Source organism: Cryptomeria japonica, chromosome 1 (assembly GCF_030272615.1).
Source record: "Cryptomeria japonica chromosome 1, Sugi_1.0, whole genome shotgun sequence".
NCBI classification, from domain to species: Eukaryota; Viridiplantae; Streptophyta; class Pinopsida; order Cupressales; family Cupressaceae; genus Cryptomeria; species Cryptomeria japonica.
Genome location: NC_081405.1, coordinates 109,596,643 through 109,668,731, shown reverse-complemented (window position 1 = coordinate 109,668,731; position 72,089 = coordinate 109,596,643). Strand labels below are relative to the sequence as shown.

The 72,089-nt window shown below is 37.1% G+C and overlaps 1 protein-coding gene across 8 annotated transcripts; it reads left to right on the top strand.

Annotated features, from left to right (window-relative positions):
• The first annotated feature begins 24,373 nt into the window (after positions 1-24,373).
• On the top strand, positions 24,374-61,310 carry LOC131026846 (SNF1-related protein kinase regulatory subunit beta-3). Of its 8 annotated transcripts, none has more exons than XM_057956844.2 (5): positions 24,375-24,590; positions 25,235-25,306; positions 36,063-36,163; positions 60,251-60,393; positions 60,599-61,310. In XM_057956844.2, exons 4-5 carry the CDS (start codon positions 60,364-60,366, stop codon positions 60,926-60,928), a joined length of 360 nt encoding a protein of 119 aa, XP_057812827.1. In that variant the 5' UTR covers positions 24,375-24,590; positions 25,235-25,306; positions 36,063-36,163; positions 60,251-60,363; the 3' UTR covers positions 60,929-61,310. The 8 variants fall into 8 exon arrangements, with proteins under 8 accessions (XP_057812828.1, XP_057812834.1, XP_057812827.1 ...); XM_057956847.2 differs by lacking the exon at positions 24,375-24,590 and adding an exon at positions 24,612-24,660; XM_057956846.2 differs by lacking the exon at positions 24,375-24,590 and adding an exon at positions 24,823-24,944.
• The last annotated feature ends 10,779 nt before the right edge of the window (positions 61,311-72,089 follow it).

Genomic DNA, 72,089 nt, shown 5'->3' with positions numbered 1-72,089 from the left:
GATTTCCCTCAAACTTGTTAGAGTCTTGCACTTTGTTAGAAGTGACCTTGTCAAAGGATTTCAAACACTCATTTAGAATGTTACCTTGCTAGAGGGTTTGCAAATAAGACTGTTAAGTCCACTCAGTTAAGGGATTTCCTGTCACTTACAAAATAAATAACAGTAATAAAATATATCGGCAACTTCACATCTGAAATGCTAAAGCAGATTCTATATGCTCAAAACAATCTTGTCATAAGACTTATCTTGCTTCTTGTTGGCCTTCTCAATCTGTTCTTCAATCTTCTGTGCTCGGTGATCACTACTGTCGTGTCATTGTTCTTCTATTTTGTCTGCATTCATTGTTCATCAATAGTTTCTTATTTATGAACAATACCTAACCGCTTAATATCCTTGATCACATTTCCCATGATCAATCTTAGCCATCAGATCTTAAAACATGACTAGGTTCATTGTATCCTTTGATCTGAAAATGTTTTACCTTGCCTTGGAACTTGTGCTAGGTTATGACTGTTCAATCTGTGATATAGATCTTATCTCTTGTATTTTTGATGTCGTCGATCCTCAACAAACTTCTTGCATGACATACCAATCATCTGATCAACTCCAGCTCATTGGTATTCTACATTTAATAATGTATTTATCCATCCAATGCATTCTGTTATTACTCAGTAAATACTGAACTTCACTCGGTAGATGTTTTGCCTTCTTTAACCGATAGTGATAACCTTAGGGTTTACCGACTAGCATCTTGCTCGATAACATAGAACAGTATCAAGCCTTAACTAATTCTATAGCTTGAAATCTTTTCTCCTTCTTGTTTAGTCTTTGAATACTCATATATAGGATATCAAAAACAATCAAAAGAACATAATCTCATCACTGTCTAAACTTAGTAATAGTTTCCCATTAAATAACTTATTATTCCCCTTTTATTTTCTCATTCATTCTGTGTCTCTTATGGACATCTTTATACTTATCAAAACATACTCATTAAGATATGGCAACATCATACTGAATTAGAAAATCACTTGCTTGACATCAATGACAAAATAATGTTATTAAGATAGTAATCATCCTTACTCAATTATATCAACAATCTCCAACAACCTTCTCAATATCCTCATACCAACAAACTTACTGAGATGCTAACAATCTCCCTTTGTGAAAATGCTAACAATCTCCCCCTTTGGCATTGATGGCAAAACCAACTTTAATGGTAATACCAACATGATTTATTTCAATTGATTCAGATTCGGATTGCTGTTTAAACTTCTCTGAAATTTTCTGGAATTCTCCCCTAGTCATTAGTCTTCTCCTAGCTTCTTTGGTTAGTTCCTTACAAATTAGTCTTCTCCCCCTTTGACAACAATGCCAAAAAGAAAAACTAATTCATGATTTCTTCCTTTGTGAAGTAATTTCCTTGCAGTCTCATTCACAGTCAGAGCATCTTTGTCTTCAATCACTTTTTCCTGTACAACTTTAAGCAACCTCCTAAAGTGTTTAAAGCAGCATCAACTCATAAATAGTTATCCTTTAGATTCATAGAATTGATGCTTTCGTCGAGCTCTGTCAGTGAGTACTAGATAGGGGTAGGACCCCTAACTGACTTCTGAGATACTCAAAAGTGTCCCTTGGCAATGGCTTTGTGAAAATATCTGCTATTTGTTCCTTTGAACTGATATATTCCAGCACAACTTTCTTCTATGAGATAATGATACTTTATAGAGATATGCTTTGTCTTAGAGTGTATTACCAATTTTTTTGAAATATTAATGGCACTAGTATTATCACAGAATATAGTTACTGGCTCGGTAACTTTCTCATTCATACCTTCCAATAGTTGTTTGATCCATGCTATATTGGTACAATTCAATGCTGCAGCGACATATTCAGCTTCAACTGTTGACTGTGAAATGCATCCTTGTTTCTTGCTAAGCCAACTTACTAGTCTATCTCCCAAAAAGAAAGCTCCGCCGCTTGTGCTTTTCCTATCATCAATGTTTCCTGCCCAATCAACATCAGTATAGACTTTTAAGTCAAAAACATTTCTCTTTTGATATATTAAGCCATAATCTTCAGTGCCTCTCAGGTATATGAAAATTCTCTTGATTGCTGTCAAATGAGTTTCTTTGGGATCTACAGAAAAATCTTGCAACTATACCTATTGCATGTGCTATATCTGACCTGCTGTGAACCACATATTGCAACTTTTCAATCATAGATCGGTAAAGTGTCTCATCAACAGATGCAGATTCATCACTCTTTGATAGTTTACAATTGGTAGTCATAGGAGTACTTACAAGTTTAGAATCCTCCATTCTAAATTTCTTTAAGATTTCCTTTATATACTTGGATTGAGTAATGAAAATCTCATTTTTCATTTGTAGTATCTACAAACCTATAAAATACTTTATTTCACCGATTAATGACATCTCAAATTATTTGCACATTTCATTTCCAAAGTTCTTGCATAAGGAGTCGTTACCAAAAAAAACAATATCATCAACAAATATGGTTGAAAGCAGTATACCATTGTTTTCATCATTTTTCATATACATGTTGTTGTTTTCACTTGTCCTTATAAATCCAATCTTGATCAAATAAGAGTGCAGTCTTTCATACCATGCTTTAGGTGCTTTCTTTAAACCATATAATGCTTTGTTCAGCTTACATACCTGATCTTTATTCTTGTCTTCAATAAATCCTTCAGGCTGTTCAATATAAATTTCTTCTTCTAGTATACCATTCAAAAATACAAATTAAAATCCATTTGATATACCTTGAAATTTTTGTAAGTAGCATATGCCAACAATGTTCTCACTCCTTCAAGTCTTGCCACAGGTGCAAAAGTCTCACCATAATCAATTCCTTCTTCTTAAGCATATCCTTTGCAAACAAGTCTTGCTTTGTTCCGAATGACCTCTCCTTTTTCATTTAGCTTGTTTCTGAAAATCCACTTTGTACCGATTACATTTTTATCTTTTGGTCTTGGGACCAATGTCCATGTTTCATTCTTCTTGATTTAATCAATTTCTTCTGTCATAGCATTTATCCAATCTTCATTACTAAATGCCTCTTTTACTATCCTCAATTCAAATTCAGATATCAAACATGTGTTTTGTCTCAGTTTGTTCCTTGTCATCACTGGATCATCCTTATCTCCTATAATCTAACTTGATGCATGATTTCTTTTGACATACTTGGCTAATATGGGCTTGGTATGCTCTGTTTGATCTTCTTCATCACTCGGTAACTGAGTATTTTCTTCATTTTCTTCATCAACTTTCTCAGTAGGATTTCTCGGTTGAACATAAACAAATTCTTCATAATTTTTTGGTTCTTTGGAATTTCCTTCATCATTTCTTTTTGCAAATTCATCAATTTTCACATTTGCTCTTTCTACTATTTTGTTAGATGATTTGATCAGACATTTAAATGCTTTACTTCTAGAAGAATACCCAAGGAATGTTCCTTCCTCGCTTTTCTGATCAAACTTTTCATTTCTGTCATCTTTGTGAACATAACATCTACTTCCAAATATTTTGTACTCATACCAGATTTCATATGGTGTCTTCAAAGTTCCTTTCTTCAGTTGTACTCGGTTCAGGGTGTAAACTGCAGTGCTCATTGCTTCTCTCCAAAATGTTTGAGGTACCCTCTTTTCTATCATCAGGGTTCTGGCATCCTTTTGCACTGGTCCAACTTGAATGGGTAACATCATGGTTCCTTTAGATGATCTTTCCTCATCATCATATACCTTTATGGTAATCTTTTTATGTGGATCAATAGACTCTTCTGAGAAGCCTAATGCACAGATAAGTTTTAAGGTACATATATTAAGTCCAACTCCTCCATCTATCAATACTATTTTTACTCGGTGTTTATAAATGATGACTTCAATATGGAGGGGAGTGTTATGCGGATGACTTAAGGAAGTATTATCATGCTCTGAGAAGGTGAGATTATGAGGCCCTGTCATATGAGCGACCATGGCTTGGAATTTGTCAGCATCCAAATCTTGAGGTACATTGGTTTCCAATAGCACTTGTTCCAATATGTCTTTGTGTTTTGGCGACAGTTTAAGCAATTCTAGTATAGATATTTGAGCAGGAGTTTTACGTAGTTGGCTGACTAAATCATATTGGATTCTTGGTGTAGTGGTTGTTGTTGTTGTGTGGCCCTTCAAGACATATTTCTAAGCTTTGGTTGTTACATTGACATATTCATGATTATGCTGGTCTCGGATTGTGATGACATTTACATGATGGTCTCTAGCCGATATATGATTGATGGTGTTATTGTAGATGTGGTTGATACGAGATCCACGTGTATCATTTGAGGTTGAAGCTCCATCTTTGTTGTAGTTTGGAAGAGGATTTTTAAAGGCTCTGTGGTCACCATTTGTTTTGAGACCATCCACCGTTAAATCACCTCGATCAATCATGTCCTAAATAATGTTTTTCAATCTCATGCAATCGTTCGTTCGATGACCTTTGTTGCGATGAAAATCACAAAAGTGTGAGTCATTCCACCAAGGTGGTTTGACTTGGGGTTCATAGTTGTTGATGGCGGGCAAAGAGATAATCTTGTTTGATAGGAGTTCTCTGAATGTTGACTCCAGTGATTGTCCTAGTGGTGTGAAGACACATTTTTGGAAATTGTTGGTGTCGTCTCGCGAATTGTTATTAGGTCCTTGATTTGTGGTTTTGTTTTGAGTATCGTTGGTGTTGTTTGTGTTAGGTTGACCTTGATTGGTATTCGGTGCGTATGTATTAGCGTCTAGGTTAGCACCTTTAGGAATTTTCGTAGCTTGAGGATTTCCTGATAATGCGAGCACTGGTTGTTTAGATTTTGGATCCTGTGATTCATTGTTGCCTTCATTTTTGTTTCGAGTCCAGAATCTAGACTTATCTAAGTTGTTGTTATTTTGGTTATTGTAGTTTGATGAATTTGTTCCCTCTTTGAAGAATTTGAGCGTTCCGTTTTTGACACATGCCTCTTCTACTTGAATGTCGTTTTCAATCAATTTAGCGAAAGACGGTATGCATTGGAGTTTGAGCCTGTAACTCATCTCATCATTCAAGTTGTCGATGAAAATTTCCATTTTCTCCTTTTCAGGAATGTCTCAAGGATATTGCGAAACCATACATCGCCAACGTTGAAGGAATATCATAAATGTTTCATTGTTTTTCTGTTTTGTGTTGTAGATGTCTAGCATGGTTATAGCATGTTCAATGTTATAGGAATATTGTGTTATGAATTTGTTGACCAATTCATCAAATGGATAACCATTCCACTGTTTGTCCTCCCAAGCCTTTTGGGAATAACCTCATCAGATAGGTGTCATCATGAGCAAATTCAAGACTCATGGTAAAGAATTCTCTGACATGATCACTGGGATCGCTTTTTCCATCATACTTGTCAAATTTAGGTACGTCTGAGTTTGGAGGAAAAGGGATCATGTGCAATCTTCTGTCAAAGGGATAAGGACAAATTTCATTTAATGAGTATCACACTGTCGTCCCTTGTTGCATGTCTTGCATTTGTCTTTGTAACATTTGCATTTGTTGAGTAAGGGCAACCAAAGGCGCATTGTTTTGTTGAGGGAATATTTCTTCCCTTGCATTGATCGTGGGTTGAAATGGTGTATGGAACGGTATGTTTTGCTCGGGGATGCCTTGCTCAGGGATGTTTTGCCCTGGTGTATGTTGTTCCGGTATATTTTGATCGGGGATATCTTGTTCAGGGTCACGTGCTTCCCCTTCTCGTTGTCATTCTTGATATTCGTAATGTTGAGGTCTCGTTCTAAACACTTCTGTGTCAAAGTCTTCAGGGAGTTTGACCCCTTTGCTTGTGAGCATGAGCAAGTATTTTTCCTTGTCATTTTCCATGAGTCTTTCCACAAGTTTTTGGAATGAAGCACTTTCTTGGCATTCCTGAAGAAGTTCTTTAGAAATTTCAGTATCCTCTAGATGTGGACCTTCAAAAGGATTTGATAACCTTCGATTCATACTGGATTTTGCTTGTGTCTCGCTTTATTTTTTTTGTTGAAAGTGAGTAACGGGCATTTTAGTAGAAACTTTTTGTGACGAAAGGGACAAAATCCTCTTCGATATGTTGTTTGGGAGTTGGTGGTTCAAGTCTGGGTGTGTTGTAAGTGATGCACTCATCAGGCAAGAATGTCGGATTGATCTTTCCTCCACGATTTATGATTTGATTAAATGCGTATTTTTGACAATATGACCTAGTTTTTAAAGGCTCTTTATCAAATTCGTTGGATTTGTTTTGGATATAAAGTTTGACGTGATGAAGGAATGTTCGATGAGATTTAAAGAGTTGATGATTGATGTATAAAAATTTGTTTCTTTTGATAAATTTGGAAAAACTTAGTTGTTGTTTCTTCAACGTGGTGTTACGATAAATATTCCTTCTTCTCAGAATATGGGGATTAGTCATGCATAAATGATCAATGGTTTCCTTTGAATTATTTTGGATTCAGTTGATCTTGCTTTTGAAAATTCAAGTTTTACTTTATCAAAGTGAAGGTTTAGATGCCCCCTCACGACAAAGCGTGTCAAATGATATGGATAAAGTCTCCTGATATGAAAACTTGATTTGATAACCTGAGGTTTTAAATAAGTGTTTTTGAGATAAAATCCGCGAGATGATAAAGGACCCTTTTGTCACTTTCGATGATGTTTCCTGATTTTGATAGGATAGATATGTTTTATCGCGCAACCAGTTTTGGATTTTTACAACTTTTGTTTGACACAAATTTTGCTCAAGAAATAGTTTTTAAAGCTCTATTTTCGATATTTTGTTTTGACGAAAAACGATGCTGATGAAAAGAGGTTTCCAAAAATGTCTTCTAAATTTTCAAAATTCTTCACTGTTTTGCCCCCTGTTTTTCTAGGTTTGGTCACATGCTAAAATAGAGACGGGATGCGCTACAGAAATTTCTTCACGCGCTAAGTAAAAGACCACATGCGCTAAGCTGCCCCCGACCACACACTAATTGTTTTAAACTGCTAAAATTTGTTTTCTGTTTTGCTTGAAAAGTTATGCGCTAATATGGGTCTGCTATGCGCTAACTGCTAAACCCTACGCGCTAAGTTGATGTTTCAACGCGCTAGGCTGTTTTCCAGATGCGCTAATTGTTTAATGCTTTTTTGAAATTTTGGTAGAACGTTACTATTTCAACCGGACGTGCTAACTTGATGTTCTGATACGCTAACAAAAGTACCACACGTGCTAAGAAGTTGTTCTCATGCGCTAGACTGTCCTGATATTTTCCTTCGGTTGGTTTTTGCAATTTTTGGATTTTTGTTATGAGTTTTTCAGTTTTTATGGATGAATTTTTTGAAGTAATAAATGCAAACATAGCACCAAAGAGACAACCATTTTGCTTAATCTAAAAAAAAGTGTATGTTCTACGAGGATGCATTCAAATCCCCAATGTTTTAATAGGTTTGGATACAAATAATACACTTCAAGAAGACTCTTTATTCAAAGGTCATAAGTAACATCATAGCCCACTAGTCTTGATACTCCGTCAGCTCAAATAGCCGTGTCACCCCCTAGAGGGTGCCCGTTTTTTTGCCTTTTGCCAGAAATTAACTCAAAGTGAATTGCTTCACAATTGAGTAGTTATCTTGGGAGATATATGGTGAGCGATCTTGGGGGTGGATTCTTCCCCACCCTTGCACTATGATATTACAAATGTCTGGTTACTGACTCAGCTCAAGGTTTCTATTTCCATGGTTCGTAATCAGGCTTCCTGTTCGGCCGTCAGTGATAAACTCCCTCAGGAGGCTTCCCAACCTTTAGAACAAAGGCTTTACGTATCTCAAGGATACTGGGGGAAGGCTAATCGCTATGCGCAACCGTTAAAAAGGACTTTCGTCACTTTTCACTTTTGATTATAGTGGGTTGGAACACTTGGCGTCAAAGTCATTTCCCACTTAGGTCATTCCCTTCACACCGGCCATAAATGGATTTAAGAGTTGATTTCAACTCCTCGGGAAGGCAGGCCTGCTAAAGGATTGTAAAATGCTTGAAATGATTGAAAGAGTAAGAGTAGTCTGGATTTTTTATCACCCAGTTAAGGGGAGAGCATATACCTTCTACTTTCGAGACAAGGCAATCAAGTTGTTCTTTTTAATCTTTCAAAGCAATGATTTGTTAATCCTATATCGAGATGTTGTTCCACGAAAACATGGTGCTCTTTTTAACTTTTCAAGGCAATGATTTTCGGATTTATTGAAAATAAATGGTCAACAAAGTAAATCTGATGTTTCGTCAACAAAGTAAATCGCTTCGAAAGGGGAAGATCTTCCCTCTTTAAGTTTGTAAATGACCTTTGGACTTTGTGTGATTCTTTACTTTGCCAAAATTAAAGATGGATCCCTTTATGCACCAAAGGATGGTGAAATTCTTTTTAAGCCTTTTGATTTGCAAATTTGTTCTCCTAGAAAAGCAAAAATGATGGTTTTTGCTGTTCCTTTTAAAGCCCAAAACAAAGTGAGTTCAATTTTATCTTTTAAACAAGAAATTAAAAGAATTCAAACTTTTAACTAACTTGGCTAAGTTAGTAAAAAAAAAAAAATCAAACTATTTTAAATCCTAACTAAAAAAAAAAATGATCTCCCAAACCTGCAAGAAACTGTCAGTAATTCTGCAAAAACAATAAGTAAAGTAGTTAGCAAAACACTGACTTTGTGGACTTCTACAAGTCTAAATCTGATTTTTGTTACAGAGTAAATTTTGTTCTCTGTTTGTGATGTGCTATAGGACAAACTGTACGCACTACAGAATGGGTGAGATGCGCTATCAAACAGACCCGATGCGCTAAGCTATTTTCCAAAAGCGCTAAACTGGTTTCTGGATGCGCCGCACTGTATTTCTCCTGCGCCGAGACCTACAGGAAAATATTAGAAATATAATGCGCTAAGGAAAAGACTTTACGCACTACAAGATGGACCCAACACGCTGAACAGTAGGCGGGATGCGCTAGAGAATGTTTCCCACACGTTGATTCTTGTTTCTCGTGGACCTGCAAAAGTGGTTAAATTCAAAAACCGATTTGATATATGGGGTGAGGCCCCACAGTGGGCACCAAAAATGTATGCAGGAAAAGCGAGTCGATAGAACTTGAAATGTGAAAAATGGAGTTCTAGGGAGTCTTGCTCACACACCCACAGGACTTCTTGGTTCAAGCTATGGAGTCATGAAGTATGGCTCAGCTTCCCAAGGTTGGTTCCATGGTTCTCTGTCTCACAAGGTCCCTCAAACCAATGTCTTTGCTCTCAGATCACTGAGCAAAGTGGTTTAGGGATGACAAATGCAAGAACGAGGGATGCTTTGTTTGATTTTAAGATGAAATGCATCCTAAGATATGCATGATCCTATAAATGCAATAAACTAGTTATAAGATGACAAGATTAGTAACAAGACTATCCTAGCATGTTATATTAATCTATGGTTAAGCTAAATGATAAAGAAAATACTCTAAACATGCATATTTAGATTAATTCCTATTTAAAAGAGAGGCTAAATGATGAGCACAAATGATATATTTAAAGCTTGGATGGATTTTAGTATAAGTGTGATGCTAAAGACTTGGATATATTGAAAATGGAGGAACGAGAGCTCTATTTATAGCAAAACTAAGGCAATGGATGGTCAAGATTGAAAGAGTTAATCAAGGGCTAAGTTTGAAAGTTGGGAATCCATGTTTACAATTGGCACTAATGAAATGGTGACAATTATCAACATAAGGTTGGTTGAGAGGAGATGTAAGAAGCATTAAATACTTGAGAAGACCTCATGGTTACCCTAGGAGTTAAGGGTTAAAGTTAAGTTAAGATTACCCATTGGATAAAGCTTTTGTCCAAAGGATAAACTCTTGTGCAAAGGTTTAAGGATAACCATGGTCAAAGCATTAAATGCTTGATGAGACCCTTGGGTTACATGGAGGTTGAGTTTAGGGAAATTCTTTAACCATGCTAAAGGGTTGAGTTAACCATTAATGGTTATGAAGACTTTGGGGACAAATTTGTAAGAGTCCTTCCAAATTTGGGGGTATTCAACAACTTGTTGAATGGATAAAGGCTTTAATGCTTTTAGAAGATTTTACTCCAAATTTGAGAAGTGACCTCCTCAAATTTAGGGAAAGGGGATAATGAATGGGTTTGGGTTAATTAATTAGGATTAGATGGATTCTAGAAGATTTAGGAATAGGATTTAGGATGCAAGTGGGAGATGTAGGATTTCGCAAGTGGATGAAGGGATAATAGGATTTAATTGAATAAAATGGATTTAATTCAATTTGGTTGCAATTGGGGAAATTAAATAAATTAGATTTATTCAATTTAGGATAACTATTTTAATTAAATTTGAATTTAATTAAAAAGTGGATAGGGGATTTAACTGAATAAAATGATTTATTCTATTAAATGGAAAAAGAGGTATAGTGAATTTAATTGAGTAATTTACTTAATTAAATAGAGGAATGCGGGTAATTTAATTAAATTGGATTTAATTAAATAGAGAAATGAACATAAAATATTCATTTAGGAATGTGGTCATTTTTATACGTCTACAAGATCCACTGACTATTCCTTCAGCCAAACCAAAACATAGTAATTTTTGTTTATCAACATTGAATTTATCCAGTATTGCTTTTACGAATTTATGCAGAAGTTTTCCTGTGGCCTTTCTATAGTTTCAATTCTTGCTTATCTTTTCTGCATAATGTTAGTTGCTACTGTAATGCAGAATAGCTGTCGCAGGAACTTAGTGCATATATAGTGCAGACCCATTTCAAGTATTACGTCCCTGGGTTGACAATCAAATGGACACTAGCTATGGACATAGTGACTTTACCAAATGAAGGTCCAAACTTCGGGTTGAGATTTCAACTAGAGTTATTATTCTTATTGTTGGGTTGAACAACAATCATGTTTCTCTGTTTCAGGTTTTGCAACTTCTTGAACAACTCTAGTTCATAGTCTCTCGATATGAATTTGGCCTTCAACCTTGCAACCATCTATCTCCATCAGGTGATCTTCAATTCACCATTCTCCACTTTGTCTTTCTGCAACTCTTTCCACCACAAGGCAGCATACCCTTTCAACTTGGTCTGTGCCAACCGTACTCTCTGCAGGTTCTTGACATCCTCAAACTCAAAGTAGTCCTCCAACTCTCTGATCCAATCAATTAGATCCGCTGGGTTCAATGTTTCAGAAAAGTTAGAAACTTCAACTTTATGCACTTTACTTTCTTGCACCATTGCTCTTAGGAATATTTCTTCTCTCTCATCTTTCGGTCCTTCAGCTTCCTCAAGCTCTTCACCGGTTTCCTCATACTCATCCTCAGAGTCAAGGTTTCTTTGCAAACCAGCCAAAGCATTCTGGATTTCATTCCTCACTTCATTCTTGAAGTCTTCCATCATCTGTTCTACCCTTCGAGGGTTTGTCCTCCTTGGCGGCATCTCTCCTTCCACTCCGGTGAACTACCTCAACTCAGCGATCTGACTACTGGTTTCAATTGTGTCCCCTCGGTGATCTATTGAACACACACGTAGTCTACCTCCAATTGGAAATCTGTCCACCTCAAGGAATACCTCAATGTTAGCAAATGATTCTTCTACCAACCAATCCATAACCATCTCTGATACTAATTGATGCAGCCATAATAGGTGAAAACCCTCAAAATAGTCAATCGACTTATGCAACAAGAGAGACATAATGAAAGCAGTAGGAAAACATAACAAATTCATATAAACAAATCATATTCAAGCCATAGAACTTATGACAATCATCTGATAATCATCAAAGAACATCTGGTAGTTAACTAGTTACATGCAAGCTTCAAGCCAGATACAATTCAATCGAGCCTCTAAGAATCAACCGAATCACAACATGCGAATCTCAATCCTTATTCTTAGTTCTACTTCCCCTGCCCCTACAAATGATTACATAACATCATATTTATACCCACCAAAACTATCTAGGTCGGTCTCAAAAGATTACATTCACCAATGCAGGAAAATGAAATGTGTAATTAGGTCGACCCTAAGATTTAAGAAATATTTTCGAAAAATCACAACCAAGTGATGCGGTTCAGTAGGAAGGTCGGCCACACGCCAAATAACATCAGATAAGACCCAAGATGGATCCACACACCAAGAATCACGCCGGTAATGAGGGAAAACCAATCCGTAAGCACAAGAACTATCCCAGGAACCCAAGAACAGCCAACCGGAAGCAATAACTGACCAAAGAAGAACCCAAATGAACTAGAAAACTGGAATCATCCACATGAAACCGCCAGGAAACTAAAAACAAGAACTGCCACGAAGAACAAGAAACTAATGGTACATACCGATAAGAATACTGAAATTGCACAAAGAACTAAACAAGAAAGGAAAATGTTTTTGGTTGATGCAAGATTTCTCATCGACCGGGGATGCTCCTGCATCACTTCAACATATTTTTCAAAGGATTGGAAATGACTATCCATAGAGTTGATCAAGCTTTTCTGTTTCCTGGATGGAGTGTCTGATGAATCCTTCTGGAATAAAGGCATGAGTTTCTCCGGGACACCGGATGCAATAGTAAGCAACTCACTATCCTCTATGTTGGATTTAAGCAAGTCCTCACTAGCTTTCGCTTGAGAAAATGTTACCAACTTAAGTGTTGGACAGGGGACAAAGATGCTACGTTGATGGGGCCTTGTGTGAATTCTGGATCCTCTACATGAATCTGCTTCCCCTTCACTGATTTCTCAATGTCTCTTACCTCAACTTCAACCTCAACCTTGACTATCATTAATTCAATTAGAGCTTTGCTATATACAATTAAGTATTCTATAGTTGCTTCCTCTAATATCCTTTTACCATATTCATCAAAATTTTCATACCACTCTGATAGTGGCTTCAAATTATCATTCTTAACAATTTCATTAACAATCTCACTCAAAGATGTGGGAGGCTTAACTTCAAGTTTACCTTTCTTTAAAGCCTCATCAAGTTTAGATTTTGATTTCTTATTAGATTTAGGTCCACCAGATGGTTTCTCTTTAGAGATCTTGGTGACCTTAGCAACTTTTGCTTTGACCTCCTTGATTGCTTCATCTAACTCTATCTGCTCTTCGTCAATAATAATGAATACTCTAACTCTTCCTCGCTTCGTCTTTCCTTCACCAGATGGTTTGGCTTGAGGCTTAGGTGAACCAACAGGTTTCTGACCACTGGAGGAGGGTGCATAAATTTTTTATTGTTTAGGATTAGGGGCTAGGGCTTCTGGTTTAGCCTTCTTTAGCTTGACCATATCTTCTTCTTTCAGAATGTTTTTCTCTCGAGCTCTATAGACCGCCTCTTTGGTAATCCCCATGCTCTCTGCCATCTTCTCTACCTCCTTCCTCACCTTCTTCTGAATCTCTCGCTTCTTGAGCTTAGAGTGTAAGTCCAAGCTCTTCTCCTTATAAGTTCCAAACCTTTCTTTAGTAAAGTCCACTGGTTTTCTCAATAAGTGTTGAGCATATGCATCAAGAACGTGTCCTTCCACCTTATACCCCATGGGCATGATCCATGAAGTTCTGGGCTCCACAACTTCCATAAGACGTTGGTCGATATCAACCCTAAAGTAGATTGTATCCTCATACTTTTCCACTATCTCCTTAGGAATTCTCTCTTTGCTTTGCATCATGCTCTACAAAGTTTTGAAGTATCCCCAAAGAATGTCATTTCAGATTATAGAATATCTGAGGCCATGAAATGTTTCATTTACTTGTATTGCCACGAGCTTATTAGAGGCCCACTGAACTTTGCGAACACCCAAAATCTCATTCATGAAGTATAAGTATAAACATATGATCAAAGTTCCAAATTTAAACACATGCTTCTTATCTTGCTTGATTTTCTTCAAATTGCTTAATATCTCACTCCAGAGCATTTCACATAAATCATATTTCTTATCTCCCTTCTAAATCTGATAAGTAACATAGATGGTTGTACCGGATACTGGATTATCCCTGATAGAGTGATATATCTTGTATCCCATCACCATCAATGCAAATCTAACATCATATTCAACAATATCACTAATTGTCATTGACCTTTTGTTAAATTGTGAATTGGTTGCCTCTGTTACCGTCTGATTCTTCACATTCCTCAAGGTAGGCACCTCACCGACTGAGCTCAAACATGTTATCACCCGAATTGGATTCTTGGTAATCTTGTAGGGTTTGTCAAGCCACATGAACTTGTCTTGCATTCTGCTCAGAATGTACCATACCCACTTAGGCTCATCGAATGCCAAGAAGTTTATGAACTACGCGAAACCCTTCTCCTCAATTGACTTAAATTCAGGTTTCAGGCTTCCCATTCCATCAATCATGTGTTGAGTGTATAGTTTCATCATTTGAGCACTCTCGAGCTCCTTAATGTCATAGTGAATATAAGCCCTAATATCCTCCACATGCAATACTCCGTAAGGGATTGATGAAAATGTGCCACTCAGATCATCCTCTATTGACTTATATGGACGCTTCTTGAAATTAGGTCTTTCCCTTTCAGTGACATCTACTACCAACAGGATCGCAATACCAGAAGATGCCATATCTAAAATTTTAAGCTTCAATTTGAAAAAAAGAGTCAACTGATAAATACCTTTTAACTGGAAGCAAGACGCATGACAAATCCTCTCTTTTCTTTGAATCTCTATAAATTCTTCTTCATTGCACTCTTTTTCTCTCTCGCTTTGAATGCAAAGTGAGAAGTGAAAGGCCAATTTGTTTTTCATCCTCTACATACCTAACTTTTAGGTACAATAAATGCACTTAACCCTAACTCTTCTGGATACCCTACATTCATAGAGTTCTCCCAAAAGATCATCTGCGAATTATCGTTTGATAAAATACTTCCGAAAATCCACCTGTGACCATCACACACGTCTCTGTAACCTGTCAGAACTAGGTATAAATCTCCAACAAAGGGTTTGTAAGCTTATCATGAAAACATCCCCCTAAGGCCAAATTCCTTAGCTTAGTTACTAGATGAGGTTCCAGTGCCAGAATCAGGTGCAAACCCACTTCCAGCCTCAAAATCACTCTTCTTGACCCAAGTCTTATTCATCTGATCTTTGATCTCTTCAACTTTTTCCTTGCCTTTCTCATCTACCTTCACATTCTTGTTCTTGTCTTCCAGACCTCTCCTGTTCACATTTCTACTTCTGCAATACTTAGCAATGCGATCGAATTTGTTACAAGCATAGCAAACAATATTTCCTTGCATAGGCCTGAAGTTCATCTGATTTCCTCTTGATCTGCACTAATTAGCAACATGTCCAAACCTACCACATGCATAACATCTAACATTTCTTCTATTTCGAAACTTATTCATCACACTTCTGCATACATTTGCCTTATGACCATACTTATTGCATTTGAAACATTGATATTATTACACTTACTTAAGTTTACTTAGGAAATGCATTTCATAGTAGTTTGGGTATGAGACACTTGGGTGTTTGTGCCACATTGGGATAGTGTGTGTAGGAGAAATTCCACCTTTTATGGTGTTGATCTTGTTGTTACACTCCACATTCAGTGGGTGATCCACCTCATGTGGACTATTATATTATTTCTTCTACCTACCCACACCTATTTCCTACCTACCCTTGTTTCTTATTGAGCCACATGTCATGTTTGTGTGCTCACATATCCCTAGCCTTGCCTATATAAGCAAGCTCATCTACATTGTATGTAATTGATTTTATTGATCATTTTCTATTGATGAGAATACAGTTTATTCTTGTCCTATATTGTGTCTCTATTTTGTACATTTCATTAAGCTCTTGATCGTGGCAAAATCTCACATGGTATCAGAGCCATTGGGGCTTCATTGATTCGTCTTGAAGAGGCATTATTATGACGTCAAGAGGCAGATCTGAGGAGCAGCATCTTTTGGAGGCGTCATAGACCAGATCCGACCTCGCCATTGCGTCCAGAAGGCCGTTTCCATGAATTTTGGTTATAAAGTCGGCCTATTTTGGTGAGAAATTTTTTTTTGCCAATTTTACTATTATTGTATGAATTTTGAAAAAAAATTTATATTTTCCGAAAAATAAAAATCAAAAAAAATTTCGTCAAAAAAAAATATTTTGAAAAAAAAAAAAAAAAATTTCGGAAAATTTTTCAAAAATAAAAAAAAAAAGGTTTTTTTTGTGGTTGGGGGTACACAGACCCCCCCATACCCGCGTGCCTTGCGTTGCAGGGCCGTACTCTGTCGTCTGTAGGTCGTCGCAGGTCCACGTCGCCTGTGCCGCCGCCACCTCCGGCGTCCTCAGTTGCGGCCCCATCCTCCCGTCGGCCACCTCGGCTTCTGTCCTCCCATCGGCCGCGTCACCTGCCACCGCTACCTCCCGTCGGTCTCTGCACGCTGCCGTCGATCGCCTCCCGCCGACCGCTTCACTTATGACGCCGGCTTCCCTCAGCTTTTGGCCCGCCTCCGGTGACCTCGGCCCGTCGGCATCACTAAAACCGACAAATCCGCGTCCACCACATGGCAGGCGGCCACTGGCCCGCGGTCGACCTCCGTACACACAGGTCATCGCGCACGTCAGCAAATCTGTACGGTACAGCCTGCACAATCATCTGCCTAGTCAGCAGTCCGTATAGTATGGACGCCCAGTTAGCAGGGAGGTGAAGTTTTCGTGACGGTCATACGACCATCAAATTTAACCCCGCACTTTGCTGACATCATCATTTTTGAAAAATTTGCAGGCCCCTCTCATTGAGCTTTTTGATTTTGCAGTTCAACTTCAAATGGCCATAACTTGCTCATTTTTGCTCTTTTTTGGGTGCAATGTTTTTTGAAATGGGCTAGAATTTCGTGTACTTTCACGTGGTGGAATTATTTTCTAATTTTGATGGACAAATTTTTCAAAATTCTCAGTTTTTTGTGACTGTACCTGTCCAATCCCCGTTTCTGCAACTTCCAGGTCTCCGTTCGGGCTCATACGAACTCCTTTTCAGGTGCCATTTTTTTCTAAAGTGCATTTTTTTTGTCTACTCTCAGAATATGCTATCAGTTTGCAGCAATTGTGGGTAGAAATTGTACTTTCATCATATGGTCTTATTTGGCCAATTTGGCATTTGTATTGCATAGATCTATCTTATGATCTTTTGCTTTGTAGTTCTTAGCCTATTGGGGCAGTTGTAAAACAAAATCAGAAGTCCACCTTGCCATTGTTTGCAAGTGGCCTATTGTACACGCACTACATATAAAGTGCCAAAATCATCATTTTTGGGGGGGTACTTTGATTGAGTGAATTTGGGGGGGTGTCTCTTGTGCTTTTGTGCTCTTGTGTTCCTTCCTTTCTGCTGCTATGGGTTCTTCTAAGTTTCCTCTCTTAACTCCTCATAATTATGCTACTTGGAAAATTGATGCATGGAGTAAACTTATGGAAAAAGGACTAACTCATTGCATTAATGGAACTATTATTGCTCTCGTTGATCCTAAGGTTGATCCAGTTGGTCACTTGGATTGGCTCACTAAAAATATCATGGCAATTGGTACCTTAAGAAAGTATCTATCAAAGGATCTCATTTTTCATATTGAGAAGTGTACTCTAATCAAGGATGCTTGGCAAAAGTTTCAAGACTTGTATGGTCAAGTTGATGGGATTAGGGGATATCAAATTGATAGTGATCTCACCATGTTGGATCCCAAGAACTTTGATACTATACAAGATTATGTCACTAAGGCAAATGAGTTGAGGGCACAACTCAAAGATTGTGGCATTGATAAGAAGGATACTCAATTGATATTCAACTTGATAGGCAAGCTTCCACAAGAATATGCAACATTTGTTTCTAGTTTCCAAACCCATAGGATGACAATGGGTTCAAGCTACACAATGCCTACATTTGATGCTTTCAATGAAATGTTGATGATGGAACAAACTAAGTTGATAAGCATGGGCATTCTTAAGGCTTCTAAGTCTCAAGCTTTAGTGGCCAATCAAGGAAATCAAGGAAAGGACAACTCCAACAAGAAGAAATGGCAATCAAAGCCTAAGGAAAAAGCACCATCTTCTCCACAACAAGGAGATTCATCCTCTTCCAAGAGAGATAATTCACCAAAGAGGGAGAGACCTACTTGTGCTTATTGTGAAAAGATTGGTCATCAGGAGCATTGTTGCCATTCTAAGAAGATTGATGAGCTTACACATATCATCAAAAAGCATAACATTGATTTGCCTAAAGTCTACAAGAAGGATGATTCATCAACTTCCACTTCCTCACATTCAAAAGGAAAAGGGCAAGCATTCATGGCTTCTACAAGTGGGAAGACTCACTCTTTTGGAACAAGAAAAGGAAAAGCTCTATGTGCTAATATCAGTCATGATTCAGAGAGATGGCTTCTAGATTCAAGGGCTTCTCATCATATGGCATCTTTGCAATCTATGTTCTCTACATTTGAGCCTTGCACCATGCCACTGATTTTGATGGGCAATCATACATACATGGATGTGATTGGGAAATGATCTATTGACATTGGGGATAACTCCTTCAATGATGTGTTGTGTGTACCCCACTTGACAAACAATCTCCTTTCTATCTATCAAATCACACATGGCGCAACTAAGAGAGTTGTGGAGTTCACACCTGACTCAGTTTTCATTAGAGACTTGGAGACTAGAGCTATCATTGCGACTGGGGTGGTTGATCATGCATCTCGGTTATACTCCTTTTCAGATTTTGTCGATGATGATGATTTCACATTTGATGATTCTATACATGATGATCACACTTCTTGTGATGGTTCAGATTTTGAGGAGAACTTTGGGCACTTGAACATGGGGATTCTCACATGTGACCCCATTCTTGAGCCTTGTATTTCATCTCCTCATATTGATATCACATCACCTATTGCACTTGATGATGCGGATAGTGCGATAGTTTTGCCTTCATGTGATTCAGTGCAGCAGGATATTCATTGTCTTCCAGCTTCAGATTCATGGGATGATTACTTGACAGACATTGCAGGTTTATTTATGGAATCCTACATTGCAGATTTGGGAGACATCATTGATGACATTCATCTTCTCTTTGATGAAGGTGATCCTTCTTCGATTGTTGCGAGGGAACACTCTGACCCTCTTGTTCATTCTCTACATGATCATTCTTTCGAGGTTGACATGATTGTGGATACTTATGTACAACAGTTGGAGGAGGTCTCTTTATTTTTTGAGGAGACATGTGAGTCTTTGGGACATGCTCTACATCCATCTCCACTAGATCTTGGAGTGCCTTTTTCAACAGTGTGACACAGTTTACCACCTTTGGAGGGGGTATCTTTCAGCATCGACATGGGGACACTTGAGCAGTTTTCAGAGATTCCTTTCATCATGAGTTTTCTTCATACATCTTCCCTTCATGATCGGGGAGACTTCATGGATACACCTTTGGTTTTGTTTCTTCCTAAGGGGAGGAATGTTGTTTGATGTTCACGGAGCAGTTTCTTCATACATCGAGCTTCTATCATTGGTGCAGATTCCACATTGAGGGGGGGCTTCCTAGCTTCTCTTCTTCTCTCATATGGGGGGGACTTTTTCCTCACATGGGGTTTTGTCCTTCACATTCTTCTATGAGAGTTCTCTTGTATGTTTTTCATCTCTCTTTTGGGGGAGGGTTTTTTCTCATTAGGTTTTTCTCTCTTTCCCCACTTTGTGAGAGATTTCATTGCATTGGTTTGCATGCATTTGCATTTGTACATGGGTACCTAACATGGCCTCGTAGCCGGGACCCATCTTGCATTGCTTAGTTGCATTGTTGACTTAAGTGCATTCCCCTAAGTTGCACTTAAGGGGGGGTGTTGGTGTAAATAATTATTCATCTTGGATATTATTACACTTACTTAAGTTTACTTAGGAAATGCATTTCATAGTAGTTTGGGTATGAGACACTTGGGTGTTTGTGCCACATTGGGATAGTGTGTGTAGGAGAAATTCCACCTTTTATGGTGTTGATCTTGTTGTTACACTCCACACTCAGTGGGTGATCCACCTCATGTGGACTATTATATTATTTCTCCTACCTACCCACACCTATTTCCTACCTACCCTTGTTTCTTATTGAGCCACATGTCATGTTTTTGTGCTCACATATCCCTAGCCTTGCCTATATAAGCAAGCTCATCTACATTGTATGTAATTGATTTTATTGATCATTTTCTATTGATGAGAATACAGTTTATTCTTGTCCTATATTGTGTCTCTATTTTGTACATTTCATTGAGCTCTTGATCTTGGCAAAATCTCACACAAACAATATTTCCTTGCATAGGCCTGAAGTTCATCTGATTTCTTCTTGATCTACACTAATTAGCAACATGTCCAAACCTACCACATGCATAACATCTAACATTTCTTCTATTCCGAAACTTATTCGTCACACTTCTGCATACATTTGCCTTATGACCATATTTATTGCATTTGAAACATTGACCGGTAAAAGATGGACTATTATTATTCATCCTATTTCTGCACTGACTAGCCATATGACCAAAAACAAAATAGTTACCACTGAATTTATGAGCATTAGTGATGCAAAGTGGGCAACTAGAAGGTAAGAAGACCCAAAATCACCCCTCTATGCCTTGTCTAAGGCCTATTACAACCCCACAACTAGGGTTCTACACACACCAATGCAACCAATCACCTACTGCACTTCCTAAGGAGGGTTTGGACTGTTTGACAATCAAGTTCACTCACCCTAGCCTCCTAACCAAGTTTAGAAGTCTCCTTTTGTACTCGGGTCAAGAAACCCCTATTTAGGCCTAATCCTAGTAGCCCTACTAAACCGGTATTTCCCAAATCATTCAAAATTATCCCACAACACTCTAGGAACAAATTATATATTTTAATACCCTTTTGGACTTTACATCCAATCCCAAAAGATTGAGGTTTGACTTTGCTCCAACACCCCTAAGCACCTACTGAGTTTGCAGACCTAATAGGCTTGTTTTCCAAAGCAACTACTTGAGGATGGGGTTGCAAAACCAAAATCACCACTTGGAAACGTTCCTTAGGAATCTAATAGACCAAATACACCATTATACTGGTCACCAAACACTCCCTAGGTGACTGTTTGTACATTCCTCCTCGTAGGCTAGATTAAACACATTGTTTTGTTTAGCCTAGGTTTTGGTGGCAACCACACCAACCGTCACTCCCAGATTCCACCCTTTGGAAATATTAGTGTACACACCCCTAACTTACATTTTCCAAGAGGCCGTTGAATTCCACAAAGGAATTTGCAAGTTAGGGCCACATCTTTGGTGAAAAACCCTATGAACCGGGTCTTAAAATGACATTTTTTGGCAAACTGCCCACAACTCACTCCAAACCCTATCAATTTGAGTTAGGTCACTTGCATTCGAACCTGCACTCACACCACAATCCAACAAATTCAAACTTCCATGTAAGTAAATCCTTTGTCAGATCATACAGTACAGAAAACAAGGGAAATTGGGTAAAATCTGAGTTTCTTATCATTCAAACCACCAAATCTTTACATGCTTCATCCAACGCCAATGCGGATGATCTCAGAGGCCTAAATAGACCTTCCCCCAATGGCTACAACTATTTTTCAATTGGTTATGACCGTTGGAACCTCTTTTCCCAATCGGTGGAAAATGTTGCTTAGCAATTTTTTTAACTTTTGACAATTTTGCATTTTTGACACTTTTGACATGCCAATGTCCCTAATGGACTTTGCAGACCTATCCTAGGCTTAAAACAACTCAAGACAATATGTCAACATGCTTCCTATAGTATATGAACCCCATGGCCTAATTTGGTCTCTAGGTTTATAAATGACCTTAAAGTCAATTGGCCTTACAAATGGGTTCTTTATTACATCCATAGGATCCAAACTGATCCAAAACATCACCCTAGGATCTAAGACCACCTATCCAACACACAAACAACAAAAGAAATCCAAAACCAAGAGGGTGCCCTGCACTAATTAAGTTGCCTTATCGGAGGCTTTTTTGAGTTGTTCTTCTGCTGTGCTGATTTGGAGCTTTCAACTTTCTCAAATCCAAGACCTTGAGTATCATTAGGATTCTTCTGACTTGCAAGCATCTCATCTAGTCTGGCTGAGCTGATCTAGAACTTCTCCTTATACTCATTTGCAACTTCAAGGTCAAACTTAAGAAGTAGGACCTGCTTTCCAAGATCTTCCTCATGTTATCTAACATCTCGAAGGTCACTCATCAGCTATCCATTATCATTCTCAAGTCTGCAACACTCTTCAGATTTGATTTTCAAGGACCAAGCAAACTTTTCCCCACTCTTCTTCCTTTCTTCAATTTCCCTTGTTAGTTTCATCACAATGGCTTCCATCTCATTCTTTTGAACTGCATTATCTCTGGCAAGCTTCTCACATTCTTTTGTCTTTTCCTTCAGGACTTCATCATCCATTCTTAGACTCTCTTTCTGCTTAAGTTGATCAACAAGCTCCTTTCTCTTTTCCTTGGACTTACTTAGTTGCTCCTTTAATGTCTGAATGAAGTTTTCAACATCCTTGAGATTTATTTTCAATTCTCATACTTTGGCTTTGGACTGATCAAGATCATCAAGTGCAACAAGTAGTTGTTGTCTAAGACCACTGGAATCCATTAAAACACCTTCCCGAGTCTTCCTCAAGCTGTTAGGCTCCTTCCGAGGAGCTAGGCTCTGATACCAATTGTTGGAATCAAGGAACATTGAGAGAAGGGGGGGGGGGTGAATCAGTGTTCTGCAATCTTTAACAATATTAACCGATTCTTCAACCATCTAATGCAAATGTAAACACATAAGGCAAGCATCCACAACACCACAACACTAGATTTATACGTGGAAAACCCGATTAAGGGAAAAACCATGGTGGGAACATACCCACAATGAGATAGTACCTTGTTAGGTGTAAGCGAAATATTACAATGGGAATGCCCATGCATTCAGGCACACTGCCTAGAGCTCATTGCTCAAAATTATAATAAGGGCTACAAACCGGAAGACTCTGCCTTACAAAATGATTACAAAAGATAAAAGAGGGTTTGAACTATTGAATATCATCAACAAATGCTTGAGTGTAGTTTCGGTTAAGCACAAAACAAAAAATCTTACTCTACTATGCTACTCTGCTTTGTTCTGATTTTCTGCATTATACTAGAGCACAAATCTTTCAACCACGCATGTGAAATTGCACACCATACACACTTTCCACATATCCATCGATACCAAAAATGATTAAATTAATCGGCCTAACATATCCGCAACATCAACTTAAGTTTATTTCATGTCGGCCCAAAAACCACATAACACACAAATGAAACATGTTACCCAAGGTCGGCTAAATCCGATTGAAAACACCAAGTGGAACAAAACAAATTGTCCACATGCTTCCCACATGTCAGCTCAACAACCTCAAACATGCAAACAACTGCCAATATCACACCGTACGATCTGCACAAGGAATCTTCTCACGCTGCTAACAATGAAGCTTGTTCTACTAAAAAATATGTCTATCGAATCTTCCAACTCACTCAACACTCAACACCAGAGACCATAAACCTGGAATAAGGTAATTTACACATCCACAATGCTTCCCTGAGATCCGCAAAGCAAAATACAGAGCACAAATGATCCGCTAACCAATAAACTGTACACTTTGTCGGATAACCTGTTCTTTTCACTGGACCTCAATCGATATTCTGGTACGAATGAATCATGAACAACAGATTGAACATCCGACTCAACTTGTCATCAATGACAACATCTGATCATCAATGCAGTGTCTCTTGCCAACAATAAATGTATGGATACAGTGAATGTATCACAAGTAAGTGTATGTAAGAATAATATAGGAACTAATTTCCTCAGAATATGTGTACATGTACAAATTTAAAGACTAAGAGAATGAATCCTAAGATTGTACCATTTGTCAATATATACATATATCAAGACATAACTAAATGACAAATGACATAACAATACACTTTCTACTATAAAATGTTTATATCTAATATAAGAAAAAAACACTTTTAAAAAAGAAAAAAAATACATATTAATATAGAAATAATGTCAAATCTTAGAGGAGTCCTTCACTTGGACCATCCCGACACCTCCATCAAATACAAACCCCCAAAACCTTCTCCATGGGCATCATCACTTCACAATTTTCATCACAATATTTATTGAGATCACTATTAATATTAAAAAACAAAGAAAACAAAAACAACCACTACCACACCTTCCAAATCAGGTATAGTACAAACGTACTCTTTTTTAGCATCTCTAAAAGTCGAGAATGGCATAAAACTCCAATTCACAAAAGCCTTTGACGTCATAGGAAATTCCGATTGAAGACTACTCAGTGAATTACGAGGTTAAAAGTGAATGAATATATGAATGAATATACCGGCTACACTGTGCACAACAGGGTTTCGTCCGCCACTGAAATAAGCTTTCACTCAATTCGCATACAAATGCACGCAGACTATAGCGATAGCGGATTTCCAGGCGGTTGTGGAGGTAATTACAATGTGTTGTTACAATTCGGCAATGTTTACAACAGGTGTCAGGATGTTTTTTGGTTTTTTTGGTATGATAGATTTTAACTTCTTATTTTGATTATGGATTTTAAATTAGAAAAATGTCAACGAGAAGGAAAAACGGATGCCCTGCCTTTAAGTTTGGATTTTTAACTTTTCTGGTATGATAAAGTTTTTGCCTTTTTTTGGGGTCTCGAATTATGAAAATATCAAGTAGAGGGGAAAGCCGGTGCTCCTGCGTTTTTCTTTGTATAATAAAATTGTGAGATTATGCGAGTTTTTGTTTCTCAGGGTTGAAATCTCTTTCATAAACTGTACCGTACATTCACAGACGGTATGTCTGTGGACTTGTTTATGGATTTGCCCTTGGATTTACACCCGTCTTTGATCTCGAAATTCCATTTGACATACTTTTCTGTGGAAAACCTTGGCAAAAACAGTTTGCGCCCTGTAAATATATAGATATCTTTGTTTTGTCTGCGTTTTAATGTTGTTTGTTGGTTGCAGAAGAGGATGTTAGAAATTTGATTTCTTGCAATGGAATGTATCCATATTATTTGCAGGTTTTTTCAGGTGGGTGCTTGTTTACCAGTTTATCGATAATATTGTGGCTGTTTTCTGCAGATGGGTGTGGAGTTGAAGTGTAAACAATCCTAAGGTCTCATCTTGGATTCAAGCTCTAGAGTTTTTATCCAGGTGAGGCATTGCAGCGAGTGACTTATAGATATTAGGGATACTTCTAGTGGTAATGTTTGCTAATGGGATATATGTGCTTTTTTTTTCCCGAATAATGTGCAATTTGGAAGTATTTGAAATTAAGAGCCGGAGATTCACCCTACTCTCTGTAAATCAATCATTTTTATATGATACTCAAAAGATTCTCCCTTTCTTCTATTTTTCCATTTAAAAGTTTAAAGTCCCGGCGAATCTTTCTACATTATCGGAAACGATTTGCCAGGATTTCTGAAATTAATATCATCTAGAATTCTGTAAAATCACCTCTTATTTGTAGTTGTTTTGTTATATTTGCCATTTTTTATTTTGGGCACTTTACTTATTGCTATGTTCTATGTTCATCGAGTGGAGAATCTGTCACTTCGTTTTTGGTTCCCTTGCTAAATGCTTGGCTGTGATTTTCTTGCCATGTGGCTTTCAACAATTAGGTTGGGAGTTCCCTAGCAATATGGTGTGATCCTTAGTAATCTTCTGTGTTTTGTTAAGAATTCAGTTCTGGTTTAGGATCACTTCCTAATGTCTATGTGCATGTGGTAGATTAAAGAAGCTCGGCGTGCATTTTTGGGTGTATGTGTTTGCTAGTTGATCTCAAACCAAGCGGTTTTTATTAAGCAAAGGGGTAGGGAGCTAGTTGGTCTCTAACCAAAGATATTTTTGTTGACCAAAGGAGCAGGGAACTCTGCAATGACAGAAAGGTGAAATATTTTTTTAACTTGAACAATAACAAGTGGTTTCTTTTGAAATGGAAGACATAGAAGCTGAAGCATCGTAAATAACACCTGCTTATTTAATTTTACTTACTCTGTTGTTCTCCAGTGTGATTATTTTATTACAAACTTTTATTTTTTTGTACAATAAAAAAAGGGGCTGAAAGCTCAATGGAGGAGTAGCTGAAATATTGTTGCATTTGTCCTTGGAGGGGCAGAGCTCTGCATATGGCTTGAGGGGCAGTGCTGCCATGGGAGAGGCAATGCTTCATGGGCTATACTCGACCTAACATTATTCAGCTTCAACCAAGAGAAGGAGAAGAGTTGCAAAGAACAGCTGTTTCATGGCTTTGCAACATCTTATGTACACATGTACATAGCTAAATATCATAGTGTAGATTGAGCTAGTGGAAGATAGAAAGCCACATCTTATTTGAAAGTATGCCATGTACAAAATAGACACATTAATAAATTATCCTGTCTCACTTATGTTATCTGCCCTTTGCATTAGTCTTTTAAAGCTCTTCATCATTTGCGAATTTCTTTTTAACATTGCTGCCACGAATAACGTATCTAGGTTCTAGCAATTAAAAGTGTTCACCCTTGGATATCTTCTAGGCTTCCAAAAAGTCACTGTTAGATCCCAAATCAACAGTATATAGGGATTTTTATTTCCTTTTACATAAATTTTGCTTGAATAGTTAATGAAAAGTTTACTGAAAGTTGAGAAAGTGTACTTTCCAACCAAGGTGGGTTTGATCAGAATTTTTGCCGATTTTAACCAGATATTGTAGGTTGAAGCTGGTTGTTTCATTTTTCTTCAATTGGCTATAAATTTTGCTTTAAATCCCCATTTTTTACAAACAAATAGGCATAAGAAACTTGTTGGAGAGAACTACACAGCTGTGCAATCATCTTTTTCAGAATTTATAGCAAATTTATTTTTAATAAAAAATCAGTCTTTTAAAGCTCTTCATCATTTGCGAATCCCTTTTTAACATTGCTGCCACGAATAACGTATCTAGGTTCTAGCAATTAAAAGTGTTCACCCTTGGATATCTTCTAGGCTTCCAAAAAGTCACTGTTAGATCCCAAATCAACAGTATATAGGGATTTTTATTTCCTTTTGCATAAATTTTGCTTGAATAGTTAATGAAAAGTTTACTGAAAGTTGAGAAAGTGTACTTTCCAACCAAGGTGGGTTTGATCAGAATTTTTGCCGATTTTAACCAGATATTGTAGGTTGAAGCTGGTTGTTTCATTTTTCTTCAATTGGCTATAAATTTTGCTTTAAATCCCCATTTTTTACAAACAAATAGGCATAAGAAACTTGTTGGAGAGAACTACACAGCTGTGCAATCGTCTTTTTCAGAATTTATAGCAAATTTATTTTTAATAAAAAATCACACTTCTGTCCATTTTGGGCCTTATTGATTTTGTAATTTGGTAAAGCTTTATAATCACACCAATTATAAAGGACACTAGTGGAAAGGGGGGTGTCTTCTGTTGTCTTTCTTGCATTTTCTATTATCTTTTTGTGCACTCATGAACAATCTTCGTTTTGCCTAAATGAGTCAATTAAAAATTCTTATTCTATTAGCCTACAACTATTTTGAATGGAAAAGTAAAATGACAATCTACTTGAAAAAGCTAGGATTGCATAAGGTAACAATGGTACTTGTAAACGGATGTTTTGTGACCACACCAACACAGAATAAAGTTTCCAAAGGACACGCTATCCTCTCTTGAGCAAAGACCCCTCGTATGCTAAGATTGCGAAGATCATAGAGGCGACTCCAAGTTTCCTATTGCGAACTTGCAACTTTATGTTGGATATGAGCTTGTTTGGCTTGATGTGATATGCTGGTAACACAAAGGTCCTTATGTTTGAATGGTTCTTCACTTCTTTTGCAATGCTGGCTGGAACTTCTTCATTGAATATTGCAATGGCATAACAAACCATTGCAATATTCTTTGAATTTTCTTTGGAAGGTTGGTTTTTGGCTACATTATCAACCACCTCCACAATGGTATTCTCCACTTTATTGAAAAAGGCATCTTCCTTTAGTTCCTTCCCCTAAAAATCCTTTATGTTTCTTTCTTCCACAATTCTCAAATTATGATCGAAGTGCTAATAGTCCATATACTAGAAAAGACTGACTTTTTGTGTTTTGTAGGCCAAGCATTAAAGAGAGGATATCTTGAGGAAGGGTATAAAAACGATTCAATTTGTTCAAAACCTTTCTTCAACATGCAATGAAAAACTTGCATTTGAGAAGAAGATGATCCATTGACTCCTCAACTTCTTTACAAAGAGCACAACTTTTGTTGGGCAATTAGAACCCTACTTCTTTAGTTTGTCACCAGTTAGAATCTTACTTTGTATGGCTAGACATTGTTTATGCCAACATAAATGAATAGGCAAATCTTCCTTTCTATTTGCTGCTTCCTCAACATGGTAGCCTATTTTTACACTAGAATTTTTAGTTTTAGAGCAGTTCCATTTAATGGTGTCTTCTTCTTTTGAAATTTTGGGTGCCAAAATCCCTTCAAGGACTTCTTGGTCCTCAGAAATGTTCAAACCTTGAAAAGATTTCCATCTCCATTCTATAAAGTCTTCTACCTTGGCTTGCGAAACATAATCCCTTACTCTAGAACCCCAATTGTTAACCAAGATCACTTTCACCTCCATCAAATTTGGGAATCACTTTAGGGTTGTGTATCCATTCCAAGTGTCCACCCAAAATAAGACTTTCTAACCATTTCGAATCTCCTAGGTAATGTGCTTGGTTATCAAATATCTGTTAGACAATGTAAAATTCCATATTGCTAAATTATGAGGAGGATTTGCAGCTGGAAAATTTCTGTTTGGTTCTATAGAATCTAGATATTTGTAATATTCTTGCCCATTTTAGGTGGGCAATTTGCCCCCCAAGGCAATATTAAGATTAGGCTAGTGGTGTTATCCAACCCCACCCACTTCTTTTGGATGGAAAATTTTATCGTAGGATATGAGTGGGAATTTTTTATTTTATGTGGTGCCTTTCTAGAAATTCCTCATTTTTCTGATCAATTGTGTCTTGTATCATATTTTACATTTTAATACAAGACATTGTATAAATGGGAATTGCATAGATTATTGACTTTAAGTTTTAAGTTTTGGATTTTACTTGTGGATGACAACAATTTTCCTTTCCAAGAAGATAGTTTTGAGCTGCAATTTCATACCAAAATCTCCCACAAAGTTGATTTACTAGCACCAACAAACAAAGGAATGCTAAGATACTTACTCCAAAGTTGACTAACTTTTATACCCATGATGTGACCAATCTTATGAATTCTTAAGTTAGGGTTAAATAAAAAGATCTCCGATCCCCAATTGACATGTTGATTGAGAAGAGACAATATTTATGCAATGACGTTCTTATCCTTTGCTTCCCTCTTTCTTGCTTCTCCAAATGGAATTGTGCCATTTGTAAATTGTTGGTGTGTGACTGCATTAACATTTGAGGCTACCTTAACACCTTTCCATTTTACCAATCTCCCTCCCTTTGAATAAATCTTCCCAATACTTCGGCCATTATTATGAATAAAAAGGGTGAGAGAGAGTACCCTTGCTTAATTCCCTTTGAGGAAGAAAAGAAACCTTGAGGGCTACTATTGACTAGAACTAAGAATTGTTTGTTAACTTTGTCATATGCTTTCCTTATATCAAGTTTAATGATCGTTCTCTCAACTTTGCTTTTCCTTATTGTGTGTATTGCTTCTTGCACTATGATTATGCTCTTTGTAATAGATCTTTTCAGCATGAAGCCATTTTGATCTTTTGAAATGATTTTTGGAAGCAACAACTTCAGCCAATTTGGCATCCTTTTGGATATAATCTTATATACTATATTGCACAAAGAAATTGGATGGATTTCATCCATGGATTCTATTAGCATCTTCTTTGAGATCAAAGCAATGAGGGTATTGTTCATATCTTTCAGCATAGTGGTTTTCTTTCTTGATTCTTCCATGACCAAGGTCAAAACTTCTCCAATGATATTCCAAAATCTCTAAAAGAAGCTTGTAGTGAAGCCATTAGTGTTGAGACATGGACCAGCTAGGACTCGAACCTAGGACCTTCCATACGTTGCTGGAGTGCTCTACCACTGAGCTACTGGCCCCTCTTGGACCAGTCCATCGTCGGGCCGGGCGTGGCTTATTTCCAACACCAACACCCCCCCTTAAGCCACACCTCTTGTGTGCTTGGGGCTCCTAGCCTTGACCTGGCTCTGATACCATGTTGAGACATGGACCAGCTAGGACTCGAACCTAGGACCTTCCATACGCTGCTGGAGTGCTCTACCACTGAGCTATTGGCCCCTCTTGGACTAGTCCATCGTCGGTTCGGGTGTGGCTTATTTCCAACACCAACAATTAGGTCTAGGAGCTTTGTTTGGGGCCAGTTGAAAGCAACATTTTTCACTTCTTTTTTTGAGAAGGGGCTTTTCAAAAACTCATTTTTGACGTGGTCCAACTAGGTTTGAAATTGTGCTCAACACCTCCACTTTGATTTGTGCATCCATGGGTAATGGAATGCTTTATAGGTCTTTCAAAAAAGTCTCCTCTACCTTATATATTTCACTTTGCTCTTCAACCACATACCCCTCTTTGTTTTTTAAAAGTAATCCGCATAAAACTTTGTTTGATCTTCATTGTGTTGTGGAAGAACTTAGTATTTCTATGTCCCTCTTTCAGCCAATATTCTCTAACCTTTTTCCTCCAAAAAACTAATTCTCTAGCCAAAATTTCTACATAGTTTCCTTTCAAATCTTTCTCCTTTGCATAAGATTCTTGGTCCATTCCTACTTGAATAATCTCCTCATCGATTGTCCCTAGTTCTTTCTCAATTTTCTTTCTTCAAATATATTTTTCAAGTGTGATCTATTCCATTTTTTCAATTGTTCTTTGATGAAACCTATTTTTTTGAACAATTTGAATAATTTGGATCTGCCAAGTTTGGGGGCCTTAGACCACCAATTTGAAATTCTAACTCCCAATTCTACATCTTGCAATCGTATTTTTGAACTTGAAGGGACATTTGAGAGGCTTGGCATTTGGAGAGAAGATCAATTGTAGAGGAAAGTGGTTCGAACTTGAGAAAGAATGGAAGATTCATAAAATAAAGGGGTGTTGGACCCATTCCCTCACAAAAGAAAGCAATCTAAGTGCTTTGCAATATTGGTGAAGCCTTGCGATCTATTCATCAAGGTGAACCTTTCATTTTTTCTAAAGTTCTAACTATGTCCTGAAAATGATTGAGGCTAAAAAAGTTTTGGAAATCTTGTTGGGTTTGAGTAATCTCTAAAATGCCCCCATGTTTTTTCGATGCATCCTACGTAGCATTGAAGCTGTCATTGACAATTATCCTTTCATCGTTGAAAAATCGAGACCAAGAAGAAATTTTGTCCCAAACCATTCTCTTTTGTGTATTTCCCATAGGACCATAAACATTGAACATAATGAAATTACTAATCATAGGAAGAAATTTGATTTTGATCTCCTACCAATTTTGGTTTGTTTGTAATTCCTCCATTGAAGCTCTATTTGAGTTCTAGATTGTTCCCAATCCCACCAGAAGCTCCTTGAGCAGAGGCAAATATACCTTGCCATTATTTTCACTTTGCTATTAAAGATATTGTTTCCTCAGCCAATTGTGTTTCTGGACTTAACCCTATATCAGGTTTTGTCAAGTCTATGTAATGCTTGAGCATGTGTCTTTTGTTAGGGGCATTGATAACATTCCAAGTAATGAGCGTCTTGGCTCCTTGGGAAGGGTGATTCCCTTCCCCAATCTCAGCTTTATTTGACCTCTTGCCATTCTTGCCAATTCTAGGTTTGCCTTGTTGGATTTTTCTCCCAGAGAACTCTTCTACCTCATCCTTGGGTTTTTTAATTTTTAAACTAGTTCGACTAATTGATCTTTCTTCCAATGCATCCACTTCATTGCTTGTGAATTCACTCCCAATTTCTATATTCATGTTGTATTCGACTTCCACCATATTTGAAGCCATAGGTACATCATCTTTGGTGTCTAAATCTTCTCTATTAAATGTCGTTGTAGTCTGGTTACCCTTTGGAATGACCATCTGAGTATCTCCATTTGCCTTTAGCTTAGGTAGATTTGCCCTCTTCAATGCAACTAAGAGACTCCCCTCTTTTGCCTTTTGTTTCCACAATGGGAAAGGTAATCTCTGGTCTAGAAGCGCTCGCTTTCTCAATCCTTTTATCTTGAATGGGGGAAATTTCTTTGCTAATCTTTGTATCAATTTTGCTTCCTTTTCCCTTCTATGACACTCCATTGAGTATCCAACTGAATGTCAATGTTGACATTTTACTAGGGTTTTTATTAATCTTAATTTTTGCCGCCAAATTTGAGTCTTCAATCTTATCTCTAGCTCCTTTAGAGGGGAAGAGTTAAGGTTGATGGATATTCACATATTCTTGCATATATTCCAAAATCACTTTCTTTGAATGGATCATACACTTTTATGAATGTTCCAATTTACTCTATCAATCTTAGAATTCCTAGAACCTAGTATTCTATTGGGAGATTGTAGAGTCTAACCCACATTGGCACATTTAACATTTCATGCATGATTGGATTGAAATTTGGCTCCCTGTCCTTCAATTAAAAACTAACTCCATCCATAAGGTGTGGGCCTTGTGTCAATATTTTCTTATGATCTCTATAGGGGCATTTGGCCAAAAAGAAACCATTGGGCAAAGATCTCACCTTGAAACATTTTCCCCACTATTTCCTACACCAATCAAGCTCTTTGGCCCTAGAAGGACAAGGCACAAGTGCTCAAGCAAGCCATCGAATTGACCAGATCAACATTCCAAATAGCAAAAGAAAAACATTTCTTTGGTGGTTTAAAATATAAAGGAATTGAGTTTGCACTCGTGGCTAGCATGGATCCTTTTGAAATCCATGTTTGTTTGTTTCTTCTCCAGAATGTATGATTTCGAGCCTCTTGATTGCCCCATCAATCATTCTTGGGCTCTATGATTTTTTTGACTTGAACATAACTGGTAGATTTGGATACTTAGGGTTTTGGAAGTTGTTGCCATCTTATCTTTGACCACTAAGCAAGTTCCTATGCCCTTCTTCATTCCTTTGCTAATGCTCCCAATAGGGAACATTTTCCTTTCTTCTTTTTGCTTGAGACTTAGATCTACACCCTTCTATCCTTCCCACTCGCCTCTTCTTTTGTCCTCATTTCCCTAACTTGGTGAGTAGATTTTAATTGTGAGCCATTTTGCTCATTTGATTTGACCTTATGAAACATTTATCGTTTACACACCATTTTCATTATTTCCTAGGCATAAGAAAGCCTTAATTGGTTGGTGCGAAGAATTAAGTCTTAATTGAGGATCAATATGGCCCCAAATCACTAAATATGGTCACTTGTACTCTCTGAATGATTCCAGTCGCCCCCTTTCTTCACATCTAAGTTGTTGGTTCTAGTATGGGGTTGGGTATGAGTATGAGGTTTATGAATGTTGGTACAAGAATTTTTTTTCTTGGGTATGGTACATTTGGGCTATGTTACAGGGTTCGCCGAATTTCAGCCATGGAGTTTGAAATTCGGTGAACTCCAAAACGTGAGTAAAAATTCGTTAAAATTCGTTCTGTGTTCGTTTGAGTTAAGGGCATAGTTTTTGTTTAATAAAATATATCTATAAAAACGTTTTTTTAGGGTTTTTCATGTTGAGCAACGTGACTGTGTTCACCTACGAAAGGTTTTTTAACGCTTTCCAATATCAAACAACGTGAATAAGCATATCCATCGCTGAATGGGATAAAGTTTCATTTATTGTTTTTCAATGTCGAAAAACGAGAGCGGAACCTTATACTCCAACTAGCCGAAAGCTTCAGAAAAAAATAGAATACAGAAATAGGGTCGCCGATTATAGAAATAGCACAACTTTTTATGATTTACGTTTGGAGAAGGGTCGGCTTCTCTTTTAATTTTAAATATTTAGATTTAATTTTTAAGACTTGTTTTTATTTTAAATATTAGTTTTTTAAATAAAATTTAATCTCTTTATTTTATGTTTTAAATAATGTAGATTTGTTATTTAATTTTTTTATTAAATATATTAAACTATAATATATGTATTATTTAGTATATTAAATTTGATATAGTTATTATTTGTATTCAAAAGATAATATTATTTTTATGGATGTATTATTTATTTAAAAAAAATTAAATTTATATAAGGCGAATTTAATGATGATTTTTTATTTCGAATTTTTTGACCTAGCCGAACTTCATCCGAATTTTATTGTTGTCGAACATGAATTTGAACTCGAACCTTGTGACATAGTATTTGGGTATGATTTTATAATATATATTATGTTAAAAATTGTAAAATTATAAAATATAAAAATAATGATACTCATAATTGCCAATAAGCAAAATATTTAACTACTGCGTAATTTGAAAAAAAGAAAATACAAATAATTTCATAATTTAATGATTTGTCAAATGTCAATAAACAATGAAAATTACAATCATTGTTCGATAATCTTCATATTACTCTATCGAGAGCATCAAAGTCAACATTTGGTTCAATTTCATTTGAATCGCAATGCCACTTTGACTAGCTATGTCATATGTAGAAGTTGCCTCAGTTAAAGAGATTTTTGGCAAGTTGTGCAACAATAACGTCTAAGTTAGCCCACTCAAGAGTTAGATCCCAATTCCTCGTCACTTCATTGCAATCAAGTTTATTCTGTGACAAGATATCTTAATAACTAGAGGGGGTTAGGGAGTGGAGATCGAAATGGGATTGAGGGGTAGCACCCATCATGGGGGTCTTGGGGCAATGCTCCTAGTAAGGTCAAGGAGTGGTGCCCCCTGTAGGGCTCTAGGGGTAGTGTCCTTAGTCTGGTTGAGTGGCAGTGTCCCTTGTGGGGTTTGGGGGTAGCGCACTTAGTGGGGTTGAGTGGTAGTGTTGGGGTAGTGCCCTCATCAAGGTTGAGGGGTAGTGCCCGTTGTGAGATTCAGGGGTAAGGTTGTTGGTACATTTTCTATTGTGATACAAGGTGGAGTCGATGGTCAAAACCTTTGTCACCAAGCACAAATAAAAGCCTTTGAAAACAAACAAACCTTCATGGTGCACACCCATTTCACAAATTTATCACTTAAGGGTGAACTTAGGTATTTGACATTTTTTTGTTTATAAAAATGTTTTCTAAAAAATGATATTTTTTATTTTGTTTCTTTGAGCGGCCTTGGGTTTGCCTAGGGCCCTACTTGGGAACTTGGGTTGCCTAGACGAGAACTTAGGTGAACCCAAGTTTGCTTATAAAATGTTTTTAAAAATTGATTTTTTTCATTCCTTTTTCTTTGAGTGCTCGTGTTCGCCTAGGGCCTTGCTTGGGAACTTGAGATGCCTAGGCAGGACCCTAGGTGAACCCAAGCCGCTCTCATTGCAAGACTGACACCTAGACTAGGACTTGGGGATGTACCCGACATAATAGCTTCACAATCATGAGATGTATCTCACTTATCCTCAAGAAAGAAAACTACTCCAATTTGATTAATTGAATCTCACATCACCACAAATCATGAAATTTGAGCAAATAAAGCCCCAAGGTGTTATTGTACAACTTTTAGATGATGAATACCTTTGTTTGTCATTATTGGACAGGCTAAAGACTATAATTTTGGCCTCTTATGTTCATGCTGCAAACAAAATTCAATGACTAGCTATGTGACATTACAATATAGATTCTGAGGCTTGATGTAGATTACTGTCAGAACCACAAAGCTAAACTATAACCAGAACTGCCAAAAAACTGTCAAAAGAATAGAAAACACAGAAAATAAAACATATCTTAATAATAGAAATCAGTGTTAATGTAGATTAGATTTCTTAGTAGATAGAATAGAGGTATCTTTTAATTTTTATGTTTCACAAATGATGCTCTTACTAACCTATGAATCTTGCAGGTTGCTGCAAGTGTAAGGAGGAAATAATAAATGCACACAGTAAGTTAATTCGCCAAGTATGATCATATTGCTGAGTGTGAAGAATAGACCGATCTTCAAAGGTATGTACTTATCGATTGCTGTAACACCTTTCACTGATCTGTTTGTGGATTATATATATATATATATGAATGAGAAGACACATCGATGGATAGACATGTCTCTCCATGGATATGTCTATTCATTTATTATTACAAACATAATACCAATTCATAATCGGTAGTCTTATAATCCATTAACACAAAACCCTTTCATTTACAAAATCGATTCTAATCGATAGTTAACAATTCATTTAACACAACCGATTCACAATCGGTATGTTTAAATGAAGAATCATTAATCGATATACATTATCGATTATGGTAAATTGATACACATTAATCATTATCGATTATGGTAAATCAATGAAAGTAGTCGATACACACTATCGACAGGGTTTAGATCATGCATGATCACAGATTTATACTTGGAAGATGATGATTGATATATCATCAGCCTTTTGATCATTCATTCGAATTTAGTTTATTTATGACAAGATTATTAATGTATCTATATTAATATATATAATAATAATAAACTCAATTATTATCATTCCAATGATGTAAGTCTCATTCATGATCATATTTATCTGACCGAAGCTATCATCTTTAACACTCCCTCTTAGCTAGGGAGGATAAAATCTATCCAAGAGCATAACACAATAGATCCATTAATTGTGCAGGAAGAGAGATACCTTATCGAGATATCAGGAGATACAGTATAACCATGAATATCAAGTCACATGATATTCACCATATCTCTTAAATATCCATCTTTATGGTATGTGCACTTGGCATCACGTCTCATGATGCCTACCATGATGGATATCAGATCATGGCATATCCACGGATATTAAGACTCATAATATCCACCATGATGATCTCTTGCAGAGTTATTATGGTTTATTTAATAACATCAAGTCTCATGATATCTACCTTAATGTCTAAGAGATATTAACTATCATGATATGTCCACAGATATCAAGTCACATGATATCCATCATGATAGTAAAATTGATCATTGTAAAGTCGTCACCTCACAATATCAATTAGATACACTCGTCACCTTTCAACAATGTCCACAAGGGCCCATGAAGTCATGGAGTCACACACATGACAATAAAGAGTTTACACATTAAACATCTTTAAATATTAGTACAAATAAAATAATTAGAGACTCAATCTCAAATTTAATTTACATTTTCAACCATACCAAGTTTATCCCAAAAGTGTTCAACCTTTATCTTGGAGAGTGGCTTGGTGAGGATGTTTGTTGTTTGATCATTTGTACTAATATACTCCAACTGGATCACATTCCTTTCTACCATGTTTCTAACATAGTGATAAGGAGTCTCAATGTGTTTTGATCTATCATGAAACACTGGATTCACTAAAAGCTTGATGCAACTCTGGTTGTCACAATGGATGATAGTAGGATTCAAGGGCTGACCAAACAGTCCTACAAGCAATTTCCTAAGCCACACTGCTTCTCTTGCTCCCATGGAGGCTGCAATGTACTCAGCTTTTGTAGAGCTCTGTGCAACTGAGCATTGTTTTCTTCCGATCCATGAGATCATTGCTGATCCTAAACTGAAGCAACATCTTGATGTGCTTTTCCGGTCAACCACACTTCCAACCCAATCTGAGTCAGTGTATCCATGTAGATCTAGGTCTACATGTTTGTATCTAAGACCATATCCAATTGAGCTTCAAAGCTATCTCAGAATGTGTTTTGCTGCAACAAGATGTATCTCCTTTGATTCACACATAAACTTTGGCTAAGTGCATTCACTGCATAACAAATATCAGGTCTAGTGCTGACCAAATACATCAAGGATCCAATTATCTGTCTGTAGAGAGTGGGATTTGCAAATTCCGAGTCTATTGCTGCTTACTTCAATTTGTGCAGACTTGTTTCCATAGGTGTAGACATGGGTCCGCACTCCATCATTCCAAACGTCTTCAAAATGTCAATAGTATACTTTCCTTGATTCAAAGTGATGCCATCTGCCTGCTACCAAACTTCTAATCCAAGGAAGTAATGTAGGATACCCAAATCTTTCATATCAAATTCTGAAGCTAAGTCCTTTTTACATTGGGTAATTAGGTGATCTTCTCCTGTGATTAATAAGTCATCAACATATAAAATAAGAATTAACATATCAACATCAATTACCTTATAGTAGAGGTTTGGATCTGCATCATTCTTGGAAAACCCTAACCCCAAGAGGTAGTGATCAATTCTTTCATACCAGGCTCTAAGGGCCTATTTGAGTCCATACAAAGCTTTCTTCAATCTGCAAACATGTGATTCAGCCTTATGTATAACAAATCCTTCAGGTTACTCTAGATAGACTTCCTCCTCAATCGTGCCATTCAGGAATGTAGTTTTCACATCCATTTGATGGATCTTCCATCCCTTTGATGCTGGAATAGCAATTACGGCTCTAACTGAAGTGTAACAAACCTCTGGCAACAAACCGGGCTTTGTGTTTTTCAATGCTACCATTTGCAACATGTTTGATCTTGAAGAGCCATTTTGATGATACAACAAATTTTTCTTTAGGTCTTGGTACGATGTCCCAGACATCATTTTTTATAATGGACCGATCCTCTTCTAACATAGCATCTTTCCATACTTGATGATTGAGAGCCTCTTTAACACAGGATGGTTCTGAATTTATGATCTCACTCATCAAGGCAACATAACTAGAGAATCTATGAGGTCTCTTGCTTTCCCTGAAGGTTCCCTTTGGTGCTGTATAATTCTTGGCTTCTTGAATCATCTTCCTAGCCCAAGGAGGTCTCTTTCGGTTTTCATTACTGGGTTCATTTAAGGGAGCAATTTGACCTTCACTATCAATTTCTTTAGGAGTCTCCCTCTGAATCTCAAGAGCATGATCCTCTTCCATATTGTCTTCCTCAAAAATGAGAAGACACATCAATGGATAGACATGTCTCCACATGTGTGGAGACATGTCTCTCCACGGATATGTCTATTCATTTATTATTACAAACATCATACCGATTCATAATCGGTAGTTTTATAATCCAGTGTGGAGACATGTCTATCCATCGATGTGTCTATTCATTTATTATTACAAACATCATACCGATTCATAATCGGTAGTTTTATAATCCATTAACACAAAACTGTTTCATTTACAAAACCGATTCTAATCGATAGTTAACAATTCATTTAACACAACCGATTGACAATCGATATGTTAAAATGAAGAATCATTAATCGATATACAGTATCGATTATGGTAAATCGATGAAAGTAGTCGATGCACACTATCGACAAGGTTTAGATCATGCACGATCACAGATTTATACTTGGAAGATGATGATCGATATATGATCAGCCATTTGATCATTCAATCGAATTTAGTTTATTCATGACAAGATTATTAATGTATGTGTATATTACTATATATAATAACAATAATAAACTCAATTATTATTATTATTATGTATATTGGTATACATATATAAATCATTCCGATGATGTAAGTCTCATTCATGATCATATTTATCTGACCGAAGCTATCATCTTTAACAATCAGAGTGATTAAAAGTAGATAATAATAGAAATCAGATTTTCGTTAGATGTAAGTGCCTTGTTTGTTTCAGGGATTTGGTGATATAGTGTTAGCAATGGCAGGGGATGGCTATTAAAATAATATATAAAAAGAAATACTTGAATTTTCAATACATCAAATTTAATCAAGAATGACTTAAAAAACTAAAAGGTGCTAGATTAATTGGAAAATACAATGTGTTGAATATGCAATAACTATCCATTGATCCCATGATCCCTCTGATAATCATAATATTAATCATGATTATGTTTCATCAATCAAAGGTACATACTAAGGAGTCATAATTAAGAGTTGAGAATTGCCAGGAAAAGAAATGTTTTATCATGCGTACTTTAGAGATACATTGAATAACAAGCTTAGAAATCAGAGTTCATCATCTGATAGATATCTTGGGATGTATTCCTCATATCTAGAACTGGATTCAATAGTGCCTTGCAATGACACCCAAGTACTCTTTGCTTCACATCCTGCTCAATAATTTGTGCCAGCTCATTGGGCTCTACATTCCACCATGTCTTTGGGATCTCCTTGTACTCAGTGTCATATGATCAATGAGATGGAAGGCAATGTGTACAAGAAGTTTCTTTGCTTTCCTAAAGGTAAGTTTGTTCCCCTTAACACAGTGGATTTAACCATTTGTAAATCAATTACTCTCAGCAGTAGAGGAACTAGAAACCTACAAGACAAGGGGAATTGTATGTCTATGTAGCAATCTTGGAGGCCTATATAGTTGCCACCAACTAATTGGCCTTTCTTGTGCCAAGAGTTTGTCTATCCTCGCTGAAGTCTTATAGTCATTGAGTTCGATGAATTTGATTCACTTAGTTATAATATTTGAAGTTTCATCTAGGTTGCACATTTTTGTGAAGGCCTTTACGAGGCTCCTATTCATCTCCTCATCATCAACTGGGACAAGTATACCTAGCCTGCTCGCATAATATTTTGGATTCACTGCATATGAAGCAGTATTTAATGGAGGGTTTAATTTTTTCCATCTCTATTGAATGATAAACAGAACATGCTTCATGATAGAACTTAGCGTGGGGTCTCTCTCACAAATGGTGGCCTTCATCTAGCCAAGAATGCTATCAGTACATTTGTATGTCTCTCCAATGTTGTTACTGTTAGAATCTCTATATTTGATGATGGTGACTATTGTTGATACGCTAGATGTGATGCGACTCACATCTGAGCAAAATCCATGTTGACCACAACTTTCTTCATCCTCTTCCTTGAATATGTCATGGAATTGCCCCCCACCTAGTGTATTCTGTTTTTATGATCATACTTTGCAAGGGCTTCTACAACTCTAGCATCCTTTGCAGTAGAATGAAAGTAGGAAGCAAGCTGGGTCTCAACTAGTGTAAGGAGTCACTTCCCTGAGAAAGATTGATATGATGGTAAGGAGGTGTGGTGGTTGCAAATGAACATCTGCACTTTCCTTGCATCCGCTGCTATTCCTGACCCATTCAATTTTGCTGGTCCTTGAGTGCATTGTTCATGGCATGTACAGAAGGGGCCCAATGGATGTGCTTGTTGGTAGACTGAACTATTTTTCTTGCTGCACTGTACACATGTTTCATTTGTAATCCCACATGCTCTATCAGTAATTGCATGCACTACTTTGGAAGGACCAACCTCCTTAATGGCATCTCTCAGGATCTGAAACTGAAATTGTATTTTCCTGAGTGGTCAATCATTCTAAGAAAGTAAGGCCTATTCTCACGTGAAATTATAACAATGATTTAGTGGGTATTGTCCAATATTCATCCACCTGTACATGATGATACTGCAGCCATGAGAGAATTGTGGCACATGCATCTTCCATCAATGAATTCACTTTTGATTGATTTTTGTCCAAGATGGTGGTCCTCAATTTTGTCTTCCTAGAAGGCATGCAAGATGTACCTTCTTTGGCTACTTTAGATATAACCTCTTTAAAATAAGGAGAGTGCGTAATAATATCCTTTTGTCTTGTTTGATGTCTCGAGCCTCGGCATTGAACATTTCTATAACTGGATTGAAAGTTGAACCCATGGCCTTTTGCTTTTCCTTTAAGCACTACTCCACTCACCTCAAAAGATGGAATTGTAGGAGGTGAAACTAGAAACCTACCTGGAAGTCCTAGAGGAGTTGGTTGTAGATTTTGAGTAAGAAACCTCCATAAAACAATGTGATGAATTCAGCCCTTTGCTCAAGTGTGACTAGCATACAAACTCCAATCCCTTTTTCAATGATATGATGAAAATGTTCATTCACCTTGGCAGTGGTGCTTTTCAAATGAAGAGAGCCAATATTACTTTTCCACTTCCAACTCTCCCTATTTTATATGCTCTATTTGTATCAGTAATGTTAGCAAAGTATCACAAAGGATTAAATGGTCCCTTGGTCCATTGGGCCAATATCTTAGAAAATCAATCAAATGTCACTTTCTTCTCTAACCCCCTCATTTGCAGTACTTATTTCCTCCATTATTTCATAATGCTCTTCATTAAAACACATGTTGGCTCTGCAAAAACAAACAGTATATAAACAAATGGACAAAGGAAAAAATCATTGCCCAATGGTTCAATGTTTGAAAAATCAGATTGGATTAAAAAACAAAAAAACAAGCTTTGAGTTTGGCATTTACAAAAGAAAAGAAAAGAAAATTAAGTTTAATGTCAATGTACATATCTGGTTTTGTATTTGCCGATAATTGCAAAAAATACCTTTTTCCCTTCATCTTCTTCTGTTGTCTTTTCCTCATCTTTTGGGCAATGCAAAATAACAATGGGCTCTTGGTTTTAAAAGTATTTTAGGGATCGGGGGAGCCTTGGTGGGCAAAGGATTTAATTTGTTTTAAAAACCTTGTTGTTGAAAACTTGGAAGTGATTTTGACTGAGTCTTAGATGTCTAATTATGGTATTTTGTGACTGCTTGGATGGGGTTGGGCCCGTAGAACATTAGGTATTGTTATTGGCACAAAGATCCAAAAAAAATTCTGATTCAAAAAAATATGATATTTTTGGCTGATTTGAAACTTGGGATGCTTAGGCATCTCTAGTACTCTTGGGAGATGTGACAAAGTCCCCTGAGGGTCCTTCAAATGCCCTGGCATCTCTATGGAGTCCCCAAAATAGGTGGTTGTCCCATAAAAGTCCAAAAAAGTCTCTTTTTTGAGGGAGACATCTTAGAAATGCCTCTAGATAGATGGGGTGTTTCCCTGGAGTTCGACGTCCCTGTCCTGGAAATGTCTGGTTTGTTTGTGGGGGATGCATGCTAATGGAACATCTCTTTGAAGGAAGAGTTCCTGCACCGAATTCTGAGATGTTAAGAATTTTTTTTTCTACTTGCTGGATAGCATTTGATTTGATTTCTTTAATTCTCATGAAGCTAATTAAAATTTACCTAGAATCCCCTTAAGTACATTAATTTCCTTGATATTAGTGAAGAGAACAGCAGGATGCCATCAGCAAAATAAAATTTTGTGATTTTTTTACCCCTGGTCATTGCAGACAACTCATGTGTCAGTCCTCTTTGCATTCTCTTCTCAATCAATCTACATAACACTTCAACCATTACAATGAACATATATGGGCTTAAAGGGTCTCCTTTCTTGATCCCCTTTTAGTTGGATAGAATGCTAACCCTGTATTTCCATTTAAAGGAAGCCAATGTTGTAGTTTTGATGCAGCTGTGATCTGCCATTAGAGGACAATTATTTGCTGTGCGTGGAAGCCAACTGAGTCGTCATTTTGTTTATCGAGTCAGATGATAAGGAATCATCGTATCTTCCTGAGAAGAGTGGAAAACAAACAATATTTTTAACAGCTAGTTCCAATTTCGAAATGAATCATCTCTTCTAACCTTAATAGTCAAGAATGGGCACCATTAAAGAAGCATGCAATCAAAATTTCATTGCTTATGAGACTTGCGAAACTGTTTCCTAAAAGAGGCTGAGGTTTAGGAACTACAGCTCAAAGAGGAAATCTAGAAACTCCTGCATTTTTTATTAATCAACCATAATAAGATGAGAAGAAAACAAGATGTATTGTCTCAGTTGACAGTAGATTGGTGTCTTTCCCAACAGATTTCCACTTGGTGGTGGTTAATTTTTTCCAAATGTGCCGTGTCAAGAAGACCGGGATAGATCAGCAGCACAAATTGTGACTGGACAACATTGTTCTTCTCATCTCAGACTCCCCAACTCAGGCAATTTTGCTTCCGTCGCATAGGGTGAAATCATGATTGCTGTTTTCTCAATCAATAAGGACAGAGCCCTGGGCCTGAGCAACATCCTCCTTGGCATTTTTCAAGACTTTTGGCCTATTATGAAGAAGGAACTAATGCCCAGTTTGGATTGCTTTTGCCTGATAGCCTTTTGTAACACCATTTACAAAACCATCACTTTGCTTAAAAAGAGTATTGTATGTTATCATCTCAAACTAGAAAGATGCTCTTGTGCAAGGAAAGTAATCTTAGATTAAATATTTTCCATTTTTGTAAGGCAGCATTGTTTTTCCAGTTCCCTGAAATTTTTGACATTTGGAAGCCATAGAAATGCTCTGCTTGAATTTGCCTGCCACTCAGCTTCAGTTGCATAAGGAACACAAAAGGCAGATTTAGTTGCCATCATACTTCTTTTAATAACTATATAGTCTAATTTATTTTCTCTTGTATTGATCCACTTCCAGTAATTTTTTGAGGAAAGGGCGCTTTCTTTTAATATGTTTTATTCTTTTAATACCAACTTATGTTACTGTTTCAGTGACCTGTGACAAGCAACCTTAGCTTTTATTGACTATCACAAGTCATTATTCACACGTATAATTTGGTCTTTAGTTCAATTTTGAACATTGTTTCAAATACTTGTAAAATAAGGTATCGTGGATTGTCCTATTTCATGTTCCATAAGTCTCTCCATTTTGAGGGAGTGGGAAAATGTGAGAACATTAAAAAATGGACTGTTGAAGTTTCTTCAAAATCCTAGGAAACAAGGAACATCCAAAGTAACTACTGTACCAATAAATAGAATAATCAAGAACTGCAAATCAAAAATAACATAATTATAATCCAATGTTTTTCATGAGTGATACAAAACCTAAAAATTAGAAATATAAATTTTAAATTATAATATGTATCATGAATGATTTTCTTTCTTTTATTATTATTTTTGTTATTGTTGTTATTTTTTTTTTCATTATTACTATTATCATTTTAAATTTTTTTTATTATTACTATTATTATTATTATCATTATTATTTTTATTATCACCTTCTTCTTTATTCCTTTTTTCCTTATTATTATTATTATTATTATTTCCTTCTTCCTTATTCTTCTTTTAATTTATTATTCTTTTTATTTCTTTGTTATTTCCTCTTAGCTCTTTGTTTTTGTTTTTTAGTTGTTTATTGATTTAGTGTGTGTTTTTATTTTCTTTCTTCTTCTTGTTGTTTTATCCTTGATGTCTTTTCTTCCTCTTCTTGACGGTCTTCAATTTTTTTGTTTTTTAATTCTTTCTCCTTGCCAACCGTGCCTCTCCTCTCTCCTTCTCTATTTATTCTCTATTGATCTGCAACAGTCTATCATTTTAATTCTTTAGCATTCTTACATCCTGATGATGGATCAGAGTGTGATCCGAAACGTTGATGCAAAAAATCACACAATGAAACCAGAAGCATTAACTAGCAATTATATAGACTTGTTAGTACAACTGCCTACATCACACAGTGAGGTAAGAAAAAACTGAAACGACATATTGTATATGCTATGGGCTCAAACGGAATGTGCTTGTTCACAATCCTCTGCCTGTAGATGCAGATTTGGAATTTATTAGGCTGAATCAATAGCTGCACACTGAAATCAATGTCAACTGTGAGTTGATGGTGTATGTGAATAAAATAGCAGTTTGCAGTTTGTCATGTAAATTAATTATCATTACTTCAGATTTAGTGTTATAACTTGTATTTCTCCTTTTTGTGTCTTTAATATTATGTGAATAAAAGGGGTGAAAACTTTATTGAAAATCACAAACCAGCATTACAAGAAAAGCAGGAACCAAAGGCTCCTAAAGAGAACAACAACCACACCTAAAACAAGTGACTCCCTCCACCACTACCAAAACCACCATTATCCTTCACTAATATCCTCTCCAAGTCTTGACAATAAACCGGGGGTAGATTCCCCCATTTCTCAATCTTCCAATCATCAGCATTCTCCAAAGCCCACTTGGCCAAACAATCAGCAGTCCTATTCCACTCACGTGGAATGTGGATAAAAGACACCTCCTCCATCCTCTAGCAAATCTGTAAATTTTGCTGAACAACCCAAGCTGATTGCCAGCTAACATCATTTACCTTCTGATTAACCAACAAATGCACAACAACCTGTGAATGGGATTCACAGATAACTTTGCGCCAGCCTAAGCCATAAGCACGCTCCAAAGCAACTAGAATTGCTAAACCCTCCATAAAGTTGTTAGCCTGCTGCCCTTTATGAATAGAGAAGAAGAAGACCACCTCACCCATACAATCTCTACCAACACCTCCTATCTCGGCAGGCCCAAGATTACCACGAGCAAAACCATCCGTGTTAATCTTCAAGAAGTTCGCCGGGGGAGGCTGCCAATTGCCCTCCCTTTGAATACTCTTCTTAGCACGTCTACCTCTTCTGACACAAGCTGAGCTAGGAGACAACCCCTGAAAACCCATCCTGTTAGTGATTTCTGCATCCTTTCTATCCAGTGGGAACATCACCTCACATTTAGCTTCAACCGTTTCCTAGACCATCCCCATAACTCTATGCCACACTTGTTGGACCAGTAATTTCTCCCCCCAAAAAATCCTACGATTCCTTTCTAACCATATCTGCCAAAGAATGAAAGTAGGCCCAATACACCAAACAATCTGGAGAAAAGAAGTCATTGTAGGAGGCTTACCCAAACTATTCCCGAATTCCACAAGGGACATAGCATGAACACAAGGATGTTTCCAGACATCCCACTAGAAGTGCCAGATCTACAAAGAGAAAGGACAACGAAAGAACAAATGTGAAGAATCCTCTTCAGCAGCACCACACAAAACACAGATGGAAGGGCCATGAAATCCTCGCTTTCGAATATTGTCCCAAGTCAAGTATCTGTTCCATGCCAACGTCCACACAAAGCAATTACACTTTGGTCAAGAGAACTTATTCCACACAAACTTCCACCAATGGACCTCCCCCCATTAAGTTTGCAAACCAACATTTCCTAGTAATCATCTGCAACTGTATAAACCCCTTTAGGATTCGGATACCAAGCAAGGACATCCTTGTCCTTAAGGGAGCTACAAAGTCTACCTAATAAAATACTATGAAGCTCTGCACAATCCTCCTCCAGACCAACCACCGGCCATTCACCCGGGGTTTTTCACCTCGCAACCTCCAATTGCCCACAAGGGACCATAGACTTAAAATCACTCACCCTTGACCACCCCGCCTCAAGGAAGTGTTGACAAGGGGTCATCAAATGAGGGTATTGAGCAACAATGGGGGAGTATCCATCCCAGGAATCTGAACAGAAGAGAGCCTCTGCCCCCCTTTTACATATCCAAAATAAATCTTAATCAAGGTAGCCCCCTTTTTCAAAGTACCCCAAATCACCGAGCCTTTCCCTACTAGGGGATAGCGTGGAACCTCCTCCTTTAGAATCCCATGAAGATATTTATTATTCAAGATTCTTGCCCAGATCTGATCCCGTTCCACACACCACCTCCAATATAGCTTAGCAACCAAAGCCATCCTCGGGAAAGCCGAATGCTTGAAACCAAGACCACCAAACTATTTCGAACTACACACCATATCCCATCTGACAAGGCTCCATTTAGATGAAGATAAGTTGCCTGCCCATAAGAATTGTCTAGCTAGAGAGTCCAATTCCCTAACAAAGCCCATTGGAGCCACCTGAAGCATACCTCTATATAGCGGGAGAGCCTAAACCACCGATCTGAGTAGCTGCAATCGCCCAGCAAAGGATAGCCACCTATGAGTCCAGTTCTCAACCTTTGCCCGAAGTTTGTTTATAATGTGCTGCCAAGACTCTCTGAGAAGCTTACCCGAAGAGATTGGAATACCAAGATAAGTCAAGGGAAGGGACCCTATCCGAAATCTCAAAATATGAGCTATCCTTCGCTGAATAGCTTCTGGAGTGTTGACGAAGAATATGGAGGACTTATCCTCATTAATCAGTTGACCTGAAGCAGTAAGATAAACATCAAGCGCTCTGCGAAAATTAACAGCTTCCCTAATTGTTGCCAAACCCATCAGAGCTGTATCATCCACAAATTGCAAATGAGATTGCGGAGGCAAACCATCTCTCCACCTCCACCCATGAAGAAGACCCAAATCGACTTGATGTTTCACCAATCTCCCAAGACCCTCCGCCATAAGAAGAAACAAATAAGGGGATAGGGGATCTTCTTGCCAAAGTCCTCGAGAAGCACCAAACAATTCATTGTGCTCCCCATTTATCAGAACCGAAAAGTAGGTAGAAGTCACATAGCTCATAACCCACTGAATCCACTCCTTAGCAAAGTCAAAAGCCCCAAGAATTTTTTGAAGAAAGGGCCAACGAACTCTGTCGTAAGCCTTTGCCATATCCAACTTAATGAACATAACCTTATTTCGAGAAGCAGCCATAGAATGAATGGTTTCCGTAGCAACAACCACACTATCTAGAATTTGCCGACCTACCACAAAGCCACTATGTTCCTCCGAGATAAGCTCTTTAAGCCAATTTTTCAACCTTTTCGCAATCAAATTAGAAATGATCTTATAAATAACATTACAAAGGGAAATGGGACGAAACTGGCCTGACCTATCTGCACCATCACATTTGGGAATGAGGGCGAGAAAGGTGGAGTTCAAAGCCCTGAGCATTTGCTTATTCCTTTGAGATTCCTGAACTACCTTCAAAAGATCTGATTTAATAGTATCCTAGAACTCTTGAAAGAATTCGATTAAAAAGCCATCAGGACCTGGGCTTTTCCTTTCTTCATATGGAAGATAATCTCCTCCAATTCCTCAATTGAGATATTTCTCATCAGGTACTCATTCATCTCAAGTAACCAAGTGGGGAATGCACGAAAGAACCTGGGCCTCCTCAATAGATCCTCCCTAAATAAAGAAGCAAAATACTGAACAACCTCCCTTGAGATATCTTGTAAAGAAGAATATCACTCACCCCTATCATTCACAAGGACAGGAATAGCATTACCATACCTCCTGGCTTTCACTGAATTGAAGAAGAAAGCAACATTTTTGTCCCCTTCTTGAAGCCAATCAACACGAGCCTTTTGTTTCCAATAAATTTCCTCCCTTAGTTCCCATTCTTCTAGAGATTTCAGAGCTTTAGCTTCATCCTGAAGTAAGGCCTAGTTAGACCACAATCCCTTATTTCTCTAGTGATGTTATCTAACTCGGATTGAGCAGCAACTTTAGCATGAAAATTATTTCCAAAACTCTATCGGTTCCATCGATTAAGCTGGTACTTAACAAATTGCAAAAGTTTTGCAAAGGTATACATAGCAGTGCCATGAGCCGGTCTACCAAACATCCACCATTCTGCCAAATGATCCTGTAAGGAAGACTCTCATAACCACATAAGTTGGAATTTGAATGGAGGAGAATGAGCCACCCGGGCAGCAGATATCAGTAACTTGATAGGCCAGTGATCCGACCCACGCCAGTCTAATATCTTAGAGCTGGAAGACCACCCACCACCAACCCAAAATAGGAAACCAGAAAGCGGTCAAGTCTCTTTGCAATACATTTCTCCCCTGTCCTTCAATTATTCCAAGTAAACTGGCCAGTATTAGTCTTGACATCCACCAGGTTCAAAACAGAGATGTTCTTATACAGCATGAAAGCAGAAGGCTTCAGTCTCACAATACCACCTCGTTTCTCAACCAATTCCATTATAGCATTAAAGTCTCCTGCCATAATCCACGGAAGACAAGGAACCAGACTTCAGATAGAATTTATGTGGGTCCACAAAATTTGCTTGCCCAAGAAGTTAGTAGGAGCATAAATGTTAGAAAGAAGGATAGACTCTCCTGTCTCAAGGCTAGAAGCAACCAATGAGATGGAGGACCTAGAAGATAACTGTTGTGCGTATAGCACACACACCTCGTTCATGATAGGGGACCCCCACTGCTCAGAGAGAAGGAGAGCTAAGCAAAAAGTAGATCACAATTGCACTTTCAAACCCGACCTCTGCAAATGCCTCCTAAAGCCTGAAATCCATTAAGAGGGGGGCATTTAAATAAAGTTAAAGACACTCAAAGAAGCCCAAATGCCCAAATTTGTTGTGTAAACCAAGTAAGGTGACAAAGATGAAATCGTGAGTCTTCTTCCAAATCGGCCTCTATGGCCGAAAAGCACAAAGACCTACAAAATCACACAAAATCATCAGTTAGCCCGAAATTGCCATGAAAGGGCATTTGAACGAAAAAATGAAAATCGTGCAAAAGATCCTTAAAGGCCGAAAATTAGACCAAGTCTTGCAAATCGGCTTAAAAGGTCGAGTTTCTCCTTGGCTTGCAAAAAGATCCGAGGGGCGAGTTTACATTTTATCCTGAGCACCTGAAATTTGGAGAAAGTTGGCATTCTGACATATTTTGAAAGTCGCCCAAGGCGAAATCACGTTTTTTGCCAAAGTAGCTGAAAATAGCTAATGAATCCAAATCGCACGAAGGGGGTCATTTGCCCGACAATCGTCTAAGTTCAAAATCGTGCAGAATCCCATGACAGGCCAATAAACCCTTAACAAACCGAAACAAGATCTCCAAGTTTGCGAAAATGGCCCATTTGAGCCGAAAACGAAAAGACTAAATCATGCGAATATAGCTTATTAGCCAAAAAGTTCAAAATGCACAGAGGGGTCTTCGTTAAGCCGAAAATTTCAAAGGCTTAAAAATCTCACAAAATCGGCTTTTAGGCCGAAAAAGACTCCAGGAATCAAATCGTACAAAATGACTTCTTAGGCTGAAAAACTTAAGAGGTGAGAATCGCATGACTAGAGCTAGGTTAAGAAAATCGCACATTCTAGTTTTCCAACCTGAAATTGAGAAAGGAGAAAAATAAGGCGTGTAAATCGAGTCTCTCAAAAGTCTCATAAGACTCGAATTTCACAAAGAAGATAAAGTAAATCATAAAGTGACATCTCTCAACTTGCCTAAAGGTCTCAAAATTTGAATGAGGCGGCAAAAAAAAAAACATAAGTGTCAAAATAAATCGTGCTCAAAAGACCAAATTAGGCCGAAAATCATTAGGCTGGAAATGTGTCTAAGAATTCCTACAAAATGCATTGACAGCCCGAAATTTCAAGAAAGGCGTTATAACTTAGAAAAAATTAAATCTCTCAAAGTGCCTAATTTGGCCGAATTTGACTTAGAGGGCATTCACAAACTTCTCACATTTCACTCAAATTGCCCGAAATTCCAAAGAATGAGCATCTCACAAATATTTGATTCGCACACTCCCTCATTGAGCCGAAATAATAAAATAGACTAAAGTCGCGCAATTCCCCAAAATTGGCCCAAATTAGGAGGCAAAGGAAATTTGGCAGTTTAATCAATTTTGTGAGAAATAGAAACATGATGAAAATCGCACATTTTGACCACTATAGCCGATTTCATGTCAAAGGATTAGGCGTTTAAAACGAAGAAGCCTGACATTGTGTAAAATTTAATATGATTGTTTAATTTCTTTAATTTTTTAAAATGATTATTAAAGTGGAATTCATTGTTTGCAAGAAAATGACACCGAGGAGCTAAAGTGACAACTTAACACAAGATCAAAGCCAGGCGTTGGAAGATGGAGAAGAAGATGTAGGAACAGGAGATCAAAACCAAGCATTGGGAAGCGCGCCGATGGACGACAAGTTGAAGTTCACCACCGAGACCAAAGACCAAAGAACACGCAGGAGCACCTCAAATGTGCATCCTCAGAAGAATACACTGCTGGATTTAATTCCAGAAGTTCAGTTTCTAAAAAAAAAAACTGAAATTGTTTAATGTAAGGTTGCTTGTGGGTCCCGCTCAAGATATTTTGAAACAAAGTGGGACACAGGTCAGTTGTGTTCAATTATCTCTAACTGCCAAATTGACTAAATTGAAGCCAAACGGTGGTAGGTAGTTGAGATGGTGGTTGAAAGGATAACTGGGAATTGAGTGGGCATGGGTTAAGGCTGCCATGCTTCTGGAGGGCAGATTGTAGCCCTTGGATGTAGTCAATCCTAGCCATCGGTTCGAATTGTAAATTCTATAAAAGGCAAGATGCCTCTCTTTGTAAAGGGTTAGATTATTGTTAGATTTTTAGGCAGTTAGAATAGGCTAGATTGTAGAAGGTTAAATTTTACTAGTAGCATAGAGATGTTGCAGAAATTGTTGTAATAGGCAGCTGGAATCAATATAATGGACATTGATTTGGTGTTTATCATCTTGGTTTTAGTTTGTGTGCATGGTTTCTTTCAGCAATTTAGATAGATCTTTCTTTTGGGTGTGCAGGTATTTGATGGATTCAGGCTCATACCATTGAGTAAATGCTGATTGTGTATCCTTGTGTATGGTTAGCCTGAGCCTTTAATTGTGTTTAGTTCAATTGCAGGTGTCCATCTGAGCTGCATCATAATTGGGTGCTTAGCCATTCTCCTGCAGTCTGAAAATCTTCCAAGTCCCCTTGAAGATTGCACTGTTCCTGCGAGGTTGTGAGATATTCTGGCCAAGCAGGGATTGGTTATGTTGAATCCGTCTACCCGCATACCAACCTTGTTAAGTTTAGGTCTCTTAACCCTTCCCTTTTGCTTTTGTTTCGCAATCTTAAAATGCAGACTAGCTTGTTGCAAAACGTAAGTCCCCTTGTGCTCCCAGCAAAACACATCAGTCACCGAGTTATCTCGCAGTCAAGAACTGACATTTGGAACCTTGAGGTTGTCCCCTTTGATCAACTAAAACAGCATTAGGGCTTCCTTATACAAGAGAGGATAGGATACTCGGTGAGATCATTCTATTTTGTGTTGGCCAGATAGAGTTGCAGTGATGCGACTTTAGCCACGTCAACAATAACCACCAAAGAGGGCAACTCTTCAAAGGGTTCCACAAACAAGCCAAACCCCCAGCAGAACCATGGGCCCCAATACGTTAACAATCGCCATGACTCCAAAGCTCTGGTAACAAACCAACCATGCTCTCAACAGACAATTTAGTCTCCTGTAGGAAAAGAACACCAGGAGAATGAATTCTTACCAAATCTTGAACAACTTTTTGTTGAGGGCCACTGTTCAAGCCCCTTACATTCCAAGATAAAATGATCATTTATGAGGTTTAGCTCTTGGGCATCTTCTCTGTAGGTGCCCATATTCATGGCAGAGATGGCAACGAAATGACAATGTTTCATAGTCCAACTGCTGAATCCAAGAATATGAGCCCGCCCGAATTTCCAAGGAATCTGGAAGAGGGTTATTTAAATCAATTTCGACACAAATGCACACATAAGTCATTACCTTTCTGTCCCTCATTTGTTGAGAAGCACCCACTGGTTTCTCCAACAACACAGCCACATTATGCATGATATCATTGTGCCAACATTCAATAGGAAAGCGAGGAAGGCGCACCCAAACAGGGACACTATTCGGCAACTCCTTCGATGGATTGAAGCCTACGTGCCAAGGTTTCATGAAAAGACCCACCTGGTTGTGGAAGTAAGGACCCCCCTCGAAAACTTTGTTCCGATCTGCCATGCAGTTGAAAACCACCATGAAGTAGTTGTTAGCCAACAACATGATTTCCATTTCCCCTTCAGGAAACCAAGTCCTCCACGTGCACAAATCTGCAAATTGCAGTGAAACCCTCATCCCCATGAATTTACAAAGCAATGCATGCTTTGAAAAATATTCAATGTCCTCGGCAATGGACTCAGGCTGGATCACCAAAACAGGTCTTTCCTTGGACCGCTCAAGGCATCCATTAACCTTCGGGATCTAAGAACCTCTTGACGGCACAAAATCTCCATCATTTGTTCCCTTCACGAATAAGCTATTGTTAAAAAACTTTGTTTTAGGATTCAAGGGAGAAACGTCATGTGCCTCACGAAAATCCATGGGAGATTTAACTCCTGATGGCTCCCCTAGTGGCAAAGCCATAGAAAAAGAACAATCAAAAAATCACTTAAGCACCCAACACTGCACACAAAATCCCACACACCAAAAACGAAGACAAATACAGACGAACAGCAAACCAGAGAACTCAGACAGGAAAATAAAAACCAGCCACAAACCCAAGCCGGCACCCCAAAAGCTACCCGCACACCCTTCACACTGTCACACCCCCCGAGCACCGATCTGCCGCTACTGGCCGCATGCAAGGTTGCAGGCCTGTCATGCAAGCCACAGCCTGCAGACGGCATTCTTCCTCTCCGCCATCGTTCCTGAAATCCATGTCTTTAATATTATAATTTTAATATTCATTTTCTATTTTTTTTGTGGTGGTGAGCTGCGGCCCAGCAGGATAGTTGCCCATGATAATTCCTTATCAGGAAATGCTGTTAGAGTGTAGGAGATCAAGGGGTTGCGATCCAACCCCGTGGATCATACTTTCTAGTTGTTAAGTGACAACTATAAAGCATGGTGTATGTTGGTTGGACTTTTATAAAACATATGGCAGCTCATTTATGAAAAGATGTCACATGAATTTTAGTCGCACTAACAATTATAGGCTCTAGATATTGTCTTAGATACTTTGGTTTTTATAGCATCTTTTCTTATGATACTAATATTTGAAGATTCTCAATTTTCTACAGTTATTTAAATACAGAAATATTTATGCCATCTCAGAACTTTTCTAAATATGCTTGGAATTATGGGTAGATAGTTGTAAATGAATTTTCTTGCTAAAGAGCTGAAAGGTTGAAACTGTTAAAAATTAGAGGTTTGATTTCACAATAGGTTTTGATACCTGCTTGTAAGGTTTCAATCTTAAGGATCACATGACTTCCATTGAATATTAAACACAAACATAAACCATGATATATTAAAAAATAAACTATGATACATGTATCCATGAATACACATTCAGGGCAAATCGCATTGTAATTATCACATTATACAATGTGACATAGCAGGGGAACAAAGTGTTGATTTTGCCCTATAGAACTACAGGTATTTGATAAAGCATCTAGTCAGCACTCCTTTTTTGGTACTAAGTACATTTTGAAACAGAAAATCTCTCTTTTGATGTAATAACCATTTTTTATCTTGCCCATGTTTTTTCTCTTATTGGAAATTTATTCAAGACATTTATGAAATTAGGTGTATAGGTGATTGCAGGAGACGATTGTAAATTAGCAGCATTTGAATACTTATTTAATACTTATTTAGCAGTTAAATTTAAACAAAAAGTGGGGACTAAAGTTGATTTTAAAAAAAACAGGTATTTGGAGACCTTATAGTTGAGGACAACTATCTCAAGATATTGCCCTCCTAAAAAGGTGGAAGATGAAAGACGTAAGATGTAATTTCTTCTATGGAATCGAGTCTTATGCAGTGAGCCCTTCTTTGAGGAGATTTTTTGAGAAAATTTCAAAAGCCATAATAGCATACTGTTGTGACGTTTTCACACATCGCTCCATTGCAAATGGGGACCCCCCAATTTTTGCTTAGATTAGGTGTCTTAGTTTGCTTAGCTTGGCAATATTTTCTTTAGTCATTAACCTTTGCTAGTGAATAAGAGATATCAGGTTGAGGTCCTGTTGCAAAATTGCTTGAGGTTGTAAGTTGTCAATAATGTCAATATGTTAAAAGAATTGCCAAGGTTGCCAGGAAGAGTCAATTTTGAAGGAATAAAATCTTCCTTGCAAATTAAGGTAACAAGATCTCTTTTGTGCATTTCAATTTTCATCTTTAGGAGAGAGCAAAATTCTAATGCAATGGACTTGAGCAATTTACCTCCACAAACATGGAAGAGGATGCGGATCAAGCTCCACAAACAAGGAAGGAGGTGCACTCTAACCTCTCCAAACAAGGAAGTCAATAAACTTTAGAGGGTGAAAAATATTAAGTTTGAAGGATCAATCAACCCTCAAGTTCAAGAAAAAAATTTAACCTCCAATATCAAGCAAGAGGACCTGCGCATCAACTTAAGTTAATAAGGAAGGCTTGCACAACAACTTAGGTTGATGAGAAAGCTAAAAAAATGCTTAAGTAAAATTTTAAGCCTCAAAGACATGGAAGAGATGTGCATCAACTTAAGTAAACGAGGAAGTAAAAAATTGCTTGAGTAAAATGTTAACCCTCCAAAATGTGAAGAGGTGCGGATCAAACTCTCCCAAACATGGAAGACAAAAGGCAAAATCACCCCACTTAAGGATCAAATTGCAAAAGGTGGAGAAAATTAACCTCCACAAATGTGGAAGGTATGGCCAATCAGCCATCATAAACAAGGAATTAAATGCCTCTGCAAGCTGGAAATGACCTATTTGGTGGACTAAATAAGGAATGCAATTTTATTAAATATATATTGAAGGCAATCCTAAGCAATACCGATTTTATTGAAGGATTAAAGGAAAGGCAAATTTAATCAAATGTTTGTTCTAAGTCAGCTGGAAGAAGGGTGAAGGAGTGCGATTTAAAAAAAAAAGCCAAGTCAGCCTTATTTGGAAGTGAAAGGATGCAACAATTGGGGATGAAGCATATAAGATGAAGGGAGGGAGAACATTGCTTCAAAGCAAATTGCAATTTGATCTTCTAAAATTCGCATCAAAGAGAAGAGAGACTTAACAAATTTGCAGCAGGGAGAATTCTTCCTAATTCGCAGAGCAGAGCAAGTGAATAATCAGAATTGAATTGCGTTTTGATATGAGTGACCTTGGCTTTTATTTTTACTACTCCAATGGTGCATTAACATGACAGCCGACTTAATAAATGATTAAAATATTTTCATGAAAACTTTAAATAAATTGAGTTTAAACACAGCCGACCTTGTATAGATGGTGCATCAAATTCAAACTTGGAAAGGAGGGGAAATACTTTAATAAAATCAAACAAAAGGCAAGGCAAACCCCTACAGTAAGTGTAGCATGAGAACATATAAAGGAAGGATCAGGGTCCTTTGTTAATTCGTAGAAGATGTAAGGCAGAACAGAAAGGAAAGGAAGCCATTCCCAGTGCAGTTGAAAACAACCTACAGCAGAGATAAGATTGCAAGTTCAATGTCATTGAAAATGAAACAAGGTGAATCAAACCATTTCCAAGTGAGTTCAAGAGCAGGTCAAATGCAGATCAGAACAAGTTTGGGCAGAGCAGCAGATTGAAAACAAAGAGAAGCAGACTCCAAAGAGGGAAAATCAATTTCAGAAATGGAGGAGTGAATTCCAGACCAGATTGGGACGAAATTGAAATCAGAATCACAAGCAAAACCCAGATCAAAATCAGAAGTGAGTCATTGTCAAAAGAAGATCAAGTCTTAAGTAAGGTGAATGGTAGAAAGGAATCATGTTATTTGCATGCAAAATTAGACATAGCAAACCTCAACTCAGACCTCAATTCGTCATCTAGGGAAAAACATATCAAAATCAGACTTAAAAAAAAGGAAGAATCAGACCTACAGAATCCCATTTGCAGGCCCTAAATTTAATGTTGTCAGTAAAATTTTCATTTTCAGATTGGGAAGAGTTTGTGAAACAGGATTGATGAAGTGGTTAATGTTATTTCATATATAAGTTTTGAGTTTTATTTTGTTCTTGATTCCAAATATGTTCTTTTCGAGGTTTAGTACATGAAAGGATACATGAAGTGATGGCGAACTGGGGAGAAGAACTCAATCATGTAGATGGTGAGCAATTCAAGGTGAACACAAGATCTACATTGCAATAAGGAAGTCAAGAATCGACATCATTACAACCACAAAGGTGCAAGAAGAGGACTTCAATGAGGATGCACGATGACAATTCAAGGCATGTGAGTTCAAGAGTTTCAAAGGTGAAGAGGAGACTACCCCAAACATGAAGTAGACTTCACACGTATTCTAAGAGATGAAAGACCTTTCGACACAATTTCAAGAACATTCCAAAGGAATCACCAAGTGTTTGAAGTTCTAATTGCTTTACAAGTATGGCAAGGATGCAAGAGGTATAAGGCAACATTGCTCCATGTAAAGATCATCGTAACCTCAATCAAAAGGAGGAAGCATCATAGGAATTTCAACAAACAAAGGATTCCATGCATGACGTCAGGAATTACATCAAAGAATTTCAAGATCAAAGAAGGTTAAGGAAGGAAGTACTTAGTGATTCAAAGGTTGAAATTGTGAATGCATCACAAGGAGGAAAATTTCCAAGTTAGAGTAAAGAAGATTGAATGTGATCAAGGAATGGAGATAGTTTCAGAAGAGGTTGAGGTGGCATCCTATTCACATTCAAGCCAATCAAGTTACTTCCACGTCAGCATATCCAAATGCATTGAACCTGATTCATCAAGAGGTGGAGCAATTGACACATGGCATTGCAGTGAAGTTTGTTCAACATACCTAACCTCATTTCCTATTGGTTAGACATTCAATGAAGGACATATGTCCAAATCAATGTAATTATTTCATTGGTTAAGAGAGAGTTTGTTGTAACAAACCCTAATTAGGTTGTAAGATCTTGGCCATTGATTTGAGATTCAATCTGAACCATTGAAATGTAATGAGCTCCCTATATAAGGCTTAGTCTCCTCATCTGTAAAGGCTAATAATTATTAGTTGATCAATAGATAATAGCCAGATAGTTAGAGTAGAGTAGGAGAAAAGGAGATTGTTGCCAAGACTTTGTTGCAAGAAACACATTATTTTCATTGAAGATATGGTGAATTTCTTGTGTTGATTCAACAGTTTGCATGGTCTCTACTTCTCATTTGTTTTAATGTTAATTAGATCGATGGAAGTTATTGTGGATGATTAGTGGTGAAATTCATATGTTCATACTACTAGTATTTTGCTGATTGTAAAGTACCTTGCGTGGTCAACTGCACTCTCTATATTAGCTTAACTTTCATTGCTACTCACTCATTGATATGCATTACATTGATGGTGTCTATGTTGTTGGTAGTAATTTGAATATCATTTTGCTTTCCTTAGAAGATCGCACCGGCTTTGCCTAGTTGTTCCTTGTATGGCAAAACAAAGCATGGTTGAGTTTCACTAAGTCATTCGTAGTCTCTTGCATTCTTAGAGTTAGAATAGCTTTCTAAACCCTATCTCTTTTTTTTTTTTTTTTTATCAACAATATCACATGAAACACTAAGTCTATCCAAGAGCACGTCAAGCCCTGACATTCGGAACCTTGGAGTCGTCCCATTTGATCACACAGCTTAGCATTCAGGGAGATTTTGTTCAAGAGAGGATAGAATACTTAGTATTTTATTCTGTGTTGCATAGTGCATAAAAACACCATCAACACATACATGAAAGGTACCTGAGTTCTTAGAATGATAAATACATATAAAAAAATATATGATATCTATTAGTATAAATGATCAAATATGTTTCAGAAGTGATGCTGAAATCAACAGAGATAAATGAATGAAGGGGTATAATTCAAATGATAAATGCATATAAAAAACATGATATATGTTATTATAAAAGATTAAATATGTTTCAGAAGCGATACTTAAATCAAGAGAGAGGAATGAATGTAGGGGTATAATTCAAATGATATACTGCTTAATTAATGAGAAACTCTTCTTGACATGAAGAAGGTTGCTACCCTTTTGAAGTGTTTAGAACCTCATTAACACATTTGACCGTGTGACAATGCTTTCCAAATCTTCTTAGTTGGGCCATACAAGAAATAAAAAATCTGCACTGTCACTATCAATTATTGGAAAGTATTTGCATGTATTTATTTGCTGTTTTTGAAAATCTGGGCCCGAAATAGTAACTAATGTTATCTAGTATTGAAGTGAAAATCTTGAGTAATTGTCAGTAACTTATATTTTGCTCAGTTGATATTTTAATGAATTTGTAGCAGCCACTGAAGTCAAATTATTCTATGACAGTTTCCTGATAATATATTCAAATAGCTTAGATGTGGAAAATAGTAAATAATGTACTAAAGTGATGATACCCATAAGCTATCTCTCAGTATATTTTTGCCAATTTATTATTAAATATTCCAATCTGGTAAAAAGATGACGTGTAAATATATACTGCCATTAGGTATATAAAAATACACAGTTACAAGGAGGAATAAAAATAGGTTTGAAATAAATTAGCAGTATAGGACACGCAAATGAATCATTTATTCTTTGCTTGCCTTATATTTTGTTGTAAGCTTTAAGGTTGCACTTCTGTAAATATTAATAATGAAGTTTCTGATTGTGATGATGTCGTTGTAAGTTATTGTACTTCTGTAAATATTAATAATGAAGTTTCTGATTGTGATGATGTAGTTGTAAGTTATTGCACTCGTGTAAATAATGAAGTTTCTGATTGTGATGATATTTATATTGCAGGTATTTCTGTCGACTTATAAAAAGGGAATGACAAATCTCTGGACTTAAAATACAATTTAGTTGAGAATCTTTCTTGTCAATGGGACTTTCGGTTACAATTAACTTCTGAGGAAATGGAGAATCCAAGCAACATGGACAACTATGTAAGCTACTATACGTCCAATCTTTTTTAATGCGATTGCTTTTGAGATGATGTGCCTACATATATATTTTCAGATGACTTGTCAACATATGGTACAATTTTTCTTATCAGATCCTAGTTTTAGATTACATGAGATGCTGATACATGAGGATATTTGAATAATTTCTTGTTTCCTTGCTTATTCTGATTGATTACATATTTTGCAGATTAATACACAAGAAGGCATAGATGTTGATGGTTTTGACACTCCAAAGTCTCCAGATTCCAGTTACAGTAATTCTTTCCCTGGAAATGAAGATGAGGCAAAGGAGCCACCTACAGTTCCTCCACATTTGCATCACAGTTTGTTAAATTCTGCTGCCAATACAGATGCATCTGGTAGTTTGCCTCATCCACAGAATGTGATATTGAACCATCTTTATATTGGAAATGCAGAAAATACCCGTTCGGTGGTAGCACTTGGGTTTACACATCGGTTCCGTTCAAAGTTTGTGACTGTTGTACTTTATAAACCTATTCGCAGGCGAGGCATGTAAAATTTTTGCACTGTTTTTGATTAACTAATTTGTTTGCAGGGTAAAGCTGTTCGTTTGTTCTCAAGACAAGAACTGCATCTTCTGTATGTCAGCGTTGCAACTTGTGTATGTCAGAGTTCTCTGAGTGAGAATAATATGTTTGTCTTGTATGTCAGAATATTAATTTATTGAAAACACAATGCTTAAAATATCAGGATAACCAAAAATCCACAAACATGCATGCAAGATAATTTTCTTGAGAAAAATTTGTGGTTTTAAAATATGCCTTGGGAACAAGATTGTGTTTACACAATTTTTAGTTATGATTGCTTTTGTTTGTCGATTTAATGCTTTACAGTAGTCTAAATGTAAGTTCTGGATAAAAGGCCAAGTTTTATGATTAGCTGATGCCTCTCGGACCAGGAAAGTGAAATGTATCTGAGAACAAGGCATATACCTCTTTGAACTTTGTGTTAATGAGATAGCTTTATAATTGAACTTTCATACCTGAGTATTTTGGGTGGTATGTTCATTACTGCACTTTGGCGTAGTTCCATCAAATCAAGAATTCCTAATAAACAGGAAGTTTGCTTGGGAAATTCTCCCATGCTCTCTCATAATATTTTGGAAGCCAGTTTCTCTGCCATGATACCTGTTTGGGGGGGGGGTTGGGGTGGGGGTGTGGATCGTGATACCAAATTAAACGATTAAAACAATTCAATGTTGCATATTAGTTTCTTAAATATTTTGTGCACTCTCATCTTTTGCCTTGCACTGTACCCTATAGCATTATGGATTATTTCCCGCTTGAATATTACATATGTTAAGAACAATTTCCATCACTTAACCTAATTTCATGATCTAAGTTACACTAATTGATTGAGAAGTATATGCCTGAAGAAATCACAGAGTCCTTGTAAAATTCAAATAAAGAGGATCTTGCCATATAATATAACAATTTTGGAATATATGCAACTCTCTTCAGGACACCATTATAAAGCAAGAACTTGTCAAGTTCTTGGCTCATAAATGTAGTAATAGTACATATCAATCACTTATAGTTTTAATTCCAAATTATCATCACTATTTTTTTAAACATTTAGCAATGGAAATGGTTTCTAGGAATTTAATAGTTGCATGTTTAGTTTAGGACATGCTAACAATGAAATTTAAGTTTTGGCAAATAAGCAAGTGGATCAATAAAAAGGAAATATTACAAAAATGGAGATTAGTGGTTAATGAATCATGGGTGCAATGCACAGTTAAGTCCCTGCCAAAAAAAATGGATTCGAGAAAAGTGGTTTTCTAAGATTGATGTGATCAACCGCGCAACAATCGAGATTTTAATTGCTCGATACAATTATCAAAGAGGACTGGAAAATTATACAAACCCTTAAACGCAACAACTGAGATTGTAATTAAGACCCGTTAAGGACTGGAAACTTATGCAAACCTTTCAATAACTACGTAAAACAATACAGTGTTGCTCCTTTTCTATCAGAAGAAGAATAGGAAAATAACACTTGTGCCCAAAAGAATTCAGTTGAGTAGACAGCTATTTAGCTAGTCTGTCATGCAAACAAACTTCGAGGATCTTTAAGACTGCCTGTGCTCTACAAGGTTTACAATAAATCTTACGCAGAGAGACAAATGCAAGAGATGTATAGGAGTGAACGGAATCAAATTCAAAATTGATATAGGTGACATTAGCCCACATAAGAATTAAAAGAGCTCTCAAGTAAAATAGTTCTGCGCCCTATTTATCTATTAATGAGTAAATCAAAACTATTGAGAAGTAAATAAGATAAATAAGTAAAGGATTCATGTATATGTAGTAGAGGGTTGTTTGAATGTTGGTAATACTTTACTCTCAATTTTTGGCAGCCTTCTGGTTGCTTATATTTATGTAATTTTTCTTGCATTGGTTCAATATAAAAGAAAAATTACAGTTCTTATTTAAAATTAAATTTTTCTGTTAATGTATATATATACTAAATTAAATAGTTCTTTAGTTAAATGAAATAATTTACAATTGATTAATTAATTAACATGTTCACCTTTTATAGTAAAATAAATAATTTTTAAGTAAATAAATTGTTAAATCCTACTCACACATCTTAAATAAATAAAATATGTATTCTTTTTGTAAATAATATATATATTCTTTTTGTAATACAAATGTCTTCAAAAAATATGTATTGAAGATATCCGATCGAGTGTATGCACTACCACCAATTGTGTTAGTAGAGGTATGCTAGACAAGTTAGTGTGAACATATTTGTGTCTCCACAAGAATACTTATCTAAAATGTACCAAATGTCATCCAATTGAAATGATGTGTATGCCTATCATGTCGATTGAATGCACTAGTATACATTCATATTTGCAAGTTGACATGTGTACACTCAAACTAAGGTTGAATTTATTCACCTAAATTAAGTTGGCAATGGTTGAGTTACCTACGTTGAGCTTAACATTATTTATAACCTGGCAATTCCTTATAAGATTAACTCGGGGGATTGTGAAAGAGAAGGCTAAGAGTCGTGTATGAATGTCATCAACTAGGCTTGATTAGATATCTGTTTACGATAGATAATGCTTGTCATTGGTTCTTATAACATGTCACTATCTCAGATCTAACAACAATCATACTTAATTTGGCAACTACTTCTTCTCATCAAGTTACATGGGTTATTAACTTTCATTAATGTCAATTATTTGAAATTTCGAGATATTTTGGTGGGACATGGGAGCAAGGTGTCCTAATCCCACCAAAATAGGCTCTCCAAAAGTGGGGTGCAAGAGTCGAGGCCTATGATATTAGATCTAATCCTAATTTTTTGTTTTGATGATGCGGAATAAGATAATTGAGTTTTGAAAGGGGATAGGACACATCTCCTTGAGTTGGGGGGGCAAATTCAAGGCTAGAAATGGTACTAAAATCATCTAGGGGAGTTGAAACCAAAACAAGTGCTAAGGAGTGTGTGAAATTGGGCTCAACAATTAAGGACTACAATTTATGACATTACATTTAGCCCCCTTTTTAGCAGTCATATGATACTATGTGAATATGTAAGCTAAAGTACATTAAAGTAAACATCCATGAAAAAGGATACACATAATGATGTCAAATGAATCCCCTAGTGTAGCGACACTAGTAATACAATGTTAGGAACCACATCTTGCAAAACCACTTTATTATAGAAATCAAAATCATCTAGAATGCTTACTAATAGTGATGAAAATTTGGATATATTGCTCTCTATTTTTGCTTGTTGCTTATGTGGGTAGAAACAACTTATCATGTATACTATGTTGAACTGTGAAAAGAGGTGACGACGAATGCCTTTAGTAGGATCATTTAGCAAAACAATACCATGCCAAAGAGCATTTGGTATGAATGAGAGTGAGATCATGATTCCAACACAACAAATGACATGAAAATTGGGGCTCTCTGGCTCAAGTTATGATAAAATGATTGAAATGTGCTAAATTAGGGTTTAGAGAGAATTTTACCTTAAATAGTGAAATATTATTAAATTTTCTAATATTCATTTATCTTATTTAGTTTTTGTTGGAATCAAGGAACACTGAGAGGGGGCGGGGGGTGAATTAATGTTCTGCAATTTTTAACATTCTTAATCTGTCATTTAAACCACTTAATGCAAATGAATAAAAATAGAGTGCAGAAACACAAAACAAATAACCACAACACTAACACCAAGATTTTTACAAGGAAACCCGGTTAACGGAAAAACCACGGTGGGACTGAGACCCACAATATTAATATACCTTGTTAGAAGTATAATAATATTACATGAGGGGAATGCACATGCATTCAAGCACACTGGTTAAAGCTCACTGCTCAAATTACAATAAGGGCTACAACCCTGGAAGGCTCACTGCCTTACAGATGATTACATATAATAAATGGAATGTCTGAACTGATAAACAACATTTACAAATGCAAAAAACAATTCCGGTTAAGCACAAAATACTCTGTTTTGCAACACTGCTCTGTTCTGCTAAATTTCAGAGCACAAATCCTTAGGTAGCTCATGTGAAACTGCACACAATCGATCATACACACTTTCCACACAACCACCGATACAAAGAATGATCAAGTCAATCGGTCTTATATATCTGCAACATCAATTTAGGTTTTTTACGTTTTGGCCCAAAAACACATAACACGCAAATGAAACATGTTACCCAAGTCAGTTCAATCTGATCCAAAACAATCATGCGGACCAAAACAAGTTGTCCACATGCTTCCCATATGTTGTCTTATTATCCTCGAACACACAAACAATCACCGAAATTTCTCCGCACGATCCACACAACGAATTTCCACACATCACTGTTGATGAACATTGTTCTAACCAAAAACCTATCTACCGGATCATCCAACTCACCAAAGAATCATCACCGGAGGCCACACACCTAGAATAAGGTATATTACATGTTCACAATGCTTCTTCGAAATCCGCAACACCAAATACTTAACACAACTGAATCGCCAACCAAATTACTGTACATTACCGGATGCACTGTTCTACCTCACCGAACCTCAATCTCTCTTCCGATATGAATGAATCATAAATTGTGGATTGGATATCTAACTCCAGTTGCCATCTTTGACAACATCTAAACAACAATGTAGTGTCTCTTGCCAACAATCTCCCCCTTTGGCATTGATGGCAACACTTAGTGAAAAATGACGAAGTGTCAGACCAAAACCAAAATAATATGCACTGCAACAAGAATCTATCAACCGGACTCCAAGAATCAACAACTCCTCCTAAGAATAACATTTTTCACTCCTCTATACTCCCTCTTTGACATCAATGACAAAGGCAAGGTTCCGAAAATAAAAAAATCAAGCCAAAAATGCTATTTACATATGTACACAGTCCTTACAGACTCACAAAAATGTGAAGATGTCTGCATAAGAATTCTTCAATGTACCCAAGTGGCTATCCCAACCCTTCTTCAGACTCTCCAACATGGTTATGAATCCACTAAACAAGCAAGCTTGTGCCTCTGCTATTTTATATCTTTCGGATCATTGCTGGCCAGAGCATCTTGAGTATCCTTCAAGGCACTGAGTATAACATCCAATTTAGGAGTAATGCAACTCTGAAGCTCTCCAAATCTTCTAGTTATTCTCTCCCTATTATGATTCAAGCTTCTGATTTTCTCAAGCAATGGTATCACTTGATTTTCATGTTTGCTTACAAAAACTGACAGAGGATCAACCGATCGAGAGATGCGTGCTAGCTCATCCTTATGCTCCTTAGATTTCTTCTCAATGTCCTTAGTGAACCTTTTCAAAGATAGGCATGATCTATACAAGTTGTCACCTTTAGTGCATCTTGCATACTCTTTATACAACCATCTAATATGACTTTGTCTTTTGCAATCATCTTCTGCAATGTTTGAAGCCTCTTAGTGTTAAACTCATTCCACACTTTCTCCTCAATAGATTTCTCAAAAGATTCAAAGTGACTGTCCATAGACTTGATTAGTCTCTTCAACTGCCTAGATGGTGTGTCTGAAGTATCCTTTTGAAATGAAGGCATTAATTTCTCCAAAATACGGGTTGCCAAGGTTAGCAACATATTGTCCTCTGTATGTGACTTCAAAAGATCCTCACTGGCCTTTGCTTGAGTAAATGATGCTAGTTGAAGCTTTTAGATAGGAGACAAAGAAGCGAGGTTAATAGGGCCTTAACCTCCACCTTCTCCTTTTTTGCATTCTTCTCAAGAAATGGAGGGTTAACTACATCAACTAGGGGATTATCATCCTTGTCCTTACCTTCATCTATTTTTCCTACATCCTCAACTCTTACTTCTTCTCTCTCATTAACCTCTACTTGCTCAACAGTCTGAACTTCCAAGACATAAGTATCATCCATTGTCTGCTCGGCTTGTGATGGCATGTTTTGCTCTTCTGGATGAGTATCATCTTGTTCTTTTATCGAATTAACTTCATATTGGTTTTCTAACAAAACTTTTGTCAAAATTGTCTCAGTTTCCTTAATAACTTCATCAACTTTTCCAATCATTATTTTATTCACTATGGTTCTACTCTTGAACTCATGCTTAGCTAACTTAAGTAACCTTGCAATCTCCTCTTTAGTAATCACAAAGCATAAATTAACTAATACATATTCTTTGAATCTCTCATCTTCCTTATATGTTGTTAGTCTTCTAGCATCCAAAATTTCATACGATCTCTTGGATATGACTAACATTAGTTCAATTATATCTTTACTATATACATTCAAGTACTTTACAGTTGCTTCCTCTAAATTTCTTTTACCAGATTCATCAAAATTTTCATATCATTCTGATAATGGCTTCAAGTTGCCATTCTTCACAACCTCATTAACAATCTCATTCAAAGACATCAGAGGTTTAACCTCAAGTTTACCTTTCTTTAATGCCTCATCAATTTCAGAATGGCTTAGATTTCTTACCGGATAGTTTCTCCTTAGTGATCTTGGTGGCCTTAGCAGCTTTGGCTTTAACTTCCTTGACTTCTTCATTAGATTTAGTTCCGTCATCATCTACAGTCACAAATCTGACTGTCTTCCTTTTCATCTCACCACCACCGGATGGTTTGATTGATGGTTTGGGATTTCTCACAAGCTTGCTTGAAGGCTTCTGAGAACCGAAGGAGGGAGTGTCACTCCTTGACTGCCTTGGCTTAGGTGTAGATGCCTCTGGTTTAGCCTTCTTCTCCACCTTAACAGTTTTATCCTTAGAAAGGATATTCTTCTCTCTAGCTTCTTAGACTGTGTTCTTGGTTATTCCCATGTTCTTTGCAAGAGCCTCAACTTCTTTATGGACTTTCTTCTATATCATCGGTGTCTTGAATTGTTGATGTAGTTTTAAACTCTTTTCTGCATAAGTCCCAAATCTTTCCTACTTGGGATCAACCGGTTTGCTCAACATTTATGTTGTGCATAAAGTTCCAATATCTTCTCTTCAACTTCATATCTTATAGGCATAATCCATACCATCCGGGGCTCCACAACTTCCATTAAGCATTGATCGGTGTCAACCATAAACCATATTACATCTTGATATTTTTCCACTATGGACTTAGGGATTCTTGCCCTCTCATGCATTTCCTCCTGGAAGTTCTTCAAGTAACCCCTTATATTTTTATTGTAGACCTTAGAGTCACCAAAATTGTACAAATATTCTTTGATTTGAACTCTTACCGACCTGTCAAAGGCCCATTGCACCTACCCAACTCCCGAAACTTCATTCATAAAGTAGAAAAACAAGCATAGAAGTAGTGTACCATACTTGAAGGTATGTTTCTTGTTCTCTTTGATATTCTTTATATTCTTTATCAACTCACTCCAGAGCAATTCACAAAGGTCACATTTCTTGTTTTCCCTCATCATTTCATAGGCGACATATATTGCGGTACCAGAAACAAGATTCTCTCTACTAGAATAATACACCTTATATTTGATTACCATATATGCAAATCTGATGTCATGCTCCAGGATGTCGTTGATAGTCATCGTTCATTTGCTAAATTTCGATACTGTTGCAATTGTCACAATATCATTCTTTACAACCTTCAAAGATGGCAGCTCTCTGGATGCACATAGACCTGTCACAACTTGAATAACAGTCTTTGTGATCTTGTGGGGCTTTTTCAACCACATAAATTCGTCATGTACTTTGCTCAATATGAACCAGATCCATTCGAGCTCATAGAACATTGAAAATCTAGCAGACTGTGTGAAACCCTTGTCTTCTAACCCTTGAAATTATGGTTTCAACATTGAACTCTTATCAGACAACTGATTGTTGTACAAATTCAACATATGTAAGCTTCCCAATTCTTCAATGGGATAGTGCATGTAAACCCTAATGTCTTTAATGTGCAAAACTCCATGTGGATCTAACGAAAATGCACTCTTTAGATCATCTTTCATCGAGATAAATGGATGATCTTTGAAATTCAGTCGTGCACGCTCAATGATATCAACAACAAGAGGGGTAGCAGCACCAGATGCAACCATTTCTGAAATTTAAGACTTCAAACTTAAAAAGTTCTATTGATAAGCACCTCTACCACTGGATTAGGGTTTCTTGCCAAATTGCCTGAGAAATCTTTGTGAGATTTTGCCAAGATCAAGAGGCAATGGAAAACACAAATAAGAGAGACAAAATATATAATAGAAATAAACTGTATTCTATCAAGATGAAAATATTGATCAACTGGATCATCAATCGTTACATACAATGAATATGAGCCTGCTTATATAGGCAAGGCTATACGGATATGTGAGCACACAAACATGACATGTGGCTCAATAAGAAACAAGGGTAGGTAGGAAATAGGCGTGGGTAGGTAGGAGAAACAATATAACAATCCACATGAGGTGGATCACCCACTGAATGTGGAGTGTAACAACAAGATCAACACCATAAAAGGTGGAAATTCTCCTACACACACTATCCCAATGTGGCACAAACACCCAAGTGTCTCATACCCAAACTACTATGAAATGCATTTCCTAAGTAAACTTAAGTAAAGTGTAATAATATCCAAGATGAATAATTATTTACACCAACACCCCCCCTTAAGTGCAACTTAGGGGAATGCACTTAAGTCTACAATGCAACTAAGCAATGCAAGATGGGTCCCGACAACAAGGCCATGTTAGGTACCCATGTACAAATGCAAATGCATGCAAACCAATGCAAGGAAATCTCTCACAAAGCGGAGAAAGAGAGAAAAACCCAATGGGAAAAAACCCTCCCAAAAGAGAGATGAAAACCATATACAAAGAACTCTCATAGAAGTATGTGAAGGACAAAACCCCATGTGAGGAAAAAGTCCCCCCCATATGAGAGAAGAATAAGAGAGACTAGGAAGTCCCCCCTCAATCTGGAATCTGCACCAATGATAGAAGCTCGAAGATGAATGAAGAAACTGCTCCATGAACGTCGAACAACATTCCTCCCCTTAGGAAGAAACAAAACCAAAGGTGTATCCATGAAGTCTCCCCAACCATGAAAGGAAGATGTAGGAAAAATACTCATGATGAAAGGAATCTCTGAAAACTACTCAAGTGTCCCCATGTCAATGCTGAAAGGTACCCCCTCCAAAGGTGATAAATTGTGCCACACTGCTGAAAAAGGCACTCTAAGATCTAGTGGAGATGAATGTAGAACAATATCCAAAGACTCATATGTCTCCTCAAAAGATAAAGAGACTTCCTCCAAGTGTTGTACAAAAGTATCCACAATCATGTCAACCTCTAAATATTGATCATGTAGAGAATGCACAAGAGGGTCAGAGTTATCCCTCGCAACAATCAAAGAAGGATCATCTTCATCAAAGAGAAGATGAATGTCATGAATGGTGTTTCCCATATCTGCAATGTAGGAGTCCACAAACAAACCTGCAATGTCTGTCAAGTAGGCATCCCAATCAACTGAAGCTGGAAGACATGAAATATCTTGTTGCACTGAATCATAAGAAGGCAAAACTGTCAGACTAGTTGTATCATCAGGTGCAATAGGTGGTGTGATATCAAGTGAAGGAGATGAAATGCAAGGCTCAAGAACGGGGTCACATGTGAGAATCCCCAAGTTCAAATGCCCAAAGTTCTCCTCAAAATCTGAATCATCAACATAGGAAGAACCAACCTTATCAATAGGACCAAAATCTGAAAAAGAGTACAACCAAGATGCATGATCAACCACCCCAGTTGCAATGATAGCTCCACTCTCCAAGTCTCTAATGATAACTGAATCAGGTGTGAACTCCATAGTTTTCCTAGTTGCCCCATGTGTGATTTGATAGATAGAAAGAAGATTATTTGTCAAATGGGGTACACACAACACATCATTGAAGGAGTTATCCCCAATGGCAATAGATCCTTTCCCAATCACATCCATGTATGTATGATTGCCCATCAAAATCTGTGGCATGTGGCAAGGATCAAATTTAGAAAACATAGACTGCGAAGATGCCATATGATGAGAAGCCTCCGAATCTAGAAGCCATCTCCCTGAATCATGACTTGTAGTAGCACAAAGAGCTTGTCCCTTTCCTTTATCTGTCGCAAAAGAGTGATCCTTTCCTTTATCCTTGGAAGAAGAAGCCGATGTAGACATTCTAGAAGGTAGGTTGATTCTATTCTTCTCAAGAAGATTCTTCAACTCATTAATATCCTTCTTATAACGATGATGTTCATCATGTCCCGAATTCTTGCAATATCCACAAAAAAGATTGTCCTTATATGATTTCCTCTTAGGTGAAAATGGTGAACACCTTGTTGTGGAGAGGAAGATTGTGCTCCATCTTGTTGTGGTTTAGACTTAGGTTGCTTTTGATTCTTGCCTTTTCCTTGATTACTTTGATTCCCTTTGTTAGCCACCAAAGCTTGTGACTTTGAAGATTTGAGAATCCCCATCGTGGTCAACTTAGATTGCTCAAGTATCAACATCTCCATGAATGAATCAAATGAGGGAGAAATGTATGAAGAACCTTGAGCTAACCTATGGGTGTGAAAGCTAGATACAAAGGCTGCATAATCTGAAGGAAGCTTGTCCAACATGTTATAAACTAATTGAGCATCCTTTTTGTCAATTCCACAATCCTTTAGCTTTGCTCTTAGCTTAGTTGCTTTTGTGGCATAATCTTGGATTGTATCAAAATCTTTGGGATCCAAAGTTGTGAGTTCACTATCAAGCTTGTAGCCCTTAATCTCATCAACTTGACCATACAATTTCTTAAAAATATCCCAAGCCTCTTTAATTGTTGTACACTTATCAATGTGAAAAATGAGGTCATATGATACATACTTTCTAAGAGTTCCAAGTGCCATAACATTCTTAGTAAGCCATTCAATTTGAGCATTAGGATCAGCCTTAGGATCAGGGGGTGTTGTTATAGTTTCATTTACATAATGAATGAGTCCTTTTTCCATTAGTTTACTCCATGCCTTTATTTTCCATGATGCATAATTATGAGGAGTTAAAAGTGGAAATTTAGGAGAACCCATAGCACCAAAATGAAAAAAACACAAGATAGAGAGAGGCACAATCACACAAGACACCTCCCAAAATACTCAATCAAGAAATCCCCCAAAATGGTGATTTTGGCACTTTATACTTAGTGCGTATACAATGGGCCACTT

Excerpts from the sequence above, each read along its gene's own strand:
- LOC131026846 (XM_057956851.2), top strand. The coding sequence starts at position 60,364 with ATGGAGAATCCAAGCAACATGGACAACTAT. Across the intron at positions 60,394-60,598 it reads CAAGCAACATGGACAACTAT|ATTAATACACAAGAAGGCAT; the intron begins GTAAGCTACTAT and ends CATATTTTGCAG.